This window comes from Cryptomeria japonica, chromosome 7, assembly GCF_030272615.1.
Source record: "Cryptomeria japonica chromosome 7, Sugi_1.0, whole genome shotgun sequence".
Lineage (NCBI taxonomy): Eukaryota > Viridiplantae > Streptophyta > Pinopsida > Cupressales > Cupressaceae > Cryptomeria > Cryptomeria japonica.
In genome coordinates, this window is record NC_081411.1 from 289,275,602 (window position 1) to 289,347,690 (window position 72,089).

General features: G+C 36.3%; 4 protein-coding genes across 6 annotated transcripts; 1 reads left to right on the forward strand and 3 right to left on the reverse strand.

Moving 5' to 3' along the window:
• Positions 1-12,735: 12,735 nt before the first annotated feature.
• LOC131067280 (uncharacterized) lies at positions 12,736-14,001 on the reverse strand. Its single transcript, XM_058002229.2, has 3 exons — positions 13,864-14,001; positions 13,218-13,333; positions 12,736-13,118 (listed from the first exon to the last, which is right to left on the reverse strand). Exons 1-3 carry the CDS (start codon positions 13,967-13,969, stop codon positions 12,903-12,905), a joined length of 438 nt encoding a protein of 145 aa, XP_057858212.2. The 5' UTR covers positions 13,970-14,001; the 3' UTR covers positions 12,736-12,902.
• Positions 14,002-16,688: 2,687 nt separating this feature from the next.
• On the reverse strand, positions 16,689-18,220 carry LOC131067281 (protein EPIDERMAL PATTERNING FACTOR 2-like). The gene is made up of 3 exons (XM_058002230.2): positions 17,794-18,220; positions 17,148-17,263; positions 16,689-17,048 (listed from the first exon to the last, which is right to left on the reverse strand). Exons 1-3 carry the CDS (start codon positions 17,897-17,899, stop codon positions 16,830-16,832), a joined length of 441 nt encoding a protein of 146 aa, XP_057858213.2. The 5' UTR covers positions 17,900-18,220; the 3' UTR covers positions 16,689-16,829.
• A 181-nt stretch (positions 18,221-18,401) lies between these two features.
• On the forward strand, positions 18,402-20,083 carry LOC131067282 (uncharacterized). 2 transcript variants are annotated; one of them, XM_058002232.2, is made up of 3 exons: positions 18,402-18,515; positions 19,446-19,513; positions 19,624-20,083. In XM_058002232.2, exons 1-3 carry the CDS (start codon positions 18,431-18,433, stop codon positions 19,894-19,896), a joined length of 426 nt encoding a protein of 141 aa, XP_057858215.2. In that variant the 5' UTR covers positions 18,402-18,430; the 3' UTR covers positions 19,897-20,083. The 2 variants fall into 2 exon arrangements, with proteins under 2 accessions (XP_057858215.2, XP_057858216.2); XM_058002233.2 differs by having other exon boundaries at positions 19,645-20,083.
• Positions 20,084-49,474: 29,391 nt separating this feature from the next.
• LOC131067291 (1-aminocyclopropane-1-carboxylate oxidase homolog 3-like) lies at positions 49,475-52,972 on the reverse strand. 2 transcript variants are annotated; one of them, XM_059207751.1, is made up of 3 exons: positions 52,015-52,972; positions 51,685-51,924; positions 49,475-50,241 (listed from the first exon to the last, which is right to left on the reverse strand). In XM_059207751.1, the coding sequence occupies exons 2-3, from the start codon at positions 51,834-51,836 to the stop codon at positions 49,851-49,853; spliced, it is 543 nt and encodes a 180-aa protein (XP_059063734.1). In that variant the 5' UTR covers positions 51,837-51,924; positions 52,015-52,972; the 3' UTR covers positions 49,475-49,850. The 2 variants fall into 2 exon arrangements, with proteins under 2 accessions (XP_059063734.1, XP_059063735.1); XM_059207752.1 differs by lacking the exon at positions 52,015-52,972 and having other exon boundaries at positions 51,685-51,958.
• Between the last annotated feature and the right edge of the window lie 19,117 nt (positions 52,973-72,089).

The following is a 72,089-nucleotide window of genomic DNA, read 5'->3' on the forward strand; positions in this document are numbered from 1 at the left end:
TGAAGCAGATGTCATCTTCATATTTCTTGACAATATCACCTGATATTCTCACTCTTTGGCTCATTTTGTATCTGAACTCATCAAAGTATTTGTTCAGAACTTTTGGATAACTGGCTCCAACCGCTTGAAGGCTTTCCTTGATTTTCTTTGTAACAGGTTTGTCGGCAGACCACTAAATATCTCCGACTCCTGGGAAGTAACCTTGGAAGTAGAAGAACAACCCAACCAATAGTTGTCCAAACTTAAATCTCAAGGCATTGTCCTATTTAATCAACTTCAGGTTCACCAGAAGTTTCCTTTGCATACAGGTGCATAAATCAAATGATGCATCTTCCATGATCATCTTGTAGGCAGCATTTACCGCTGCAATAGAGACAGAGTTGATCCTACTAGCATAAAATGTCTGGTAACCTATTACCATGCAGGCATATTTGACCAAGTCATCCTTGATGGGATTGATGGTCATTCCCCATTGGTCGCTCACAGAACCGGTGAGCTTGGTCATTTCCGTCTTGTTGATCTTCCTTAGGATTGGCACTTCACCGACATTACAGAAATCAGTGACTGCATGAATCGCTTTCGGTGTGATGACATGCGTCCACTCTAAGTACATTTTATCACCATGAACTCTGCTCAGAATGATGTGGATGTGATCATCTAAAAACTCTTCAAGGAAATAGACACCATTGTGAAGCTTCTTCTTTTCCAAGACGTTGAATTCTGGTTTGATCTTCTTGTCCTTTCCGCAGAATAATCTTAACTGAGAATGGATCATCAGAGATCCTAGGTCTTCAATTTTACTATCAATATAGTCTGAAATACCTTCCTCCACTATAACACCAATGGGTATTTGAGATAGGGCATTATGTTTTGCCTTCCGTTGGATGAAGTCCATTGAATCAACAGGTGCACTAGAGCTAGAGTGTGATGTGAAAGCCATGATAAATAGAGAAATTTGAAAAATACCTTCGTAAATCAAAATTTAGGGCTTGCAAATTACACTTCGCCACACATTCCTTTGGTTGCTAAAATACCGCTTTGTGTTCTACACTTGACTGATTGATATTAGCTTCTAATTCTTCTTCAAGGTTTTGAAAATTCTTTGAATCGCAATCCAAATTGCTTTTCGTCACTCAACACTTAAAAAATTCTTCACTCGAGGACTGATAAGTGGAAAATGACTTGATAAATCCTTTTAAACAAGTTCTTCACCTACCATAATAAATGCTCCACTATTAGGGAGTAAACCCTAATTTTCCTTTTACCGTTTCTAGTCTTCTGTCGGTTGATGGGTATCACATACCGATTAAGGTCTTTTACCAGTGTAAACTGGGGGTTCAAAATATTTCACCATTTTCTCCCCCTAAGCTTTTCTGATGCTTAGTTTTCCGGTTCAATGACTTCCACACTAGGTGCAGAAACCGGTTCTTCTTGAATCACTTCTTCTGGCTTCTTCTTCCAAGTTTTCTTCATATCCGCTTGAACAGTTTCAACATCAATCTTTCCTTCCAAAGTGATCGGTATATCATCTGATATATTCTTTCTCGTTCTGCAAAATCTTGTTGTATGACCCGGTTTGTTGCAATGATAGCAAATCATTCCAGGTGCTCTCCAAGGTCCATTATTCATGTTTCCATTCTTCCTTCTGCATGTTGCAGCTATGTGGCCACTATAATGACAGATCAAACAAGTTGCTCTTCTTCCAGTTGCCACTTGATAGCCACTGCTTCCTGACTGGTGATTATAGGTATTAAACCAGTTTGGGTTCCGGTTCCCAGAGGGTTCAGGAAAAACTCCTTGACTCCTTTGAGGATACCTTCCGGTGTTGTGCATGACAGACCTGCATTCAAATGCTCTATGCCCAAACTTGTTGCATGCATAACAATTACCATTGAATCTATTGGGTCTAGGCTTATCGTTTAGAAAATAAGGAAAATTATTGTAAGCCTTACTTCTACATACATTAGCAGTGTGTCCTTCCTTGAGACAATTAAAGCAAACAGGTTTGAAATTTTGCTTACCTTTATCCTTTGGTGTCGGTTGCTTCTTTGATGCTCCATCTTTTGTTCCAGAGGTCCCACCTTCCTCATAATCAGAGAAACCAAGTCCATCAGTATTCTTTACCAGTTTAGCTGATTCAAGCTTCTTCTCTAGCTTGATAGTGCTCTTATTGAATTTGGCAAGTATTTCCTTTGACTCAGTAAGTTCTTTGGCAATAGCAGCATTAGATTCCTTCAAGGTTGCATTCTCATAAATAGCCATGTTTATTTCACCTTGCATTTCCTCTTTTTCTACTTTTCTCTCTTGGAGATGAGCGGTAAGTACATTGATCTCTTGCTTCAGCTTGGAGATCTCATGATCTTTGTCTTTTACCAGATCTTCAGCTTTCCTCTGGTTCTCAAGCTCTTGACACATTCTAATAGTCAGTCCTTCAAGTTCCCTTCTTAGGTTGGCATTGGACTCATTCAATTTTTCAACTTCTTGAACTAGGGCTTCCATGTCTGCTTCATCAGAAAAACTATTTTCAGTTAGCTCCATCATTTTTTCAGCATGCTCTCTTCTTTTCGCCTAAGAGGCCTTATATTTGACTTTAAGTTCACCATATGCTTGCTCAGTCTGAGTGAGCCGATGAGTAAGTTCCCTCACAGTGTATTCCCCCATATCTCTTTCCAAGTGGTTAGACTTATGGAAAGGTTGGCTCTAATACCAATTGATGAATACTAAGAGGGGGGTGAATTAGTATACCAAAAAATACTGAACTCAAACACTTTAATAGTCTAGCAGTAAACCGGTATAACAGTTTAACTAACAAACTGGTTAACACAAATGCAAACCAAATAGAAAATAAGCCATTCACCCACAGAAGCACAATCACCATAACACGAGATTTTGACATGGAAACCCAAATGGGAAAAACCATGGTGAGATGAAACTCACAAGTAACTATCTACAAAATAGTAACCAGTCTGGTTAAGGTTATACAATATTCTTTACCAGAATAGATCCTATTAGGAATCTTAATCTCTGTTAGGAGATAAGTCCGATTAAAGACTACCTTGTGAGAGAATTTCAGATCCACAGTTGTGAACCACCTTGTTAGAGGATTTACAAAGGCTTTGCCAAGCCTACCCGGTTAAAGGTTTCAGACTTGTCGAAGATGTGAGTAATCAACAAGTGAATGAGCTAGCAAATAACACAGTCTGCTTGGTTATATCCATGATAGCTCATTGCTAATGTATTTCAGCATTACTTCAGTCTTCAGTAAATCCACACTCTGTTACAGCACACAGACTTGATCTTCTCTATTAAGATGGCACATACAAGAACCATCAACCACCAAAAACCCTAACATCTACACATACTAAAACCCTAAACATGATGTCCTTAAAAAGGAATCTGATTTCATGTCGGTTCAAAAGGATTACATTGCAAGTTCCTAGGTTCAGTGTATCTAGACACATTTGGTAACATGACACAAAATCACCGTCAAAGTGTCGATGGATGGTAACTCATCACAAAAAAAAATATATTGGTTGGTAACTCATCACAGAGTATTACCGGTTTATACAACTTTACCGATTACCGGTTGGTAACTCAAAGTAATATCGGTTTAATTATTAAACAGATTACCGGTTGACAAAAATGAAGACTGGGAAAATGATAACTAATGCTTTTCATTCCTTTGCTCCATTCCGCTTGAGATCCTCGAACTGCTTGAGGTCTTCATGCTGCTTTAGATCGGTAAACACTTTCTGCAAAACACCAATAGTCTAAATACTAAAACATAATACTGGTTTGGAACAAATACTGGTTGAGCATAATTCATACATTCAAAAAGTGATCTCATAGCAAGTGTGTGTCCATCAATGACAATCACAACATAATCATCAAAAATGCCAACACATATGGTGTCTTATGACCCCTTAAGACACAATTTGACCCCTTAGGTGTTGTTAGGGGTCATATTCTATCCTAATGGGTCATATGGTGTCCTATGACCCCTTAGGACACCATATGGTGTCGTTAGGGGTTGTATGGTGTACTAAGGTGTCATATTGTGCCCTAAAGGTTCCTAGGACATCATATAACCCCCCCTTAGGTATCATTAGGGGTCATATTATGTCCTAAGGGGTCATATGGTGTCTCGTGACACCATATGACCCCTTAGGGCACCATATTGCGTCGTTATGGGTCTTCTTGTGTTCTAAGGGGTCATATGGTGTTACATAACCCCTTAGGATACCATATGACCCCTTAGGATACCATATGGTGTTGTAAGGGGTCGTATGGTGTCCTAAGGGGTCATATTGTTTCCTATGACCCCTTAGGTGTCGTCAAGGGTCGTATTGTGTTCTAATGGGTCATATGGTGTCCTATGACCCCTTAGGACACCATATGACCCCTTGGGACACTATATGGTGCTATGGGTCATATGGTGTCCTATGACCCCTGAGGACACCATATGACCCCTTAAGACACCATTTGGTGTTGTTATGTGTTGTATGGTGTCCTAAAGGGTCATATGGTGTTCTATGACCCCTTAGGATACCATATGATGTCGTTAGGGGTCATATGGTGTGCTAACCAGTCATATGGTGTCCTATGACCCCTTGAGAAACTATATAATCCCTTAGGTTTTGTTAGGGTTTATTTTGTCTCCTAAGGGGTCGTATTGTGTCCTAAGGGGTCATATGGTGTCCTATGACCCCTTATGATACTATATGACATCATTAGGGGTCATATTATGTCCTAAGGGGTCATATTGTGTCTTATGACCCTTTAGGACACCACATGGTGTTTTTATGGGTCGTATGATGTTCTAAGGGGTCATATGGTGTTCTATGAGCCCTTAGGACACCATATTATGTTTTTATGGGTTGTATGGTCTCCTAAGGGGTCATATGGTGTCCTATGACCCCTTAGGACACCATATGACCCATTAGGACACCATATAGTGTCATTATGTATTGTATGGTGTCCTAAGGGGTCATATGGTGTTCTATGACCCCTTAGGACACCATATGGTGTCATTAAGGGTTTTATGATGTTCTAAGGGGTCATATGGTGTCCTATGACCCCTAAGAACACCATATGACCCTGTAGGTATCATTAGGCATCATTTTATGTCATTAGGGGTCAAATGGTGTCCTATGACCCCTTAGGACACCGTACAGTGTCGTTAGGGGTCATATGGTGTCCTATGACCCCTTAGGACACCATATGGTGTTGTTAGGGGTTGTATGGTGTGCTAAGGGGTCATATTGTGTCCTAAAGCTTCCTAGGACATCATATAACCCCTTAGGATTGCATATGACCCCTTAGGTATCGTTAGGGGTCACATTGTGTTCTAAGGGGTCATATGGTGTCTCGTGACACCATATGACCCCTTAGGACACCATATCGTGTCGTTATGGGTCTTCTTGTGTTCTAAGGGGTCATATGGTTTTATATGACTCCTTAGGATACCATATGGTGTGGTAAAGGGTCGTATGATGTCGCAAGGGGTTGTATGGTGTCCTAAGGGGTCATATGGTGTCCTATGACCCCTTAGGACACTATATGATGTCTTTAGGGGTCATATTGTGTCTTATGACCCCTTAGAACACCACATGTTGTTATTATGGGTCATATGGTGTTCTAAGGTGTCATATGGTGTTCTATGACCCTCTAGTACACCATATTATGTTTTTATGGCTCTTATGGTCTCCTAAGAGGTTGTATGGTGTCCTATGACCCCTTAGGACACCATATGACCCCTTAAGACACCATATGGTGTCATTATGCATCATATGGTGTCCTAAGGGGTCATATGGTGTTCTATGACTCCTTAGGATACCATATGACCCCTTAGGAAACCATATGGTGTCATTAGGGATCGTACGGTGTGCTAAGGGGTCATATGGTGTCTTATGACCACTTAGAACACCATATGACCCCTTAGGTATCATTAGGTGTCATTTTGTGTCGTTAGGTGTCATTTGGTGTCCTATGACCCCTTATGACACAACATGATCCCTTAGGTGTTGTTAGGGGTCATATTGTGTCCTAACAGGTCATATGGTTTCCTACAACCCTTTAGGAAACTATATGGTGTCATAAGGGGTTGTATGGTGTTCTAAGGGGTCATATTGTGTCCTAAAGGTTCCTAGGACATCATATAACCCCTTAGGACACCATATGACCCCTTAGGTATCGTTAGGGGTCATATTGTGTCCTAAGGGGTCATATGGTGTCTCATATCATGTCGTTATGGGTTTTCTTGTGCTCTAAGGGGTCATATGGTGTTATATGACTCCTTAGGATACCATATGACCCCTTAGGACCCCATATGGTGTCGTAAGGGGTCGTATGGTGTCCTAAGGGGTCATATAGTGTCCTATGACCCCTTAGGTGTTGTCAGGGGTTGTATTGTGTCCTAATGGGTCATATGGTGCTCTATGACACCTTAGGACACCATATGACCCCTTGGGACACTATATGGTGCTATGGGTCGCATGGTGTCCTAATGGGTCATATGGTGTCCTATGACCCCTTAGGATACCATATGACCCTTTAGGATGCTAGATTGTGCCATTAGGGGCCGTATGGTATCCTAAGGGGTCATTTGGTGTCTTATGACCCCTTAGGACACCATATGGTGTCATTAGGGGTCTTATTGTATCTTAAGGGGGGTCATATGGTGTTTTATGACCCCTTAGAACACCATATGACCCCTTAGGAGACCATATTGTGTCATTAGGGGTCATATTGTGTCCTAAGGGGTCATATGGTGTTCGATGACCCCTTAGGACACCATATAAACCCTTAGCAAACCATGTGTACTAAGTTTCAAATAAGGAGAGATATAAGGGTGAAGAGAGATGAAGAGCTAAAGAGAGGGAGAAGAACTAAAGGACAAGGACATAAATAGATATATAGATATTAAGGAGTATGAAGTGAGAGGGAGAAAAACTAAAGGACAATGATGGATAGAAAGAGGTAGACATATCTAAATATTGAAAAGGAGAGAGGAAGATAGAGATGAAAAATGAAGATAAAGGGAGAGGGAGATGAATAGATATAGAGAAAGAGAGAGGTAAAGAGAAAGATAAACATATAAAGAGATGGAGAAGAATGGATAGAGAGGGGTAAAGAGAGAGATAAAAAAAGGAAGAGATAGAGAGATATAAAGGAAGATAAATATCAATAGATAGAGAGATATAGATAGTGCAAGAGAGTGACAAAGAGAGATAGAGATTATAGATAGGGATAGATAGAGAGGGAGAGAGAGAAAGAGGGAGATATAGAGATATATAAAGGCACTATAGAGAAGGATGTGTGGAGAGAGACAGAGATATATATAAAGATGGAGTAAATAAAGATACAAAGGTATAGAAAGGGAAAGATACTTCAAGAGGGTGATAGAGGAAGAGATAGAGAAGTAGATTAATCATGTATAGAGGAAGATATATAAAGATAGAGGAACATATAGAGAGAGGTTGATAGGGAAAGAGATGGAGATTTGAATATGGAGATAGAGATAGATATGGATAGAAAATCATAGACAGAGTAAGACAAATGGAGGGAGAGATGGAGTGAATAAGTGAGATTTAGCTATAATGAGATATAAATATACATGAAGATAGATCCATAGGGATATAGACATAGAGGGGACAAGATAGGGAGAGAAAGGAAGTGGTAGAGACAAGTAATATATAAGTATAGGTAGGATAAGGTAGAGGATGGAGATAAATAGAGAGGAGAGATTATTAGAGATAAATAAAGAAATAAGGAGTGACAATGATGGAGTGGGAGAGGGAGAGATAGGAATGGAAAGATGCAGATATATGCAGAGATGCATGTAACTTAGGAATTTATTTATCACAGATGGGATGAGAAAATAAGTGACATAAGTAGAGAAGAAGGAGATAGATAAAATATATTTATATAAGTATAGATATACAAGTGATAGATAAAGGAGGTGATAGGGAAAAAATGAGACTTTGTATGCAAAATTTGTGAGTATTTAAAGTTTTAAAATTGAAGGACTAACTTCAAATTATTATAATTAATTTTTGGTCTATAATATCATAAAAATATCTTATCCATTTGATAGGTATCTGGATTACCTTTCCAATGCCTGTAAAAAATCAAAATTTCGATAAGAAACACAAAAGTTATGCCCAATTTACTAAATTATATTTTTTATGTTGAGAAAAACAGATATCCGATTTGAAAAATTATGACATCACAATAGTGACATCACATATCAGATATCCATTAATATTGGATATCGGATATCTGATATTAACGGATATCCGATTTGGTTTGGTATTACCAAACCAAATTCAAATTTTGGCTGACCCAAACAAGAAGTCAAAGCGGATTTTGGTGTGTGGAAAGGTTTAAAACACATTTTTTTCTCCATTGCCACTTTTTGGCCCCCCATGATCTTGCACATACCCTTCCACAAAATTTTAAATCAAAAGGGAAAACCTCTTTTTGGTTCAGACTCCTACAAGTTGAATGAGATAGGACAATGGTCCAACCCACTGTAAATGAAGGAGGGAAGGTGGCAGTTCTAAGATATATTCAAAGAAGAAGATGTGTCACAATGGTCAAGACAGACCTGGATGAGGTTATTGCCCATTCTTTGGTTGGACCAAGTATAGTTCATGTCTTCAAGATACAAATCCTTAAGGCTTCCTTTAGTAAAAAACTCTTGGATGTCCAACATACTCTTAGAGAAGTTAGACGTCCCTCCCATTTTCTCTGAGGAAAACTGAGGAGTATTGAAGTCCCCCGTAACAAGCCAGTGAGGGCCATCCTTGAGATTCTAGTGATCAATCAAGGAGCACCATAATTCATTTCTCTGAACAAAATTATTAGGAGAATAAACATTAGTGAGCCTCTAAATTCTAGTAGGGGAATTATTCTCAAAATCAATGCATTGGTAATTTTTATCCTAAACAACTAGGGTACCTGTAAGACTATTTAGCTTCTAAAGGATAGAAAGTCCACTAGAGGTGCCATCAACACTCATAGAAACTGAGTAGGAAAAGGCTAAATGAAGTTACACACCTTCAAATAGGACTCAACACACATCTTTGTTTCCTACAAAAGTAAAATATCTGGTTTCAAGTCTTTCATGAGATTCTTAACCAAAATCTATTTATGAGGCCCATTCAATCTCCTAATATTCTAGGAGACAAAAATCATTTCTTATTCTTCGGGGAGAAAAATTGCTCCAGTGTACCTTGGCACCCATTAGCCACATCCCTAGTGGCACTAGTTTGTCTCACATCCTTTAAGGATTTCCTACCCACCCTAGAATCTTTTCCCACATTTGCAGTCTTCCTCCATCTAGGAGAGAACCGATCATTAGATTAGGGTGCTCTTTTGAAAACCAGGCACCATGAGGCGATGAAAGGGGAGTCCATGGTAGGTCTTATAGAATTGAGCGAGGGTACCCAACAATGGAGGCCCAAGCAAAGGGGTTTCCAGATCTAGCATCCCAATAGAAGGAGGGGAAATCTTCCTCTGAAAGAGACATAATGGGACAATGGCCCACCCCTAGGATGTAGAATAACACACCATTGAATCGAACATTGGGAGGTACTTCATCCACAACATGTTCCCCCATGGTATGTCAGAGCCAAACTTCCAAAGCAGCCTCTTGGGGGGGGGGGACAATATTGACCTCCATGGGAGCAACCTAGGCCACTAGAATGTGCTCCTCTAAAACCACATGCAAATCAACAACAAGGTTGACCGCAACCTTGGTAGAGTGAACATCATCCAAAGGGTCCAACCTAGAAGAAAAGGAAGAAGGGGGGGAGATCTTTCCTTTTCCCTTAGGCTTCAGGTCCTTCTTGAGTCCTTGAGGACAAGCGTTAGCAAGGTGTCTAGTGGACAAACAATAGTGACGAAAGGGAGTTGAGTTCTCAAAATCTAGGGGTGGAGTCCAAGAATTAAAGTGGGACTTCAATGCAACTGAGGTTGGCATGAGAGTACTAGGAGCCGTCCTAACACAAAAGTAGGCAAACACTAGCCTCAATCTTTGATGGGTGACAGAGGCCATCGCAATAATTTGGCCAAATGAGTTGGAAATACCATAAATATTCTCCTCATCTCAATACTCAATAGGGAGGCAAACCCAAGTTGAGATCACACCTGAGAGAAGAGTATCAAGTTTGAAGTCTAGTCATCATCTACTCAAATGGAGTTATTATTTCTCAAAGAACCAAGGGCTTGAGGAAAGGATTTTCACACAATCCTCAGAAAGGGAAAAATAAAAGTAGAATAAAACTTTGAGAAAGGTTGAAATAGAGAGGCTACCCTTGATAACCCATTTGGAAGAAACCCACTTCTGAATAGCCATAATATAGGGGTGCCTTCCCACAAATTTACCAGCCAAATAATTAGCCATTTCCGTCATAGGCCGGTTCAAAGAAACATCCTTAATATTAAAAGAGGTGCCATGCTTAGATTTTATGACACTCACCGTGGACCCATAGGCGGCGACTGATTGCTGCAAAATAGATCCTTCCAAGGAACCGTAGGGGCATATGTACTAGAGCTAGCCAGTGGAATACAGAGGCCCACAGAGGCATTGAAATCTAAATCTAAGATAATAGAATCCCGTTGAGGGCTTGTAACCTCAATCTCCATGGGGGAGATCGCATCACCGAAGGCGTTGACCTTTGAATATGCAGGTAAGACAAAAGGTCCATCATGAAGAACCGAGTTGCACCCCATAATCTCTGAAAAAAGGAACGTGTTGTCCATAGGTCATCCTTCACCACTACATCCTATAGATTGTCAACTCCACATTCAAACAAGCTCACTACCTCCCTTCTTGTGCTAACCTAGGATAAATCGAGTGGTTCCCACCCACCACCGCTTGCAGAGCACATTTCAAAAAAGGAATATTGCTTCGAAGTTGGTGGAACGTTATGCTAATGTTTATTGACTCCTCTTTTCCTCAAGAAGTTTAGATTTGGAGAAAAGGAGCCTAGTTTTGAGTTAAGAAATTTTCATTTAGACATTTTTTAAACTTCCTTGATTTAGGTTGGGTTTCTATTCAATTTCTAGGTTGGGTTGTTGTAAGGTTTTATCTTGTTTCTTGTTACCTCGTTGTAGTTCTCTTATTGTTGTTTGTTGATGATTTTCTATTTTTCTAGGCTTAATGCTTATCTTTCTCCTTCATTGTACAAGGTATTAGAGCCCTTTCAAAATCCTTGCTTACCTAATAAAAGAAAAATAGAATGGAGAAATTGTTTATAATTTAAAATCCAAAAAAATTGTAACTCTCAATGTCTACAACCTCTACACATCCACATGAAATATTATTCCTCACACCCTACGTATATGCTAAAACCAAAAATACCAAAACCTTTCTCAAAAAGGAGAAATAAAGACAAAGTTAGCAATTGTCCAAACCGATAGCTTCCACCCCAAAAAGGAGTAGATGAATAGCTAAGAAAAGCAATTTATGGATAGTGGGAGCTCATCAATAACTAAATTCTTAATTTTTATCCACCTTTGAAAGATTTGATAGAAACATTAGTATTAAATCCTAGAGACCCTTTTTTAAGACACAAGCCATTTTTCCACATAAACTAAGGACCTTCTTGAAGATCCTAAGAGCAACCATCAAGGTTAGAAAAGGAAAATAAGAAAAAGTTATTCAACAAAATGAATACCTCAACTTGACCTTTTAACTTCCATTTTTCAAGAAGTCGCCTTATAATAGCATCAATGTTGGGATTATTACCATTAAATCTTCCAACAAACAATTTATTAAGCTATGTATTTGACTTAGTAGTAAGGGATTCAAGGATAGAAATGTGAGCTTATCATTCAACCACGGTTTGGATAGAGACAATTATCACCATCTAAACATTTCACCAATATGTACTTTCCTCAACATAGAATCCTTATGGTGAGCCCACACACCAGTACACATGGCATCCTCATCATTAATGCGGGTAGTTTTAATAACATCATGATCAGAAATTCACAAAGAGGAGAGTGGATCAACAAACCCTAGCATACCACAACCAAAAGAGGGAGCCATCACTTCAGAGGGGTCAATTAAAATTGGTAGGTGAAATCATTTCACGTGAAATTTTCATGAGCACAAAATTGGTCTAAATTAATTATACACTTGAGTATCTAGCCCTAGGAAAAAATAGAATATTTGAAAGAATAAAATGGAACATAATTTAGCTATCGTGAGTCGTCAACATAAGGGAAGAGAGAAAGAATATGCAATTTTCCCCATTGCAAATTTACAAACATACCATAAAGAAAACATTGTTATTCTTCAAATTAATGTTGGCTTAATATCACTACATTGAATAATACACAACTAGGAAACATTAAGAATTTTTGTACATTATGTTAAAAGTACAATTAAACATTATATAATTTTAATTTTCAAACAATCAATAATAATTTTACACTCATATATATACATACATATACACATACACATATATACACTCTTGAGTGGGATCAATTATACTACCAATCTAAATTTTGAATAATTATTAAGGTCATATTAAATAGAGCCACCCATTACTGATATTTAAACACTTTAAATTTTGTGTTCAGTTTTCTCAAATCCACGAAGTCATCCTCTCATAGCTGCCCAACTTTAAACGAATTTAAAAATATGGAACAAATGCCCCCGAAAACATTTGAAAGTTCAAAACAGCTGGAAAGGAATAGGAAGAACTTTTAGAACTCGGTTATAAGTTACAATGAATCTCCATTGACTATACATGCAAGCTCGTGTTACACAACACACTTTTATATACGCTATGCCAGTCTAATGCATATAACTAGCAAAAATAATAGCTTTCTATAATACAATACAGGAAGTGACTGGTTTTCTGTGCCCCAGTTTCCCCTAAAACCTATGGAATTGGAAATGATTTTCCCTTGCACATACATCTATAAGCCATAGGACACGATTCTGACTCCTCTGTTGACACGGAGCACATTAAGCTCACTGTCACTCTTCTGCAAGGCTTACATGAACCACAAGCATGTGAACAATCTGGCAAGCTGGACCCTGCAATCTCCATAGTTTGTTCTACCATCCTGTCCTTGTTTGCATGCTTTTCACGGGTCTGCACCAAAATATAGCATCACAACTTTACTATATATTCAATGACACCCACTTTATCCCCATCAATATTATGACCATAAATTTTGAAATTACTATATACCTGGGTAGTTGCGTCCTGATTTGCAGATATAAATTCCTTGGAAATGGTGTCCTTGTCGACTATTGCAGAGGACTTCAACCCTTTGTTCAGATTCGGCAAACTTGATTTATGGATATCTGCATTATATGAAGCTTTTATCAGTGAAACTGGTAAAGATATCTTTGTATTAAAGACATATTCCTTGACCTTGGTTAGTGATAAACTTTCAAGCTCACGTAGTGACATTTTAGCATTTCGTGTCTTTATGCATTTATACTTAAAATCATCAAATTTTAATAGAATCTATTATGGAGTATGAGTCGAAATCTTAAATCTAGAAATATTGTCAAAATGATAATCATATAATCAAAAATAAAATAATAATTAGTTAATTAATTTGGTTCAGTCTAAACAGCATGTTCTAAGCTTTGATTTGTGTAGATAATTCATCTTAAATCACATTAATAAGAAAAATGTTATTTCAGATGAACCACAAATAAATCAAAGCTTAGAATGTGCTGCTTAAACACAACCTGCTAACTTCAATACACAAATTGTTTAGAGAAGGGACTCCAGTATAAACAACTACTATGTATTGACCACAATCAAAGACAATCCAGCTATTGTATAAGCTCTTCAAAAAGTTAAAACAAACACATACACTTACCAGATTGCAGATGAACATTCCTTCCAGATGCAGTAGGAGAAAGAACAATAAGAAGAATGAGATAAACAGATACAGGCACAGAGAGCTCATGCATGGAAGAATTCATAGTGAAAATTGTTAAGCTCAAAGCTCCTGTACCTCCTATATGGAAGAGCAATCAGACTGATTGCATTACCAGATGCCATGGGTCAACCAATTTATATATGAAATTTCAATTGAAAGACATAATTGAAAAGGCAACGTAGGTATGAGTTTCAAGATTCATTGATAGAGTTCACAGGGGTCATAAAGTAGAATAAAACTTTGAGAAAGGTTGAAATAGAGAGGCTACCCTTGATAACCCATTTGGAAGAAACCCACTTCTGAATAGCCATAATATAAGGGCGCCTTCCCACAAATTTACCAGCCAAAGAATTAGCCATTTCCGTCAATAGGCCGGTTCAAAGAAACATCCTTAATTTTAAAAGAGGTGCCATGCTTAGATTTTATGACACTCACCGTGGACCCATAGGCGGCGACTGATTGCTGCAAAATAGATCCTTCCAAGGACCCGTAGGGGCATATGTACTAGAGCTAGCCAGTGGAATACAGAGGCCAACAGAGGCATTGAAATCTAAATCTAAGATAATAGAATCCCATTGAGGGCTTGTAACCTCAATCTCCATGGGGGAGATCGCATCACCGAAGGCGTTGACCTTTGAATGTGCAGGTAAGACAAAAGGTCCATCATGAAGAACCGAGTTGCACCCCATAATCTCTGAAAAAAGGAACGTGTTGTCCATAGGTCATCCTTCACCACCACATCCTATAGATTGTCAACTCCACATTCAAACAAGCTCACGACCTCCCTTCTTGTGCTAACCTAGAATAAATCGAGTGGTTCCCACCCACCACCGCTTGCAGAGCACATTTCAAAAAAGGAAAATTGCTTCGAAGTTGGTGGAACGTTCTGCTAATGTTTATTGACTCCTCTTTTCCTCAAGAAGTTTAGATTTGGAGAAAAGGAGCCTAGTTTTGAGTTAAGAAATTTTCATTTAGGCATTTTTTAAAACTTTCTTGATTTAGGTTGGGTTTCCATCCAATTTCTAGGTTGGGTTGTTGTAAGGTTTTATCTTGTTTCTTGTTACCTCGTTGTAGTTCTCTTATTGTTGTTTGTTGTTGATTTTCTATTTTTCTAGGCTTAATGCTTATCTTTCTCCTTCATTGTACAAGGTATTAGAGCCCTTTCAAAATCCTTGCTTACCTAATAAAAGAAAAATAGAATGGAGAAATTGTTTATAATTTAAAATCCAAAAAAATTGTAACTCTCAATGTCTACAACTTCTACACATCCACATGAAATATTATTCCTCACAACCTACGTATATGCTAAAACCAAAAATACCAAAACCTTTCTCAAAAAGGAGAAATAAAGACAAAGTTAGCAGTTATCCAAACCGATAGCTTCCACCCCAAAAAGGAGTAGATGAATAGCTACGAAAAGCAATTTATGGATAGTGGGAGCTCATCAATAACTAAATTGTTAATTTTTATCCACCTTTGAAAGATTTGATAGAAACATTAGTATTAAATCCTAGAGACCCTTTTTTAAGACACAAGCCATTTTTCCACATAAACTAAGGACCTTCTTGAAGATCCTAAGAGCAACCATCAAGGTTAGAAAAGGAAAATAAGAAAAAGTTATTCAACAAAATGAATACCTCAACTTGACCTTTTAACTTCCATTTTTCAAGAAGTCGCCTTGTAATAGCATCAATGTTGGGATGATTACCATTAAATATTCCAACAAACAATTTATTAAGCTATGTAGTTGACTTAGTAGTAAGGGATTCAAGGATAGAAATGTGAACTTATCATTCAACCACAGTTTGGATAGAGACAATTATCACCATCTAAACATTTCACCAATATGTACTTTCCTCAACATAGAATCGTTATGGCGAGCCCACATGCCAGTACACATGGCATCCTCATCATTAATGCAGGTAGTTTTAATAACATCATGATCAGAAATTCACAAAGAGGAGAGGGGATCAACAAACCCTAGCATACCACAACCAAAAGAGGGAGCCATCACTTAAGAGGGACCAATTAAGATTGGTAGGTGAAATCATTTCGAGTGAAATTTTCACGAGCACAAAATTGGTCTAAATTAATTATACACTTGAGTATCTAGCCCAAGGAAAAAATAGAATATTTGAAGGAATAGAATGGAACATAATTTAGCTATCGTGAGTCGTCAACATAAGGGAAGAGAGCATGAATATGCAATTTTCCCCATTAAAAATTTACAAGCACATTATAAAGAAAACATTGTTATTCTTCAAATTAATGTTGGCTTAATATCACTACATCAGATAATACACAACTAGGAAGCATTAAGAATTTTTGTACATTATGTTAAAAGTACAATTAAACATTATACAATTTTAATTTTCGAACAATCAATAACAATTTTACATTCATATATATACATACATATACATATATATACACTCTTGAGTGGGATCAATTATGCTACAGATATAAATTTTGCATAATTATTAACCATATTAAATAGAGCCACCCAATTATTAAACAGTTTTAAATAGTTAAGATGAATTATTAATACATATTGAAGTCATGTTGCTGTTATTTAAACACGTTAGATTTCGTGTTCAGTTTTCTCAAATCCACGAAGTCGTCCTCTCATAGCTGCCCAACTTTAAACGAATTTAAAAATATGGAACAAATGCCCCCAAAACATTTGAAAGTTCAAAACAGCTGGAAAGGAATAGGAAGAACTTTTAGAACTTGGTTATAAGTTACAATGAATCTACAGTGACTATACATGCAAGCTCGTGTTACACAACACACTTTTATATTCGTTAGTGCCAGTCTAATGCATATAACTAGCAAAAATAATAGCTTTCTCTAATATAATACAGGAAGTGACTGGTTTTCTGTGCCCCAGTCTCCCCTAAAACCTATGGAATTGGAAATGATTTTCCCTTGCACATACATCTGTAAGCCATAGGACACGATTCTGACTCCTCTGTTGACACGGAGCACTTTAAACTCACTGTCACTCTTCTGCAGGGCTTACATGAACCGCAAGCATGTGAACAGTCTGGCAAGCTGGACCCTGCAATCTCCATAATTTGTTCTACCACCCTGTCCTTGTTTGCATGCTTAATTTCACGGGTCTGCACCAAAATATAGCATCACAACTTTACTAAATATTCAATGACACCCACTTTATCCCCATCATCATTATGACCATAAATTTTGAAATTACAATATACCTCGGTAGTTACGTCCTGGTTTGCAGATATGAATTCCTTGGAAATGGTGTCCTTGTCGACTATTGCAGAGGACTTCAACCCTTTGTTCAGATTCGGCAAACTTGATTTATGGATATCTGCATTATATGAAGCTTTTATCAGTGAAACTGGTAAAGATATCTTTGTATTAAAGACATATTCCTTGACCTTGGTTAGTGATAAACTTTCAAGCTCACGTAGTGACATTTTAGCATTTCGTGTCTTTATGCATTTATACTTAAAATCATCAAATTTTAATAGAATCTATTATGGAGTATGAGTCGAAATCTTAAATCTAGAAATATTGTCAAAATGATAATCATATAATCAAAAACAAAATAGTAATTAGTTAATTAATTTGGTTCAGTCTAAACAGCACGCTCTAAGCTTTGATTTGTGTAGATAACTCATCTTAAATCACATTAATAAGAAAAATGTTATTTCAGATGAATCACAAATAAATCAAAGCTTAGAATGTGCTGCTTAAACACAGCCTGCTAACTTCAATACACAAATTGTTTAGAGAAGCGACTCCAGTATAAACAACTACTATGTATTGACCACAATCAAAGACAATCCAGCCATTGTATAAGCTCTTCAAAAAGTTAAAACAAACACATACACCTACCAGATTGCAGATGAACATTCCTTCCAGATGCAGTAGGAGAAAGAACAATAAGAAGAATGAGATAAACAGATACAGGCACCGAGAGCTCATGCATGGAAGAATTCATGGTGAAAATTGTTAAGCTCAAAGCTCCTGTACCTCCTATATGGAAGAGCAATCAGACTGATTGCATTACCAGATGCCAAGGGTCAACCAATTTATATATGAAATTTCAATTGAAAGACATAATTGAAAAGGCAACGTAGGTATGAGTTTCAAGATTCATTGATAGAGTTCACAGGGGTTGGTGTTTATACGGCTACCAGTCAGATTCAAGAATCACATGCATTGCCAAATCTTCACAAGCCTCGCCATGGGATATCGAATTTCAGTGTCGAGGTCACGAAAGTTCCAGTTTTTCTTGGGTGGTTTTCTTATGATTGTCACGAGTGAAAGGATTTTCATACGTTGTTACGTGAATTTTAAGGCATTTAATGCATTTCAGATTCTGGGAATTTATGACAAAGTCAAAATTCACGTTATTTCATTTCATCTGAGTACCGTGGTAGATCACCATAGTTCAATATGTGGCCGGTTGAAATTCCCTTTTATCCAGGATTTGGGCAACTGGTGGTTAAAAACTAGAGATAAGAAAGCCATGAAGTGCTTCAGCTATAATGGAATAGTTGTACTTATTGGGGTGGCCTTTTTTCTAGTGCCCTCCATGGTGTTAAGCTGCAATGGTACCTAATTCTTTTGCAATTATTTTTCCTCTGCTTAAGAACTTATACACTGTAGTTGTCTTTTAAAAAAATGAGGACACGGTTAATTTTATTTTAGAAATTCAATTCAGGTTTCTGTTTTATTTATTAATGGCATACAACAAACAATTTGCTTATATTTAGTCTGGAAAAGATAAAGAGAAGTTATTGGGCAAGGCGCTAACAAGATAAAAGATGAGATTCCTTTCACCCTTGTTAGTTTTTCAACTGGTAAAGATAGTAACAGTTAATAATGGGATTTAACAGATTTTACTGCTTTTAGGCTCAAGTGGTGAAGAGATGAGATTTAATATATTTGAGGGCTTTCCAGCTCAAATGGTTAACATAGCAATAGGCAATAATGACAGAAAAGATGACACAAAGTTAGTTTATAGACCCTGGTGCCTTGTAGCATATATATGATATATAATTAGGTTTTCTTTTGTTTTTTAAGTCTATTTTAAAAATGAATTATCTAAACTTCATTCAATACTATTTATGATTCTTATTGAAAATAGTATATTAAATTTGGTTAGTTTCATTTTACAAACTGATATAATTAAATCTAAAAATTTTGTGGAAATTTAATGTCTTTAATTTATAGAACTAGTTTTATTAAAGACTTTTAATATGCTTGAAGGCTTCTGAATTTAATTATGTTTTATCTTTCTGAATTAACTTTTCAAACACACTCCATGATCCATCATCCGATAGTGAGCTAGAACACGAAAAATCAAAAGCTTTTAATCAAAATATTGATTCAAAAAAATAAACACGATTAAATCAAAAAACCTTTATTAACAGACTAGAATATCTCTGAAAAACCTTTAATACTACGCAAACCATGTTTTTAAAAAGGTTCTCTAATCAGGAGTTAAGATTTCTCAGAAACTTTTCTTTTAGTGTTTGCAGAATCTTTGAGAGTAACGGATATAATGTGCATGTTAGTTGCAAAAAGACTGGATCCTCGAGCGGAGCAGGTTAGCCTTTTTTAAACTTTAAATATTTTTAAGTTGCTTTAGTGGAGCTCAGTCATAATTTGGTCCATGTTTTTCCTTATTCGAATGCAACACGTTCTGTTTTTTCATAGGCTTTACATGACCAATATCAGGAGGAGATGATGACCGAAGGAAGCTCCAAAACTCTTCTTGAAACCATTACAGGGTCTTCTATACCAGACTGTTCTTGGGCATGTGGGGCCTGTAATCCTTGTATCAGAGTAACCATGAATCCCAAACATTTCCAACCTCAGAGCAATCAGCACGATTCACTCAATTCAAAGCATGGAAATCAACATGGTCATAAAATCAGTCCTATTGCTCATAGGTGTGTTTGTCAGGGGAAAAGTTTTCCAGTACCCTGATCCTTCGGATAGAATGCAGTTTCATTCTCACATTTGTAAAAGGATAAGTTATAGTTAGTTTCATATTGATGTGCCCTGCACGAGGGGCAAAAGTTTTCCTATGCCATAAACTATCTAAAACAGTTCACAACATGCATCTTGTCTGGGTTTGATAAAAAGTGATCTAGTGTGCTTCTCATGTATAACTCCTGTGATAAATAGTATTACAAGTTTATCTTTGATCTACGCAGATTTTCCATATTATCTCTATAGTTTTCCCAAAAATGTAATGTTTTTAATAATCAGGTTGATCTTTGTTTTATAATTGGAAAAGCATTCGTTCACCTATTGGTATTTGTAAGCATTTTTACATATGGTAACAATGTAGCTCTACGTACATTTTCTGATTAGTACACACATAATAGTGTAGGTTAATTCTGGGCTACTGTTTCTTATTGCTACACAAATCTGATCTTTTAGATATTCGTCCAATAGCTTGTGGAAAATTTAAAATATCTTGTTATTAGAAAATAGGAACTAATCTTGCTAAGATCGACAATAGGGATTGAATTTATACAATGCTTACAATTCAAATGTGTTATATGATTATGTCTCTGGATCTTTGATTCTTCTTGTTGTGCTGCTTTATGTGATGTTCTTCAGGGTTATTCTTCTATGTATATATAATGTTACCATTTTTTTTAGGTGATTTCTTCTTGGTTTAGGTTTTTTAAATAAAGTAAATATTAATTTAGATTATGTATAATTTATGGGAAACAAATATTTATGTCATATATAAAGGGTTTGAAGGTTTTCTCAGTTTTGTTTGTTTTAAGTGTATTTCAATTCCTTAATTTTTGGTACTGGTATGTCACACTTCTTTTGAGACTGGCAAATCTATCTAGTAATTTGTTGTTATTTTTTTTAATAATATTTTGTCTTGTTAAAAATAATTAATGATTATGATTTTGTTATTTAATTTTTCAAGAAAGGGGTAAAAATTTATTAAAAGCAAAAGAAGATTACAAAGCAAAAATGGCTAACAGCCCTACAAAGAATAATGGATTGATAGTCCTATCTTTCCCAATTAATTGCTCTAACATATGAGATAAATCTAAAGGCAAATGTCCCCTATCTAAAATATTTCAACCATGCATTCAATCAAATGCCAATTTTACCAGGTGGTTTGCTACTCTATTCCACTCCCTAGGAATATAAAAACAAGTAACAGATTCTAAAGGCCTACTCACTCTTAGAATCTATTCAATAACCACAGCTAAATGCCAATTAACAACAACCAACCTCTACTTATTCAACATATTCACAATGACTTGTGAATCAGATTCACAAATAATTCTTTTCCAACCAAGATCACTACCTTGATCTATTGCATACAAGATAGTGAGGGCCTCCATAAAGTTATTAGTATGAGATTGAACTACACCAAAAGTATCTTTGCCAAGACGACCTATACCTGCATGACTAGGATTACCGCTAGAAGAACCCTCATTATTTATCTTTAGGACTCCTTGAGGAGGAGGAAGTCAATGGCCCACTTGATCAATATTTCTTGTAGACCGTCTACATCTATTTTACTTAACCTGGTTAGCAATACTAGTTCTTTGATTAAAAAAAAGCCCAAATCTTTGAAAAATGCCCACATCACCAGATCAAATGCACTAGAAAGATCACAATTTTCCACCACAATTGCTAAATAACCATTTTTGCATTCTAAAAGATTCTATAATTATGTTCCAACAAAAGATGTCATTTAATGAAAGAAGACCCAATGACCCAAGCAACTTGAATAAAAGAGATCTTGACTAGAGGTTAACTCAAGCAGTCCTAAAACTCAACCAAAGAGGAAGCATGCAAACAAGTCTAATTCCAAACTTCCCACCCAAAATGCCAAATCTTCTTGGAGAAAGAACATTGAAAGAAAAGATGAGAAATACATTCTTCATTGTTAAGACATAGCACACAAATAGAAGATCCTTAGAAGCCACCCTTGCATAAATTATCTCAAGTAAGACATCTATTTTGAACAACCAACTATAAGAAAAAATTGCACTTGGGCCAAGAAAAGTTGTTCCACACTTGTTTCCACCATGGAACACCTACGTTCCCAAACATTTATCTATCAAGCTCCAAGTACCCTAAAGCCATTGTGTACTTACTAGTTGGATCCTTACCCCATGTTAATATATCTATTCCTATAAGGGAATTGCACTCCCTACTATGAAGAATTTGAGCTTACTCTTATTGAGCTCCTTTTGCCCCTCCGAGTGGCCAATCTTGAGGGTATTTCCATCTGCAAACATCTATTGGACCCAGATATTGAAGTCTTATAACCATCCATTGTGTGCCATCCAGATGCAATAAAACTATCACAAGGGGATTGTATGTGGATGTAGAGAAAGAATTGGAGGGTGACCATCCCAAGCATCAAGCCAAAATAGAGCTTTTGAGCCCTTAGTACATATCCAAAAATCCCCATGTTTAATTAGCTTTGCCCCAATCTTCAAAGTATGCCAAATCATAGGTCCATTCCCCTCAAAGTGACATCAAGGAACATCTAAGTTGTCAACCCCTGTTAGATACTTATGATTAAGAATTTCAACCCAAACCTGATCTTTACTAGTACACCACCACCAATATAATTTAGCAGCTAGAGTTTGTCCATTCAGAGTTGTTAAACGAAGACCAAGCCCCTTTTCTTTTTTCAGCTAACAAATAGTCTACCACTTAGCTAAGCTCCACTTAAAAGTGAGCAAAGTCCCACTCTAGAGGAATTTGTTGCAAAGAGAATCAAAATCCTTAGTAAAATAAGAAGGAGCCACCCGAAAAAATATATATTTAAATAAGGAGAGCCTAGATCATTAACCTAAGAAGAGTCACCTTTCCAAAAGTGGAGAGCCATCAATGATTTTGGTGATTAATCCTCCTACATAACTTTTCCAACATCTCTTGTTGTTATATCCTAAGCTGCCTACGCATAGCCAGAGTAATACCAAGATAAACTAAATGAAGGGAACCAATTTGAAATCTCAAAATGTTGGCAATCCATAACTAAATAAGCTCAAGAGTATTGTAAAATAGATAGAAGATTCATGCTCATTCACTTTTTTCTTAAAGTAGCTAAATTAATCTCCAAAGTTTATTTAAAATTCTTTGCTTCTTAAATGCGGGCAATACCCATTAAAGCAGTATCATCCACAAACTACAAGTGGGAATGATTTGGCAGCCCATTACCCTAAACCAAACCTTGGGAAGCCTAAGATTTAATTAATCTCCCTAGGCCTTCAGCCATGATAATTAATAGACGGGGAAATAAAAGGTCTCCTTTGTGGAGACCCCAAGAATTGCCAAACAACATTGAAGGTTCATTATTGATAATGATTGAGAAAGAGGGAGAAGTAATACAACTCATAGTCCAATGCACCCACTCATTACTAAATCCAAAAGCTATAAGAATTTTTTTCTTTTGAATTTTTATCAAAAACTTATAATATTTTCTCAATTTTAATGCCTATTAAATAATGATAAAATAAGTTCATAGAACTAGTTTAAACCTAGCATACCTATATTTTTAAAGATCTATGTAAAATATGTAGATAGATGTCAAAATTTAAAAATAAAATTAAAGCTAAGAGACTAATGTTTATCTAATGCACCCATTTGCTCGTTTTCTTAAAAAATAAAAACAAAAACCATATACAAAGAAATCCATCAAAATAAAAAGCAAAAAAAAGACATCAAAATACAAAGCTTGGTACTATAAAGGTGATCAAGATAATCACACTGCCAAGGCCCAACAACTTTATAAACCACAAATGAGCATAGTTTATTAGTAACTTAGTGTTGTAGAGAAAATATATTGTCTATCACCTATTACATTTGTACATGCATATATTTGGAGATATAAAAAAAAGGAGCAAATTACAATAGACCAATAATCATCATTGCCATTTTCCATGGACTAGGTCTCTTGGTACTGATTTTCCTTACAATACTAGTTCTAGAAGTTATTGTACTCATTCTGAAACTTATTGTTAATTTTCCTCAAATCTATAGGCAAGAAATCAACTTCCTACGAGTTTTCCTTGTGAATTGAGGAAATCCCCTCATCCATTGTCTTCATAAACCTATCAGTTGTCATCTTTAATATTTATGTTACCTATTCAATAATAATGAGAGTTGTGAGTCTAAGACCAGACTTAGTAAGGAACCTGCAGTTGCCCTGGAAAAAATGTTCATTTTGATTTTTCCACAAAAACCACAAAATTTCAATAGAAAAGACATGCCAAAACTGGTTAGAGCTCTTACTCAGACGTTGAACATACCCAACAAGAATCTCAAACCAAGAAACTTTGTTAGCAGCATTACATTGCATAATGTTACCAATGAAAATAGACCAAATTTGTGAAGAAAATGTACATTGAAAGAACGGGTGAAATCAATATTTAGGACAGCCACTGAAAAGGCAATTCGCAGGTTTTAAACTGATTACAAGTTTTTGCAATTATAATTGCCACCTAAAGTATTGTTTCTCAGGTTCAGTTGCATTAGACCAAGTAACAATAAGTATCCTTTTTCCAATCTTTCTCATTCAAAACAATGTTCCAACGTTTGTTCAAACGTTCCAGTACCTTCTTTCCCTAGGTGAGTATTTTGTACAAGGCGTGGTCTTTGAGATTAAGCAGTGGAGTTCCATCACTCCACTTAAATTGTTTAAAATTTGTATCATCATTAACAATCTTTACGGGATGCCTCAGTTTATCAAGAGTATTCAATGTGATAGTATAGGATCTTTTGTTATTAATTTGAAGATTGTACTCAATTTTAAGGCTTTCCCACTTCTTGATACAGTTATTAAAGAACAAGTTTTTCAATTGTGTGATGCCCTTTTGATTCTAATTTTTACTAAAGCATCCTTGTAGGACTACTAAATTTTTACCTTTGGCTTCAATATTCCACCAAGGAAATCTAAATCCAACAATCTTGTTTTCAGTAATATTTATTGTCATAGTTTCTTGAATCTTATCTTTGCACTTCTCCTAGGCTCTCCAAATACTCGCAAAGACATCAAATCCTAAAGGTGTGGTGCTAAAGGAACCAAAGAGAGTGTCCAGTTTTTAATGTTTCTTTTATCTCCCTCTTTGTGAAGCATTTTAGTTATTCCCTTATTGATGTCTTCCCCTAATGATCCCTCTCTTATCGCTTCATAGTACACATCAAAAAGATCATCCACTACCCAATCAAGGTTGGCCTTGTAGAACTCTGCTAGCAAGCCATCTGAGCTCCCAGATTTTCTATTGAAAGAGGACTTTATGGTATCAATGATTTCATTTTTGGTAATGTATCTGCATAACCTTACTAATATTTTAGGGCTAATTTTACATTTTGAGCATTTTTTATTTATCATTATTACACTATATTGAAAAGAGTGTTTTCTAGAAATTCATGAAGGTATTTTTAATATCTTTATCATCCTTACACCAATGACCCTCTACAAATATTGTACCAATAGCTTCTATATTTTCTTTCTCCTTGAGGATGTTGAAAAAATTACTTGGTTCCTTTATCTCCTTCTCTAATCTAGCTGGTCATAGCCATACCTCTAGCCCCTTTAGTGCTAGAGGCTTGGAGTTTTCTCAAATTGTGTTGCACAGCCTTATATTGGTTAATCAAATCATTGTTTTCAGCTTCTAATTGTAATTTATTTTCAATTTCACACAACTTTTCTTGCAGCTTATACTCCATCGTTCTGCTACTCAAGGCATTCCCTTTGCCCATAGTTTTCATTAATTTAAGAATATAAGTTACTAGGTTATTCCAATATCTCCTATCCTACCCTCCTCTATTGATTGTTTTGGTAATACTCTTTAGAGTATGAATACCTTCCAAGAAATCCTATTGTTTCAGGAGCTCTATTTTAACTTAAACAAACCATTTTGGGTCTATCTCTAGCTATATTGGTATCTTCAATAATGATATTAGCCTTAATGGGATGATGTTATAATAGGCCTTTGGGTTCTACAATCACTTTGTTAGAACCATAAATGCTATCAAAATAAAAAAGTACATCACTTTGAGCATAGAAACAACCTATTCTACATTAAACTATTTTACCAACACCTTGGTTATTACACCAAGTAAACTATGCAATATTACTATCTTTTTTTATTCCTTCTAGAGGTTCAAATAGTTTCCACGTCTATTTTGATCTTTCCTAGAAGAACTTTCCAATTCATTTCCACCCCCATTGGTTACCTCCTCTTTTATCCTCCTTATTCTATATCATGTTGAAGTCTCCCCAAAGTATCAAAGGGATTTTGGGAAGACAAATGGTCATCCATTGCCACGGGACAATTATGTCATTATGTTCATTAGGTGCATAGACTACACATATTCCAAACTTTAAATTATACCTTTCAATTGCAATCCAAAGACACTTGTTGCATGAGGAGAAACCAGGTTCTTCAATGGATTTTCCCCACGATGCATTAGACGTGATTGGAACACCTCCCTTACCTTTCACATGGTTAGTGTGAAATAGAAGGCCATCTCTCCAAATAAAATTTGAATTATTTATCAAGCAAAATCCAATTGCCTTAACTTCTTACAATAGAAAAAAGTCAATATTCTTATTTTGATTATAGAAAGAGATAATAATGTATTTCTTGTCTGGGGATTCAAGCCCCCTTATATTATAACTACTGAATTTGATCATATTATTTTATATTAGAGGGTTCTTTTTGCCACTTCTACAAAGCCTCTCAAAATACTCAAGGAGTCTTGTCCCTTTACCCTTATTGCCTATTTTAATAGTGCTATTAGTCTTTCTTACATTTTCCTTCTTCTTTTTGTTTTTTTAGTTATCATCATCAACGAATTTCTTAGTGTCTTGAGTGACAGTGCCAATACATTCCATATCTATCCTCATATCAGATGTCATTTTCACTATCTACAATAGATGCTTCAGAATCTATTGAGAATGATATGTCAAAAAGATTTGAGTGTAAGAGATTCCCATTTTGAACTTCCTTACACCTAGAACATCCAAAGTTGCATCTAGTTGTTTCTTTATTGATTGTCTTTATTGTTTTCTTTTAGTGCTACCCCTTCACCATCAGGTGTGTTAAAATACTTAGGAGGGTCTTCTATTGTGCATCTTTTATTCTCTATCTAACTTTATGAAGTTCTCTTGGTTTTTCTAGCACCAAATCTTAGGTATTTTTCTTATACTTAGAGAATAAATTAGAGGATTTTTCATTATTCATGCTAGGATTATTGACCTGATAAGAATCAATAATTTCATTTTCTTATGTTTTCACAACTCTATTTTTACCCCCATCTCCCTTAGGAGGTAAATCCACGTAGGAAAGGATCTCATCCTTATTACCACAAGAAACAAGTAATCCCTTTGGGTTGCTACCATCCTTCGTAACCTTTAACATAGTGGAATCCATCTCATTGGGGTCATCTTTAGGAAGGGAACAAGAATCATAAATTTTATCATCTTTATTTTCTCCCCTTTTGCCCATAAAAGTTGATCCCAATGAGGTAAAGTTACCTATATTTAGAATTCTCTTAAACTTTCCTTTCTCCAAATTACTTTTATTGCTAGTTTTGGTTTGAGAGATGCTATTATGACCTCTATATTTACCTTTGAAGGGAGGTAGTTTTTTTGACCTATTGAAGGTTGCATTGTTAGGATTGGCATTATTATTATTATTGAGAATCACAATATTAATAAAATCCCTTTTATGGCGACCATCACTCTTGCACAAAAAACATGCATTGAGGCCACCAAGGGCTATGATTTCACACCTATATATTTACTCCTCAAGGCATAATTCCAGTATATCAAGTATTTACACTCCTTCATTAAAGGAGACTAGAACTCTAGCAACCATGTGGGGTAAAGTAACTTGAGTATCTTCAATTTTGGGTGTTTTGCCAATATGATTGAGTTCTTATGAGACATCCATGAGTTCCTACATGATAATATCAATTTTTTTTATGAAGACTTAAAGGGAAAAAGAGAGTCATAAAGAAGGTATAATATTTGAATTCGGCATTCATTTTCATATCTACTTTTTTCCCTATAAGAGTAAGCTCTCTTTTCCATTTTGTTCATCATGGGGTTAATTCCAAACCTGGGGTTTGACCTAGGTAAACCCCTATTGACCCAACAATATTTTTCCTCTTTTGTGTGTGCAATTGCCAGGTTTAAAAGAGAAGAAATATAGATGCAAACTAAGAAAAATTAAACTAAATTTTGAAGAATTAGAAAACCTTGGATAGTGTCAATCACTAAATAGTGTTTGACAATTTTCTAATAAAATTTCAAGAGGATATTCTAAGTGACATTCTAATCTTGAAACTATTTTTGATATCTACATCTGAGACCTTTAAGACTAGGTTGCCTAGCCCTATAGTCTGACACTTTTGCATATCATTAGCATTTTAGATATTTTTTAGTTTTTCCCACAAAAGGAAAGTATTTCATTATAGTACTTCATTTACATTTCAATTCTATTTTATGGTTAATTAAAAAACTGGGGTATGACCTAAGGAAAAACCCTATTCCTAACAATTTTCCCCTTTCTAGTGTGTGCATGAATAGGTACATAGCTGCATTTAGGAGGAACGACAGGATTCACAGAGACAAATAGATTCCCCTTTGGATGATGAAAAGTGCAGAGGACTAGAGCGACCACCACCACGATCTAGACAATTCAACCAAATTTCAAAGAACAGATCTAAACCTCCATCTACTACTCAGATCTAGGTTTGTGGATCCATTTGACAATTGTAATTCACCGTTTATGCATAATTGCTTCAATAATCCATTATTATACCCTAATCTATTACAATTCAAAAATATAATTCAATTTCAAGGGAAAGAAGAGCCCCATCTAGGAAACCAAAGATCTGATCATAATCTAGGTCTATTACGCTAGATCTATCAAAATTACTATATTTCCCTAATGTGAAATATACATTCTATGGCAAAACCCTAATTTTTCACCCTTTACAGTAGTTTAGTGGATTTGCTTTATGGTTTAGTGGATCATATTCTTTTGGTCTGGATATGTGTTGAGATGATTGTTTGGGTCTCACTTTGGTTTGTGGAGATCCGCATGCAGTATTTTACATCGAAAGTGGTTATATGACTAACTAGTTGATTATATCTACACATTATGCTCTGTAGCATCTTTTGGAATATGTGCAGTTTGTTGAATTCTTCATGGGATGATGTATTATGATATGTTTTGGTTCCCTCTTTCTCTTGGAGTGTACCAATCTAATTATTTTTTGTTCAGGTGGCTTATTTGTTGTAATATTGCTTATTCTATTTTGGTCGACCCTTGATTATGATTTAAATGTTGTATCTCATATATAAGATGTACTGAAGAATGAATTGAGTATGGATGAGAACTAAATTGTGTGAGAAGTGTATGTGAATGATTTGCAGGTAGATTTGAGTTTTTGGTGATGTGAAAGTCAATTTGGGAAAAGTTTTGAAGCTAATGTATTCTACCTAATAGAGTGTTGTAATAGTGGAGATTATCAAAGATGTTTGCCATGATTACAATTCAAGTAAAATTTCATGACTAGGAGAACCCCTCTCATTTTAGTTCATCTATTTCATTTGTCATTGATTAGCAATGGGTCCTTTGGCAGTAGTTTGTATCTTGTCCTGAAGAAGTGTTCTTCAGCTTCACAAGTCCTTTTTGTATCTTGCCTAAGGTAGTGCACCTTAGTTATGCAAGTCCTTCAGGTGTTGGTTCCCCTTGTCTATAAGCCTAAAATATTGTAAATATTGTTATTTATATTATGAGTTAGATTCTCACTTTGATTTTTCCTTGTTTAGGTTTTCCACATAAATTCGATGTTCAAGTGTTTCTATTTGATGTGTTAATGGTTAAAGTGTTGATAATGTATTTTTGAAGTTTTGTCCACTAATTCACCCCCCCCCCCCCCCCCGCCCCCCCCCCCCCCCCCCCCCCCCCCCCTCTGATTCCTGGTGGGTGTTTAATAGCTTGAATATGTTTTATTCCTAGTTTGAGTGTTTAGACTAGTGAGCCTTATTTCACCACTTTATAAAAAAATACCTCTTATTCATTATAAGTCTTAAAAGCTAACTCTAACACCCATTAGTATGTATTTTTCAACTCAACACACTTCTATTATTAGTTCCTTAATATTTCTTGATGCTCTGCAAAAAGGATTAGAAAATCTGTTTGATGGCAACACACACAAGAGCACAAGAAACAAACGTTAGTGTTAGCAACAAAAAATTATCCTAAACAGGCATATCAAGAGAGATATTAAGCATGAAATAGAAAGCATATAAACATAAAATGAAATAGCTAATCAAGATGCTCATAGTTGCTCCTCCCTTGTTCCTCTCCTCTCCAAGTCCCAAATGAGTGTAGCTCTCAACAGCTTTTTGCACTATGGATGCTTATGGAGGATTGAGATTTAATACTAAGCTTCAAATATGAAATGAAAAGCTAAATACTATGCTAGAGTAGATAGTGATGCTATGAAAAAGTTCTATGCTAATGCCAGTATAACAACAATACTCTAAAATGCTTCTCTTTGCTTGAGGAGAAGGGTTCTATTTATAGAAGAAATGGGGAAATGAAGGGTTAAGATTGAATGGTTTAATCAAGGGTCAAGTTTGAAAGTTGGGGATCCATGTGCACAATTGGCACCAATAAAATGGTGACAAGTGTCAACATAGGATTGGGTTGAGAGAAGAGGTTGGAGGCATTAAAGGCCTGAGAAGACCTCATGGTTATCTAGAAGGTAAGGGTCAAGTCTAAATTAAGATTACCCATTGGATTAAGAGTTAATCCAAGGATAAACCTTTGTGCAAATGATTAAGAGATAATCATGGTCAAAGCATTAATGGCCTGATGAGACCTTTGGGTTGTGTAGAGGTTGAGTCAAAACAAATGTTTTAACCATGTGGGAGGGTTTGAGGTAACCATTAATGGTTATTGGAGACTTTGGGGATTAAGTGGTTGAAGGTTGAAAGCCTTCAATGGTTATCAAAGACTTTGAGCCATTTAGTGGTTGAAGGTTGGAAGCTTTCAAAGGTTATCCAAGACTTTGAGGGTTAATTTGTTGAACACACAAAGCATTAATTGCTTTTCAAAGACTTTGGAGTCTTTGAGAAGTGACTCCAATTTGCTTAGGAATGTGACAATATTTAAGGGATGAATTTAGGCTAATTAGGAAGGGTTTAGAAGAATCTAGAAGGGGTTTAGGCATACAAGTGGATTTTGTAGGAAAATGCAAGTGGGAGAAATTTTGGTATTTTCAATTAAAATAAAATCATTTATTTCAATTAAATGGTGTAATTTGCATTTGGATAAATATTCAAATAAATATTAATTTATTTAAATGAGAAAAAGAAGATAAAGCATTTAAAATGCTTGAAGACTTTGAGGGAAACCATTAAAGGCTTGAAGACTTTAAGGAAAACCATTAAAGTCTTTAAGAAGACTATAGAAGGAAGCCATCAAGTTTGAAGACTTTAAAGCCATCAAGTTTGAATACTTTAAGGGAAACCATTAAAGGTTTCAAGTGGGTGAGGATAAATAGGATTTTAAATAAATAATTTATTTAAAATAGTTGTGCAACTTGCTTTTGTAGGAAAATACAAGTGGGTGGAGGATAAAGGTGATTTAAATAAATTATTTATTTAAAATAATTGTGCAACTTGCTTTTGTAGGAAAATACAAGTGGGTGGAGGATAAAGGTGATTTAAATAAATTATTTATTTAAAATAATTGTGCAACTTGCTTTTGTAGGCAAATACAAGTGGGTGGAGGATAAAGGTGATTTAAATAAATGATTTATTTATTTAAATGTGAGAGGTGGGATTTTGGGGGATTTAAATAAATATTAATTTATTTAAATGTGAGAGAAGATTTAATTAAATAAATATGATTTATTTATTTAATTAATGGTCTGAATTTGGTTAAGTGAATTAAATCAAATAAATTGAATAATTTATTTAATTAATAGGAGAATAGGGTTAAGATGAATTAATTAAATATTAATTTAATTAATTATTAATTGATGGTTAAATAATCAAATAAATACTAAGTATTCATTTAATTAAGTGGATAGATTTATGTGACTACATTTGCCCCTCTTTGAGACGGTGCAGTTTATCGCGTCGTTTCAAAGAAAGAAAAATAGGTGTGAAGAAATGCCCCATAAAATGTAAATTTAATGGGTGGTATGCCCCCTCGAGGGATGGGCCGAATGTTTTTGTTTTTTTTTTAAATCGGGCGATCTCTCGAAAAAGAATGAAAAGTGGAGGGGATGTAGAATAGAAGAAATTAGAACTAATGATGAAAGAATGGGAGAAAATGGAGTGAATATGAAGAAACAACAAGCCAGCGAGTACCCTGAGCTCATGCAAGAGATACATAGCAGATGTAGTGTGGGGTTTTGATTGATGCTATACAATTGATCAAAATTGGTTGGACAATCTGGTGCAATCGGTTGAATTGCCCCGGTCAAGTCAAAGCGTGACAGTTGATGTCAGTTGGTCGCTTGGACATGATAAAGTCTGAGTAAGTGAATCAAAGTGACCTGATGTGACTTAGACAATTGATGTAATTGCCCGATGAAGTCAAGGTATATGAAGCAAAATACTCGTTGAGACGTAGACAATTGATGTAATTGTCCGTTGGATTGTGTTTGATTGACTAATCAATTGATAGTATGTGCGTGTGATGGATGGTTGTGGGGAATCATGGTAGCCCCGTTGAAACTAGGTCATTATGATAAATGCCTGATGTAGTCTAGGATTACCATAATCGATTACCTGTTGAGACCCGAAGATACTTGATCAGAGTATCTGTTGATAGTCTAGGTGTGTGGGAGTCGATGTATCTGTGTAGATAGAGTAACTGGCTTAATTTTGTGGATGAGTGAGGATGGGAAGCGATGAAGGGATTAGGATGATGTTGATGATCAAGATAGGGAGGGTGAGGGGGGATTTGATGTTAGATAGAAGATATGGAGGACTTATGACTCATTCCTATGGAAGAAGAGGAAAATAGAGTATGCATTATTATGACTATGTATGCATGATATGCAGCTATTATGAATGTATGGATGGGTGGAATGCAACGAAATGCAATATATACAAATGAGATGGAATGACGATCCATGGTGCTTTATTTTTCATCATTGAGCTTTAAAATGTTGTAAGAAAATACAAGCAACTTGACATAAAGATTCAAGATGACCAGAGTATTTCTTACATGGATTTTATATAGCAAGTTAATACAAGCAACTTGATATAATGGATCAAGTTGACCTAAGTATTGCTTGCGGAATAGATAAGGATTATCTCCTTTCATGCATGACTTAGAACGTCCTCCTTGATCTTAGGCTGATCATATCCTGAGACAAGTGCATATCGTAATAAGAGATAAAACCTTTATCCAGTTTGGATGAGGTAGGAGGAACCAAAGAAAGAGAATTGTACCTGCAAACAAACAATATATACATAAAGAATAAAGAATATGGATCCTTGGTAATGGTTCATGCTCATATGGTCGAGGTATACGCTGTAGTCAGCAAGCCGTAATGATCTATGACTACATTTTGCATAAGATCATGTAGCTTGGTGAACTTCCCACGTAGACACCATCAGTACATGCCCCAAAACTTCATCGGAAATAATGCACAAACGATACAAAACAATGTTGAAAAGATCCCGATACAGATAAACGAACGATTTGTACTCACAAATCAACCAAGTATTTGATAGCTTAACATAATTTTCTTGTCAAAGAAAACGTCATCTTGTCTTTGTTTTGGTAAGGAAGGATGCATCCTTGTTTTAAAGACAGTTTTGGATTGTTGATGTGGATTGTGTGGTTGTTTGGTAAATGGTCATTGTGTGAGTAGTTTGTCGCAATGTTTGTTTTGGTATCTGCATGGATGAGTATGTACAAGGTGTTGCCATGTTTTTGTGTGATTTTTCAATGGTTTTGTCAATGTTTTTGGATTTTGAATTGTTTTGAATGTTTTTGGTATTTTTGCGAGATATTTTTGAATGTTTTTGGATTTTGATGTTTTTGTGAATGTTTTTGGTATTTTCTGGTATGCAGGGGAGCCTGATGCTCTGTACACCTTAGGTATAAAATCGTTTGAGGTGCATGCTATTGATTGGATCTGCGAGCGGTTCTCCTTCTGAAGTAGCCAACTGATATGCCCCGGACCCGAATACAGCAGTGACAACATATGGGCCCAACCAGTTTGATTCAAACTTGCCTTGATGTTCTCTGTTTGGTTGGTTGCGAGGATTTTCTCGAAGAACAAGATCACCTACCTCAAATGTACGAGATCTAACTCGGTGATTGTAGCTTCTACTCATGCGCTGCTGATAGGCTTTGAGATGGTTGTATGCAGCTTGTCGCTTCTCATCAAGTAGCTCCAAGTCCTGAAGGCGTGAGACTCTGTATGCGTCATCATCAATGAGATTGTGCAAGGAAACCCTTAATGATGGTATCTCGACCTCAATAGGCAAGATAGCTTCTGCACCATAGACCAATGAATAAGGAGTTGCACCTGTAGGGGTCCGAATGCTAGTTCGATATGCCCATAGCGCTGGATTCAATTGAACATGCCAATCACGACCGGCATCATTGACTGTCTTCTTTAGGATTCTCAATATGTTTTTATTGGATGCTTCGGCCTGACCATTGCCTTGTGGGTAATAGGGAGTGGAAAAGCGGTGTTGGATATGAAATTTCTCACAAAGCTCACGAACATCCTGATTTTTGAAAGGAAGACCGTTATTTGTGACAATGGACATGGGCACACCATACCGGCAGATGATGTAATTGAGGATGAATGAGGCAATCTGCTTGCCGGTGACTTGGGTAAGTGGAACAGCTTCGATCCACTTGGTGAAATATTCGGTGGCGGGAATAATGAATTTATGGCCATTGGATGAAGATGGATGGATTTTACCCACAAGATCAAGACCCCATTGACAAAAAGGCCATGGTGTTGTGATTGGTTGCAGTTCTTGAGCTGGTGCATGTATTAGGTCGCCATGAACTTGACATTTTTTGCACTTCCTGACAAAGTAGTAGGAATCCTTTTCCATAGATGGCCAATAGTATCCAGCTCGCATGATCTTCTTGGCTAGTGATGGACCACTTGAGTGAGTCCCGCAAATTCCTTCATGTACCTCTTCCAAAGCCTTTGTTATCTCACCTTGTTCTAGACATCGAAGGAGAGTACCATCAAGACTGCGTCGGTATAGGGTTTCGGCAATAATGGTATATCGAGCAGTTTGGCGAATGAAGGTTTTACGTTGGTTATTTGATTGGTTGGGAGGAAGGGGGTGATCACGGAGATAAGTGTAGAACTCACCATACCATGGGGATTCAGAACCGACAAGGCGACATATCATCTCGGATTCGGGGATATCATAAGCGGGGATCCAAAGCTGTTCTACCAAGAACTCGTAGCGTGTTGAATTTTGTGGAAGATCTAGGAGAGATGCGATGGTAGCCATAGCGTCAGCAGCTCGATTCTGATCTCTTGGTATCTGCTCAAAGGTGATAGTAGTAAATGATGTCTTTAGAGTGTCCACCATTTGCTTGTATGGCATGAGTTTATCATCTTTGGTCTGATACTCATCTGTTGCTTGTCGAATGACTAGTTGGGAATCGCCATATACTTGCAATTCTTTTAATTTCCATTGTATGGCTAATCTGAGTCCTGTGATCAAGGCCTCATACTCTGCTATGTTGTTTGTGCATGGAAATGTGAGCCTGTAAGACTTCGGGATGCTATCACCTTGAGGTGTGATAAACAGAATGCCTGCCCCCGAGCCGTGCCTAGTGTATGAACCATCAAAGTATAATTTCCATGACTGTGCTTCTGTAATCATGAATATCTCTTCATCTGGAAAATTGGAAATGAGAGGATGATCGCCTATGAGAGGTGCATCAGCCAACTGATCTACAATAACTTGACCTTTGATAGCTTTACGGTCCACATACTCAATGTCAAATTCACTTAGAATCATTACCCATTTGGCCAAGCGACCTGTCAATGCTGCTTTGCTGAGTAAATACTTGAGTGGATCAATCTTTGCGATGAGTTGCACCTTGTGTGTTAATAGATAGTGCCGCAATTTAGTGGCTGCCAAGATTACTGCTAGGCAAGCTCGCTCAATAGGTGTGTAATTGAGTTCATAGCCAACCAGTGTGCGAGAGATGTAGTATACAGCACACTCTTTTCCTTCTGCATTATGTTGTACCAGTAGTACACCCAATGCTGTACTTGTTGCCGAGATATAGAGTAATAATGGTCTTCTTGGATCTGGTGGCATCAGCAATGGTGGATTCATGAGATAGTCTTTAAGCGTCTGAAATGCTTGTTGGCATTTGTCATCCCACTGAAAGCGTATGTTCTTGTGTAGCAGATGTGTAAATGGGTGACACTTATCAGCCAATTGTGCAATGAATCTTCGGATAGATTGAAGCCGTCCTTGTAGTGTTCTTAGCTGACTGATATTCTTTGGAGGTGGCATGTCCATTATTGCCTTAACCTTTGCTGGATCGACCTCAATACCTTTGCTTGAGACAATGTATCCTAGAAGCTTCCCGGAGGTCACGCCGAAGACACATTTCTTTGGGTTGAGTCGAACATGGTACTGTTCCAGTCTATCAAAGATTTTATCTAAGATGTGAAGATGTCCTTCTTTAGTAAGTGATTTTGCTAGTAAATCATCCACATAATCTTCCATTATAGTATGCATCATGTCATGGAAGATGGTGGTCATTGCTCTTTGATAGGTCGCTCCTGCATTCTTTAGACCAAAAGGCATTACATTCCAGCAGTATGTGCCCCATGGACATGTGAAGGCTGTCTTATGTTGGTCCTCTGGTGCGATCTTTATTTGATTGTATCCTGAAAAGCCATCCATGAGTGAAAGCATGGCATGTCCTGCTGTCAAATCTACTATGATGTCAATATTTGGTAGAGGGAAGTCATCCTTAGGACATGCTTTATTTAGATCTCTGAAGTCTGTACAAATGCGGATGCCCCCTTTTGGTTTGCCAACTGGCACAATATTGGAGATCCATTCTGCATGATCAATTGGTCTAATGAAACCAACATCCAGGAGTTTCTTGAGTTCTGTTTTGACTAGCACGGCAATCTGAGGATGCATCTTACGAAGCTTCTGCTTGACAGGTTTGGCTCCTTTTGCTACTATGAGATGATGCATGACTAAATCAGGATCAAGCCCAGGCATGTCTGCATATGACCATGCAAAGTTGATCTGGCGCTGCTGGAAGAACTTGATAAATTGAGGTTGTTCCTCTGGAGTGAGAAGAGATGCCAGATGTATGATATGAGGGTTTTCAGGAGTCCCCACATTGTATTCTTTGGTCTCCTCAATGAGGATCATTGATCGTTCCTGTTGTGTATTAGCAGGGAGAATGTCAAACCCTTCATCCTCAGGCGCCTCAGAGAGGTTTTCACCGTTGGATACGCTCTTTCTTTTTACTTTTGTTGGATCAAACAGTGCCACAGTGTGGTTTTCACTGGAAGATCCATGTTTTAATGTTATATTTTTGCAGCTGAAGGGTTTGGCATCCGCCCCGAAGTATGCTGTGCTATTAAGTTCAATGGCGAATCCAGCTTTGTGATCCCCGCTTGGTAGATTATCCCTTAATTCCAAAAAGTCAATGATAGCCTCATCGTTCTGGAAGAGGTCAAGACATGGGGGATTTGGTTGGTTCCATTCAATGAGTTCAGGGTGGATAATGGGCATTACTTCATCGATTAAGTTAAGTGCGGGAGATGTATCAGTGAGGGTTAAGACAGTGTGGTGAAGGTCGTTGATGGTACTCTCCCTGTCAGAATCAGGCGTAGGATGAGACGTAGGGTCTGTGGAAGATGTTTCCAGCTCAGGTACCCAAGTGGTCTTTATCTGTGCTTCTCCGTAAACAGGGATGTCTTTGCGGGGTGGAGGTGGTGATGTGTCTTCCTCATCTGAAGTGTTAAGTTGCACTGAATCGAATTCCCACTCATGTGAGTCGGTCTCTGAATCACTTTCCAGCATTCGATTGCTATACCATACTGGGATATCTTTTGAGTTAAATACGGCAGGTGTGATTGGTTTATGTATCTTTGTGGTGATCGGTGCTGCAGGAATTGTGATGGGGTTTAATGGATTTGTCACTGGAAGTATCAGTAATGGTGACTCAGTGGCTTCTGCTGGAATTACTGGTGCCATAGATGTTGCTGCGGGTTCCAATATAGTTGCTGCTACAAATGGTTTTATTGATGTGATGACTGCTGTGGATGGGATTACTAGTTCGATTGGTGGGATGAGTGATATTGATGATGGTTGCGGTGGGTTTGTGAGCCTCGATGGGGCAGTGACAATATTGCTTGATGGTGCTTTGATTATGAAAGGTGTCCTCTTTACAGTAGGTGGGCAAAATGGTTTGCTAGGTTTTCCTTTAAATCTGAGTTTAGGAAGGATCTCTTTTTCAAAGCCTAGGCCTGTATTACCTTTGGGCTTGAACTCTGGCAGCAGCGGTTCATGTCGTCCTTGTTTGCAGTATCCCAAAGCACTCTGACCATCATATCCCATTCTTTGCATAATGAGGAGGCCTTTACCATACTGTTCCGTAGGAAATGTAACTTGCGGTTTATCAGTGGTGATGGGATCCTTATAGATCCAGTCCGCTAGGTCCTCATCTTGTGTTTCTTCCTCTTGACTCTTTCCAAGGATGAAAGGCGTTAAGACACATGCTGGCGTGATTAGTGGTTGCTGGAGCAACTGCTGTGGTTTACCATGTGTTCTAGGAGAAGTGGGCATTTGTCCCACACAAAAGAGATGACTCAAGTTGTATTCTCCAGGACCTTCCTCTGCGACTTTCATCTTAAGCTTTTCTTGCTTGGGTATAGGGGTGTTTGAACTGGCAAGAAAGGCGGGATTTACATATGATGTGGAGGAAATGGCTTCTCTATTATTAGGAACGGTAATCTCTGGTTGATGGCTGATATTATGGCAAAATGCAAAGGGATTTGCATCGCCCAGGATTGTGATCTCGACCCCGTTATGTGGGAACTTGATACATTGATGGTAGGTAGATGGAACAGCTTGCATGGCATGTATCCAAGGTCTCCCTAATAATAGATTATATGGCAGAGGAAGGTCCAGAACCTGACAAATGATATGCTTTACCACAGGGCCCACTCGGATTGGTAGTACCACAGCTCCTTTGGATGAACGCTCTGCATCATCATAGGCTTTGATGGTGATCTTCTTACGAGGATCCACTGATTCTATTGCATATCCCAATGCTGTGACCAACTGAAGTGTGCAAATGTTTAGGCCTGCTCCATTATCGATCAAGACTCGCTTGATCCTGTGTTGGTTGACAAAGCCTTCAATGTGGAGTGAGGCGTTATGAGGTTGTTGGAAAGAAGAGTTGTCGCTTTCAGAAAAAGTGAGACAAGGTGATGACTTTAGATTTCCAACCATGGCTTGAAATTGGTCTGTATTCAAGTTTGCAGGGACTGACGCCTCTTGGAGTGCTTGATCCAAGATAGTTTTATGAGATGGTGATAGGCGCAATAGTTCTAAAATGGATATGAGCGCAGGGGTTTTGTCTAATTGTTCCACAAGATTGTACTGCTTTGGGATGGAGGTGGTGCCTTGTGGAGCTGCCTTTATGGTGACCTTGCCACGACGTGTAACAACATTGCAATTTGAGGTGGGATTTTTGAAGGTGATAGTTGCAATTTGTTCACTGGCATCATACAGGTGATTGACAGTGTAATTATACGCAGCCTGCGTATAATCAGTGGTATCAGGACCTCGTCTGGAAGTGGAAGGACCCCTTTGATCTTGTGATGGAAGTGGATTTTTGAACATCTGATGATCATTATTGGCTGTTTTTGGATCATGTCCTTCAATTCCAATTTCTCGTTGCCTTGACCGTGATTGAGTTTGAGCCATTTTGTTTACAAGTTTTTGGTTTTGAAGTTGATTGAAGATGATAATGAGTGGTGATGAAATGAAAGATTGATTGGTTGGTGATTTGTGTTGTATGTGGATCTCTAGCACTTTAAGGTAGATGTAACCGAAATTCCTTCTTTGAATTGCTTGTTTGTTTTGAGGAGTTTGGATGTGATAAGGTGTAGAGAAATCTGAGATGTGTTACAGATTTTGACTACCTAGCAATGAGAGGATTCACTCATGAACTAGTTTTAACCTGCGTAGATGTGTCTCTTAGGATGAGCTTATCCTAGATGTAGAAACAATCTAAAAGTGATGTGATGTGTTTGATTTCAAGCAATATCTAAAAAAGGAACTTGGGACAAGAACCTCTTAATGTTTTGAGAGTTTTGGGATGAATTGATGATGGAAAAATGATGTATGAATGAGATGATGGATGTTTTGTTTTTAACTTCAATAAAAACTCTGTGTCACAAATGGGACAAACTCTGTTTCTTCCCTTTCAGGCGTTGGTGGCACTTCTCGAGCTGTGTTGTAGGTGATACAAATGTTTGGGAAGAATTTGGGGTTAATCTTTCCTCCTTGATTTTTGTGATAACTCAGAGCTCTATATTGCATAAAAGCTCTGCGGTTCAATGATTCTGAATCAAACTCGTTTGTTTTACCTTGAAGGTATAGACGCATGCGATGTAGAAAGACTCTATGGGAGACAAAGATTTGTCGATTGATATAGAAGAATTTCCTCCTTTTGATTAAAGCCTTTGAGCTTAGTGGTCTCCTTTTCAAGGTGATACTCTGATGACACTTCTTCTTTCGCAAGATGTGAAGAATGGTCATAAATTTTTGACTCTTTGTTTGTTTGCACTTTGTTTTTGGTATTTTTGGTTGTGTTGACAGATGTTGGATGAATACTTTGTTTTTGGGATTGATTTTCTGATTTTTCCTTTGACAAGAAAACAAAGCAAGCACACAAACACAAGAATGTTGCCTAAAAAGGCACAAATGAGTATGGGTCTAGATCAACCCAATCCTTGGACTTGTTTTTGACCCTTCCTTTTGATTTATTTTAAGGTATAATTCCAAAGCCTGAAGTCGGCTCAATTTGCTCTAGGTCTGTAAAACGAACACACTTCAAACATTTTTTATCCCTAAGGTCAAGTGGCCAGTTGTGATAAATTTAGCCCACATCTTGATATTTCTTCGACTTTGGTACTACATACCTTATGAATCCCGCCGTGGCAGGTAAGGATGTGATATACTAAGTCTTGCACGAGCATAACAAATAGATGATCCCTATGATGGGGGAGTCACCACTTTTATCAAGTCACAAGTGACTTTTCAAAAAGCTATGTTTCTACTCAAGGAAATATGTATGGTGAGTATCTTGGGAGCAAAACCATCTATGCTCTTGCACTAAATTATACCTCAAATATCCTCAATCAATAGAACAGGTGGGCTACTACTTAAAGGTGTTTAGTCATGTTCGATGGCTTTGGACATAAGTTCATTCTGCAGTGACTCACTTAAGAGCCTTGTAATTGGTGGTGGGGCCCATTTGTCCTTTCGGCCAGTTACACTGTAGGAACAGCTATACCCAAGGCTACAGCTTTCGCTCTCACCTGATTTCTATAGCGGCTCGAAGGATTTACCGCTCGAGGTCGTTCCCAAGAGTATCGATCCCTTGGCAGGCCTCTCTTAAAAAGATAAAATGTGAGTGTTACTAACACTTTTCTCTTGCACCTAGGACCACGAAAGCCAAGGGAGAGGATAGTGTGTGTTAGAAGTAGGACCACTCGACCAACTCTTTGCACAAGTGTGCCAAGCACGAAAAACACCTGTTCTTTTTAATCTATCATTGCAATGTGATCTAACTATTTGGAGATGTTGCTCCAACAATCATGGTGTTCTTTTTAATTTTCAAAGGCAATTGTTTGAGTAAACTAGAATTTGAAAATCCTGGTCAACTTAATGAAAAACACGTTTGCATGAAGTAAGATTGCTTTAAAAATGAGACAAGTTGATTGTGAATTTTATTTGCACCAAAAATGGAAGTGTGGATTGTGAGTTTTATCTTGATGCAAGAAATAAAATTTTGCCTTGTTTATTTTAAGCACCAAAACGAAGTTTGTTTCCTAACTTGCAAAAAAAAAAAAAAAAAAGTTGTTTTTGTGTAAGTTTGTGGTTCTTTTTACCTTGGAACAATGAAATTCTTTTTAAGAGCCCCAAACAAATGTGTGATTCTTTTTTTTAAAAGCCCAAATTTGAAATGTGAAGTTAATTTTAAACCAAAATAAAAAGTGAATTCATTTTTAAAACCAACTTCAAAAAACAAGTTAGTAAAAAATATAAATCTACTTTTTAATCTAATTTAAATCTGCACAAAAGAGAAAAATAGTTAGTAAAATCCGCCTATTTGGTGGGCTTCTACAAGCCTAAATTTTATTTTTTTTTTGGTTTTTTATTTTTTTTGGTTACAAGGTGATTTGTACAACGTTTTGTTACAATAGCGCTAGTCTGCGTTTGAACAGAGGCACTATTTAACACAAACGTATTAAAAGAAAGGGAAAGACAGAGAAGGGAAAAGCACTGAAACAGGGGGAATAGCGCCAAAATAATGCCAAAAGCACCAAAACAGTGTCAAAATCGCAACCTGTGTGACATTTTCAACATTCAAACATGTTATTGGTTAAAAAAAAAATTGATCTTTTTGGTGTTTGGATTCACGTCGGGTTCACCAAATGATGCTCTGCAAAAAGGATTAGAAAATCTGTTTGATGGCAACACACACAAGAGCACAAGAAACAAACGTTAGTGTTAGCAACAAAAAATTATCCTAAACAGGCATATCAAGAGAGATATTAAGCATGAAATAGAAAGCATATAAACATAAAATGAAATAGCTAATCAAGATGCTCATAGTTGCTCCTCCCTTGTTCCTCTCCTCTCCAAGTCCCAAATGAGTGTAGCTCTCAACAGCTTTTTGCACTATGGATGCTTATGGAGGATTGAGATTTAATACTAAGCTTCAAATATGAAATGAAAAGCTAAATACTATGCTAGAGTAGATAGTGATGCTATGAAAAAGTTCTATGCTAATGCCAGTATAACAACAATACTCTAAAATGCTTCTCTTTGCTTGAGGAGAAGGGTTCTATTTATAGAAGAAATGGGGAAATGAAGGGTTAAGATTGAATGGTTTAATCAAGGGTCAAGTTTGAAAGTTGGGGATCCATGTGCACAATTGGCACCAATAAAATGGTGACAAGTGTCAACATAGGATTGGGTTGAGAGAAGAGGTTGGAGGCATTAAAGGCCTGAGAAGACCTCATGGTTATCTAGAAGGTAAGGGTCAAGTCTAAATTAAGATTACCCATTGGATTAAGAGTTAATCCAAGGATAAACCTTTGTGCAAATGATTAAGAGATAATCATGGTCAAAGCATTAATGGCCTGATGAGACCTTTGGGTTGGGTAGAGGTTGAGTCAAAACAAATGTTTTAACCATGTGGGAGGGTTTGAGGTAACCATTAATGGTTATTGGAGACTTTGGGGATTAAGTGGTTGAAGGTTGAAAGCCTTCAATGGTTATCAAAGACTTTGAGCCATTTAGTGGTTGAAGGTTGGAAGCTTTCAAAGGTTATCCAAGACTTTGAGGGTTAATTTGTTGAAAACACAAAGCATTAATTGCTTTTCAAAGACTTTGGAGTCTTTGAGAAGTGACTCCAATTTGCTTAGGAATGTGACAATATTTAAGGGATGAATTTAGGCTAATTAGGAAGGGTTTAGAAGAATCTAGAAGGGGTTTAGGCATACAAGTGGATTTTGTAGGAAAATGCAAGTGGGAGAAATTTTGGTATTTTCAATTAAAATAAAATCATTTATTTCAATTAAATGGTGTAATTTGCATTTGGATAAATATTCAAATAAATATTAATTTATTTAAATGAGAAAAAGAAGATAAAGCATTTAAAATGCTTGAAGACTTTGAGGGAAACCATTAAAGGCTTGAAGACTTTAAGGAAAACCATTAAAGTCTTTAAGAAGACTATAGAAGGAAGCCATCAAGTTTGAAGACTTTAAAGCCATCAAGTTTGAATACTTTAAGGGAAACCATTAAAGGTTTCAAGTGGGTGAGGATAAATAGGATTTTAAATAAATAATTTATTTAAAATAGTTGTGCAACTTGCTTTTGTAGGAAAATACAAGTGGGTGGAGGATAAAGGTGATTTAAATAAATTATTTATTTAAAATAATTGTGCAACTTGCTTTTGTAGGAAAATACAAGTGGGTGGAGGATAAAGGTGATTTAAATAAATTATTTATTTAAAATAATTGTGCAACTTGCTTTTGTAGGCAAATACAAGTGGGTGGAGGATAAAGGTGATTTAAATAAATGATTTATTTATTTAAATGTGAGAGGTGGGATTTTGGGGGATTTAAATAAATATTAATTTATTTAAATGTGAGAGAAGATTTAATTAAATAAATATGATTTATTTATTTAATTAATGGTCTGAATTTGGTTAAGTGAATTAAATCAAATAAATTGAATAATTTATTTAATTAATAGGAGAATAGGGTTAAGATGAATTAATTAAATATTAATTTAATTAATTATTAATTGATGGTTAAATAATCAAATAAATACTAAGTATTCATTTAATTAAGTGGATAGATTTATGTGACTACATTTCTAATTGTTGTTCTTTTCTCCTTCGGGATTATACATGACATGGATGAATTTAAATTATGGATACATCATTGTAATCTACCATTTACTGAAGATAAAGAATACAATAGTCAAGTTGGATGAGTTCTATCTTTTTGAGAGGATTTGTATTTAAGTGAGAACAACTAAATTTCCTTTTTGATGTTCTTATACTAAATCCGGGTTGCATGTATTATGTGGCAATGCTACTAGAGTTATTTTACATGGGTTATGCTTAGATCTACCTAAAGAGTGAGATTCTAATCCATAATGAGATGGAAATTTATTTGCAAGAAGTCTTCAAGTTTACTACAAATCTATCAAACTATGAAGTACTAAAACAAATATATGTGAGTGAGTGATTTGTTGAAACATCCATTCTACCTATAAATAATTTTTTTTTTAAAATTGAGCTTAACATGACCAGATTCACCCTACCTTAAAATTTATTAATAAAATTCATGTACTTTAATTTCTTCAATAAGAAACTAACAATACATTTTGGACGAGGTTGCATTGAATGGTAAACTTTGTTATTGTTGGGTTTTTTTTAGCATTGCATCATTACAAAATCTATTCCTAGAGGCATTTAGAAGGGGACTAAATGGGTTCCAAAAAAAATAAAATTTATTGCCCCTTAACATTTATGCAATATGGATATTTAAGGCATGTTTTAATTGCAGGTTCTATCAACATGGCTAGAAAGAGTGACTGGCAAACCATTAAGACTTTAATTTCATACTAATCTCTACTTCTACCATATCCAAGGTTGGACTTACATAGAAGAAATCATATTAATTAAAAAAAAATTAATTTGTACATGTAACATCCTAATCTTTTATGCAAGCTAATAGAATTAGGGTACCTACTACAAAATCACTTAAGTACTAAGTGCTAGTTGACTATGTTTAGAAAACCATGTAATCTTCCTTGTATGATAAGATCATGGTGAACCAAAACAAATGCCTTAACTAATTTATAAACAATAATGAGTAACTTCTAGATTTTGTACTTTCTACAAGCCATGATTAATAGAAGCAAGTAACTAATGTTGTATTTCAAACATGTTGTTTAATAAAAGAAATGATTTACACAACATTTTAAACTAAAGGTATTAGGTTTAATATGAGAAGAAGAGACGAAACCTAAATAAGCATCCAAAATAAACTCGGTGCTTGTAAAACCCTCCAATCAGCTACAAAATTTATCCCTTCTTTTTAATATCATTTTATCTCCCTCACCAACACCTTTTCCTCTTATCTGAACTCTTTTTAATGAATCTCTCAAATTCCTTATAAAGGAGGTCAAGAGCCCTATTGTTGTGGCATGTTAGGTTTTTGGTCAAAATCTACAAAAACGTGTCCTCCTGATAGTAGTCATGCTTCTTAGGGAATGGTTGCCCCTCCTCCTCTTGCCCTACATCATCCGAGTCATTTAATGTAGGTTGCTTCCCTATTGTGGGAAGAGTAGGTGGTCATTAATTAATGAAATTATCTTCTTGTAGATTGATGCCCTCTTGATCATGCCTCCTCCTTCATGTTTCTTCTTCTTTCTTTTTTTTAAGTTCTTTTTGCATCCGTTTACTTCTTTCAAGCCTAAGATTTTATTTTTAATCTTTCTTATCTTAAGTGCCCATACTAGGTGTATTTATTATTTGGCTATAAGTATGCATGTATGTCACATAATCCACTTCACCTCACATCTTGAGTACTTGCAACCAATCACAATTCTCACACAAGTCAAAAAACCAAGTCATCATTCTAGGTTAATTGTAAAATCATTACATTAGATTAATAGATAACATGATAATATTAGTGTCCACATTCATTAATGCTGACATCAAAAGTTTAAAACCATTGCACACATAAACAAGTCTATTGAAAATAGTTTGATCATGAAATTCACCCCTAGTCTAAAGTACACAATGGGGTTCGAGGTCAAACAAAAAAATGAACAAAATTTCTAAAAGATATATGACATTTCCTTTAAAAGTTGGGAAAGGATTTAAGTTTAGAGAACCAAAAGAGAAATACTGAAAAGAAAAGATAAGAAAAGAAAAGAAAAAATTAATATAATTGACATGCTAAAAATTATTTCTAAAATCACACCACTATGATTATCTAATAGTGATACTAAAATTAATATATGATGTTTTCAATAAATTATTAAAATATGATTTGCATTTTAATATATAGATGTTATGATTGGTTTAGATTATTCATGCATTTAAAATACATGAAATAATTTGATTTAAATGGTTGTGAAGCTTCCTCAAAAATTAAAAAAAATCTATATTATAATAATTAGCCGATAGACTGTTATATGATGGGAATTCTCATAGGTAGGCCTTTTTGTTTTTGGCTTTGCCGAAAATTTCGTCAGAAGACCACTTGTAAAGAGAGTCGATTGGAAGGAAGTTGCAATATTATTCTTTACATATCCCCCATTTTCTTTCTTGTTTTTTTCAGTTTTTTGCAGGTCCGAGCTCTCTAAACGATACAAGGCATCGAATCTCTACATCTTTGGACCAGGTCCTTTTCCTCTCACTTTTTTTATTCAGCCTTGGTTAGTATGGTCAGTTTTTACACTTGAATTAGATCTCTATGAATGTAAAAGAAATAGTAATGAGATGAAAACGTTACTTCTTAGACAATTTTGAACGCCTTATGCAGGTCAAAACCCATTTTGATCCAGAAAATATTTTCCATAATCAACAGAGCATCCAACCTTTTGTTGCGTCCGAATTTGGGGATTCTCTCTAATGGAAAGGATAAAATTTAGAGGGTTTAAAAATTGTTGAAGGCTGCATTCACACCCTCCCATGCCATCAGCAGAAACAAACAACGCCTAGCCATTGAAGAAACATGCTTAGCAAAGTGGAAAATTGTCCCAGCCATGATAAAATGCTGTTGTAGGTTTAAAACGCTGGAGACAAGGTTTAAAACACCCAACAACAAACAAAAATGCCAAGCAATGTTGCCACATACCCCAACAAATGCGAAAGCGCATAGACATGAGGGAAAACATCCAGGCATGATGAAAATGCCTTGAAACCAATTAGAAATAGAGAAGCATGAACAACAACAACAATTCTTATTAAAAGAGCAGAGATAAGTACCAAGAGGGGGCATATGGTTTTAGTTTGGTCTTCGTATGCCAAATAATCCAAAGGAAGGGTATATGGATTAAGCTTTTTCTTTCCTTTTTTAAGGTAAGTCAAAATGCAACCACATCGGAATTGTACAAACCCCTAAAAATTTGTAGGAGTAGGTGACATTTTTGGGTAGAAAGTGCAGCAAAGAGGTTTCTATTAATACAGGTGTTTGCTAAAGAGAGGCACCTATCCATTCGTCGAAAACATGCAGAAGTGTTACTAGAGAGATGCCATGTTGAACAAAAATACGTAACAACAAAGATGAAAATTGGAGGGAAATGAAAATATAGAGGCTGAGACTATGCGTGCTAATTGTTCGATAAAATACCTCTGTTACATCATCTATAGAATGACTTTTAACAGAGCTTGGAATAGAGATATTCTCTCGTGATGAATTGAATGCAGAAAGCACAATTGGCTGCAGGGAAAAAATTTCAAATCCTAAATATATATAAATTTGGAAAGATATAAGAACAAAAATAGAATAATTGCAAATACAGGCAAAATGTGAAGACAAAATGATTGTAGGCAAATTGTTTGACTAAATGTCTCCGTTGGCTTGTCGGAGAAAAAAGGAGTTATGGATGCTAAAATTGCTCACAATTGATTAGTTTTCACTTGCAAGACAGAGTAAGTATTGGAGAGTTGGTTTTTTCATGCGCAAGGTGATAATCAAGCTAAGAAAACAATTTTACCGTAGGCGTAAAAAGTTGGCTGTAAATACTCTTAGGAAATTGGAGACTTAATTTTACTTTACTTGAATAGGGGTAAAACGAGAGGAGATTTTAAAGATGATGTGGCATATTTTTTATGCTCATGTGCTGTTGAGAAAAGGACTAGATGATGTTTAGTGTCAGAGTTATTTTCAATTTGAATCTTTCCTTTTCTCTTAAAATTTGTAATTTTCTGGAATTATTGGAGTCAGTTGTTGGGTTTTGGGGTTAGCGGCTGTTGGAAATTTCCACGCCAATCTAAGTTATATGTTGTCACTATTTGGGACTTGTAATGGCAAATTGATGTAAAACTTTATGTGACATAGATACTTTTTTATTTTCAATTTGATTATTGTATTTTTATTGGAACGTCTATTTGGTAAATCAATATTAGACTTATTGATGTTTTCTTTGCAATCTGTCTCCTTTTTTTTAATGTACAATTTTCTATGTGCACATTTGTTGCACTTGTGCAAGATTTGGTTAGTTTTTAATCTTGTAATTTTTGTGTTTGTTTGTTTTTTATTTTTAATTGATTTTGTATTAGATTTTATTCTATTTGTAGAGATGTATTTTTATTGTAGATACATCTGCAATGATTTTAAATTGTGGAGAGTGAAGTTTGACCGTGCTGACCTTGAAGACATTGTGACAGTGTTCTATAATCAAAGGTAGAATGGGTAATTTCAGCTACTTCAATTAATTATCCTAGAATATTATTTGCTGGTTCTGTCATCAAAGTACTATTGAATTGTTCATGTGAACGTTCTGAAATCAATATAAATGGACCCTTTGCTACATATGTAACTGAAGAAAGTGACAATCTCAAGAGTATCATGTCATTGAAGTCAATCATGACTTCTAATGATATACAACTTAGTCTCCAACCTACAAAAAATAATTGACTGTATTATGCAGCATTTGAGATTGTTGTACTTTCTAATATACTATTCAAAGTAAATTACACTATCGACATAACCATTGCACCTCTTTTTAGTACAAATACTAGACATTACAATAGACATCATAAATAGACCTTTGAGACCTACTATTAGATTATAAAGGCCTATCCTTCAGCCTAACAATTTCAAGACAACTTTTGCTATGATCAGAATTGTTCATGTAATATTTTGCATATTCATATACACCTATTTCTTTGTAATGTGGGGGTTTTTCTGAATTCAGCAAATGAGGGATCGGCCCAATCTTCACATGGTATTCCATTAATAGACTGAAAAATGTAGGAATAGAAACTCGTTCTGCTACATCGTTTGTCACAGCTCTGTGCTCCACACTCTTGAATCTTCCATTAGACAATATCTGCTACAAATAGATAATGAAAATTATTAGCTTAAATACAGCAATCAGAATAAAATTTAGCATGCATATATATGACAAAACTGGAAGAATTAAATGCCTCTAATTGATCTCCAATAATAATAACAAAAGCTCCATGAATTGGATCAACTCCCACCCAGTCACCATTATGTTTAACTTGGAGGCCACCCACTTCATCCAACAGTAACACTGTTATACTTCCCATATCTGAATGAATTGATGTGCCAAGTGTGAGATCTGGTTGAGGACAAGGTGGATAAAAATTCATCATCATAATTTGACGGTCCATACAATTAATGGTCTCTGTGAGATAATCAGGAGCCAGGTTAAGTGCTTCTGATAGCAAAGTCAGCAGCATTGCACCAAAATTCCTCTCGTGTTTGCAGAAATCTATGCTTTCTTCCCTGAAAAAATACCCCAAGCCAAAAGCTCAGAATTCAGTTCTATTGATTTTCTCTTAGAACAAACAACCATTGGGATTAATATACAGAGTACATGTATTAACATCGAATGTTCTTTTTACAGTAAGATTAAATAAAATAAAAAATTAATAAAAGTGAGGATTCAGAAGTTGAGTAGGTTAACTTTGTACCTTTCAAAATCTTATATAACGATTTCAAACAATTTAAATCATTCTCATATTTTTTTTTACAGTGATTTATCTGACAAGGCTTCTATGGATCATGAAAGTTTAAGGTTAGCATCATCAAATATGACATCAGCATAAATCAGAAGTTGTGCTTTATGTTGAGGTGTCTAAAAGGATTCACAATGAAAGTAATCCAGTAGTTGTGCATTAAGTCATGTTTTATTGGTGATGATTTATTGATGTACTAATGTGACATAACATAATTTATTACTTTTTAGATCAAAAAATGCATTTCATTCAATTAATCAACACTGAATTTAAAGCCATGACTATCAATATTATGCTATTACAAATATTATATGTTATAATTACAAATCTTATTCAAGTAATTTTTCCCATAATAAACAATTCAGTAATTCAAAGGTTTTGACCACAACCTTCAATAATTTGAGCCCTTTGATTGATTGAATGATGAGCCTTCTGGATAAAGGGAGCAGGTTCAAATCTCACCTTGAACAGTTTGGTGATAAAGCAGAGCATAAAAACTTAACATGGCAGTTTTTTCTGGATAATTATTATATTTTATTTAGTGTTTATTTTTTAGGGGAAGTATATTAATAGTCATTATAGTTAATTTTGGGTATCCACAGAATCTAAACTGTACAGCAGATTTTAACCAAAAATATTGGTTGTCTTCATATACAACTTAACTGTTTATAGCTACTGTTTTAGCTTCTAGGTAGTAACTATGCACATTGTGGGATCCATCATGTGTATAAGGGTAAAAAAGTGGTCATTTCAAAGTGTTCTCCTAACACCTACTTAAAGATGCCCCAATAATCGTGCACTACAACCGCCTCAAAAATTGCCAATACTGATGCATAAATCTCCACTAGTCATGCACTTTTGAGTATCAATAAAATTCCACAACTCCAATTAAAATCTACAAATTCTGACTATTCAGAATACAAATAAATGACTATTGATATATGTAAAATTTATTAATGAACTTTCTTCAAAATTAGTGATTAAAAAGTTAGATAAACCAAGAAAGAACAGTAAATGAAATATGGATGATAACTGAAACTCTCCAATTTTGTTATGTATCTTAGAATTTCTTTTGTACTACAGAGATATTAAGGGTGGAAGAAATTTACTAAATTTAGAGATTGCAGCCAAGCTGTAAGCTGAAAGATTTGTAATAAGTTTCGGAGGATGTGAATTTAAGAGGAAAAAATCAACTTAATTTTGCATTTACCTTAGAGCAGCAGGCCATTCCTGATATTGAGGGGAAACTGGAGCATAAGTCATACGCAATGCATCCTTCCAGTCGACAGCTGTTTGCTTGTGGAGATTAAAGCTGGGAGCAAATTTTACAGGATTATTGTAGTCATGAGAGTAGTACTTCATCTTCTCTTCAATGGGTTTCTCTATTAAATTTCCCTGCAGCTTCCAGAATACTCTTCATAACACTCACAGGAACTGTATGATCCACGACCTGCGAAAGAATCCCTTAAAATCATTGTCAAAGCTACAAAACAAACAATTCGATCACAGAAGAGAGAACATGGATTCTTTTCTAGCTCACCTGAAAGAAGCCCCATGTTTTGCAAGCTTGCAGAATTTGTTGGATAATCTGTGGACGACGAGAGCCTTGGATATCATGGAAGCTGACAAGGGGAATTTGTGGGTGGGTGGGAAGTTGAAATGGGCGGTTGTGTGGATGCTGTATAAAGAAGTGGGGAACTTGTTGTATGCCTACATCAACCAAACCTTTTACCCCTATTTTTGAGCTGTCAAACTCAACAATTGAATACATATTAAGACCTGATCTATGTGTTGCTTCCACATATTCATTTTTAGCAGAGTATATATAGGAGAAAGCCTCGATGCTTATCTTCTACAACACAGTTTATCGATTGTCTCGGGGATTTTACTCAAATTAAGATAGATAGAAATTGGGGACTCTAGAATATGGAATCCATCTGACTTATGAGCTTTGCTTATAAATTATATATTCATCACACATTCATGCACTTAATCCAGTCAATACCAAATTTGAGTATATGAGTATAAAGCCAAAAAAGGATAAGAGAAAGATTTTGGTTGTTTCCTACAAGATATACGCTATTGACTGGTAATGTCTTTTCTTAGGTCTTTATAGGACTCTATTAAATATTTGCAAGTATAATTAATTGATAGGTTTTATTAATCTGTCATTAATGGAATTCGTAGACTTTGATTCTTTCCACGTGCAGGACTTTAATCTATATACTTTGATTTCTTTCCAGACTTTAATCTACATAATGTCATTTCCAGCGACTATAGCTTGTGCAGACTATACAATATTTTTTATTTTTCTTTTTAACCTTCACAATATATTTGTTAACTGATAGGCTATTCTATGGGCAAATCTCTCGTCGGGAAAGTGTCTCAATACAAATAGGATCTCTCAGGGTTGGAGAGAAGAAGATTGAGATGAGAAAACATACTTGTAAACAAGCTTTTACTTGAGCTTCCATAGATAAAGGTATGTCGACCGCCATATGATCTCCCTCAAAATCCGCACCAAATCTTACACAAACCAATGGGTGTAATTAGATGCCACGTTCTTTTATTAAAACAGGTAGAAACACTTGTATTCCTAATGTGTAAGGTGGGTGTTTGATTTAATAATATGGGATGTTTTTGCACGCTACGTATAATAGATTCCCAATCTTGAATTGAAAAATTTCTATTGCGATTTCCTGAGGCAATCCACATCGATGCAATGAGAGACGGGGACCTACCACAATAATAGAATGACCTAAATAATCGATCTGTTTTTCAAGTAAATTTTCACGAAATCTTCCTTCTTTATCTTGGATGAAATCTGAGAACGATTTATAAGGTCTATCGTGACTATCTCTCACAGATTGTGTGCCTATATTGTTTCAAGAAGTGCATCTACAACTTGTTGGACTAATTTCTTTTGATCAACCAATAAATCCGGTATTACAAATGCACGAGTGGTTTCTATGAATTGTAAAAGACTATTACTTCATCAGATAACCATTTGGTAAAGTTCATTGAGATCCAAAGTAATCACTCCATCTTCATTTAATTGAAACATTGGGCTTAGGTCAAGAGGTTGAACTAGTAATGAGCATAGAACTATTTATTGTGGTTCTACATTTGTTTGAAGAAAAATATTTAGCAAATCTCATCTGTCTAAAAGATCTTTTAAGTATCCCTCACCCCCAAGTCTGATTGGTTGAAATTGAACTTCAACGACTCTTCTAAAGGTAATCCAGGTCAGGCGAGTGGGGGTGGGATCATTCATGACCACAAAGGTAATCTAATCGTTGCCTACACAACCAATTTGGGTATGCAAACTTCAAGTATGACAGAGCTACCAGCAATTTATAATGGTCTTGTTATTGTGAAGGAAAGAAGGTACAAATGAATTATCATAGAGGGTGATTAAAAAAATAATATCTTACTGTTCCTGAATGAAGCCAAATTCGACTGGAAATGTGACTACCTCGTTCCAAAGTGGTGAGACCTCATTCGTGGGATAAACCACCTTCGCCTTTCTCACACGTGAAGGGAAGGAAATGAAGTCACAAACAAGCTGGCTTAATTAGGACCATTTTCCAATCATTCGAAAATATGGACAGGTATTTATGATATCCTAGATATGTTTCTTGTTGCTATCTTTGAAGACATAAAGGATCATGATGTAGTATAATCCAAGGATTGCTTTTTTCATAAATATCACTGCCTTTTGGCCAGTCCTTTATGGTTTAGGTGGCAGAAGTCTCTTTCAAACAACAATGTCACTTTACTCTTCCCTCGTAAGTGTTGTGCTCACACTGCTAGTTTTAGTTCTCCCTATCTGGTTTTCTCCTCTAGTTTCTTTGTGATAATGATGGGGGTGGACCTTATTCAAACTGAACTTGATACCTGTGATGAGTACAAAAGTAATGCCAAGTTGTGTCAAAAGGTGGTTAAGGGGAACCTCACCAGTCATGTTGAAAGCATGCAGGGTTTTGATCCTGGGAATTCCAAAAAAAAATTCCCAATCTTGGGAGAAGGGGGAGGTGAACATTAGGGGAGTTGCAATTGATGAAGAAAGTGTTGAGGAGTTCTTGGGTAAGTTCTTGATTGTTTATTTGGATGAAATTCTATTTTTTAGCAAGACAAGGGACAAACACATCTGACACATCATACAAGTGTTCCAATGATTGAGGGAGGATAAGTTATTTATTAACCTCAAGAAGTTCAGTTTCATGAAGAAAAAGCTAGTCTACCAAGATTTTGTGATCTCTACAGAAGGCTCGAAGATGGATCCAGAGAAGGTAAGAGCAATTGTAGAGTGGCTTACAATAAAAGACACTAGGGAGGTACGAACTTTTCATGGCTCAATAAGTTTTTACGAAAATTTCATTAGAAACTTTAGCACTATTTGTGTGCCTATGACAAAGGTTATGAGAGGAGACTAGGAAGAGTTTAAGTGGACATCTGAAGCACAAAAGAGTTTTGGGTTGCTAAAACAAAAAGTGGTGGAGCGGCCAGTATTGAATCTACTGAATTTTAACAAGGTCTTTTAGGTTAACTGTGATGTCAGTGGTAGTGCTATAGGAGTTGTTTTGAGTTAGGAAGGAAGACCCATTGCCTATTTTATCAAGAAGTTGAATGATGCTTGGAGGATATATTCAATATATGATCAAGAATTATATGTCATAATTAAAGCACTAAAGAAATGGAGACACTATCTACTACCAAAGGCATTTTTATTGTACACTGATCACAAAGAACTCTAATATTTGAATAGTCAAGGCAAATTGAACTAGAGGCACATGTGGTTGGTGGAGTTCATGCAGAGCTACACTTTTGTCCTCAAACATGGGAGTGGAAAATCAAATTAGGTTGTAAATACATTAAGAAAATGAAGAAATCTAATTATACAAATAAATGTGACCTTAATGGGATTTGAAGAGTTGAAGCGCCTATATAAGGATCATCCAAACTTTGCAAGTGTATGGAAGGCATGTGGAGAACTAGTAGTAATAGTCAGAAGCTATTGGATTGACTATTTCATCCAAGATGGTATCATGTACAAAGGAAATCAGTTGTTGATATCTAGGACCTCAATGAGAGAGCATTTGATAAAGGAGAATCATTTTGGAGGACTAGCAAGACACTTTGGTGTTGACAAAAATAGTGGTTCTAGTAAAGGAAGGATTTTTTTGGCCTCAGATCTACAAAGATGTCCAGATATATGTGCATGAGTGCAAGACCTATCAAATAGCAAAAGGGGATAGCTAGAATACCAAATTGTATTAGCCTTTACAAATTCCAAAGAGACCTTGGGAAGACACAAACTAAGGGGAAATGACTCTATCTTCATGGTGGTGGACCAATTCTCTAAGATGACACACTTCAGTCCTTGCAAGAAGACTCGTGATGTGGTTCATATTGCTAACCTATTCTTTTGAGAGGTGGTGAGGCTCCATGGAGTATCGAAGAGAATTATTTTAGATTAGCAAATACTTTTGGAGGACCTTGTAGAAGAAGATGCAGATAAGCCTAAAATTTAGTTCAATATTTTACGCACAAACTGATGGACGGATTGAGGCAGTGAATAGGAGCTTGAGGAATTTTCTTAGATGCTTGGTAGGAGATAAAATTGGAAGTTGGAATCTAATATTGCCAGAACCATAATTTGCATTTAATAATTTAATAAAACGGGGCATTGGAAAGACACCATTTCAGGTCCTTACTAGACTACACCCTATGGGAGGGACTGAACTCTAGGACAACAACCCACAAGGTAAGAAGAATGTAGAAGTAGACGAGTTTGCAAAACACATGGAGAAGGTTCACAAGGAATTTGGACAACTTTTAGAAAGCATCAACAACAAGTACAATGAGAGGGTAGGCATCAGGTAAAGATAGAAAGAATTTGAAGTCAAAGAGGAAGTCACATTGTATCTCTAAAAGTAGATATTTTTGGTATGCGTGTACAATAAGATGAGGATGAAGAAGTTTGGACCTTGCAAGATCACACAAAAGTTTGACTTTGAAAATGTCTATGAAGTAGAGTTGTTAGAACACATGGACATCTCACTAATCTTCAACATTGTGGATCTCTACTAGTTCCATGGGACACAAGAGGATGGCATAGATACATTACTCCAACAACAATTGATGTAGGCACCATGAGAGAAGATTGAGTGGATCCTCAACAGCTAAATCAGTCGCAACACCTAGAATAAGGAGTAAAAGGAATATCTAGCCAAATGGAGAAGCAAACTCAATGTAGATGCAACTTGGACCTTGAGGATAAATTAAATAGTTTGGATCACACCTGATAATGTGTGAGGCACACTTTTCAAACAACCCTAGGGGTCTGACGCAGGGGTGCCCCATAAGAACCTAGACTGAACATAATTCTAGAAGCATGAGGACCTTTTCCAAGCCTCACAAAGCTAATGAAGTGTGATGTAATTTATATGGTGTCTAGTGACATCCAAATAGGTTCATACCTATTCACACCTCTATTTATATCCCTCTCAACTAACCAAGACTCATACACACATGACACCAACTTTGGATCTGGGTAGCTAACACGGATCACTTCCAATAATGGGGATTGATATTTAAACATACCATGAGGCATAAGAGATCATCAATAGTAGCTAGGGGAGTAGTTAGAGAGTAGTATATAGGAGAAATCTAATCTAGCGAGTTTTCATTTATTATTATCATTGTAATAAGCCCATGGAAGCCCATGAGCTTGCATGTGGGACCAATGGACTAAATGTATGGATCATGTGAAAACATGTAGGCATGTAGGCATTCTATTTTCATCAAATAAACTTTTTCCTTCTTTTCACATTTAATTGGGTCTTGTGTTTGGCATATGTGTGGTTATAGGGTCAAGGACATCCATTTCAAACCCTGTAACCTTGATTGCATCAAGACAACCCTCAACAAGACCAAAACTTATGCACATATTTCTAAAAAAACACATTGATACATGACATTCATGAATACATCTAGGGGAAAAATTAAAAAAAATTGAATAATGTAGTTTCTCATAACTCGTTCCTACAATAGGTTATCCACAAAAACACATTTTGATTTCATTGTAATTACTAATTGAGATAAACAACTAACAATACCTAGAAGAATACCTTATGAGTTTTATGAGGCTATGTGAACTCCTTGTCCTTAACTTGCATTGGATTGCTTGAGGTGCAATGTGAACCCTCCATAATGGATTTAATCCCTATTATCCCTTCTAAGAAGATTTTAGGGCATGTGGTGGGAAAGAGACATTCAACAAGTCTACCAGTCATATGGTAAGCTCCTAATAAAAAATCATCTGAGGTGAACTGACTACCTTAGATAATTAAGACATGTATCATACCACACTATGAGGTGTGTTCTAGTTGTTATCTATGTATTCCCGTTAGAAATTATCATTTCATTGCAGTCTATTTGATGACTAAGCAATGATGAGATGCATCACCAACATGCAACTAGCCCTTGGTCCAATATTCTCCAAGTTCAATTTGTCGAATACCCTATATCAATGTGGGTATCCCTCAAATATATGTTACTAGTAGTATTCATCTACTAACTATTTGGTACAACTGACTATCTAGTTGATATAGTACACTCATTGACTATGGTCAACCTAAAGCGTTGATAAGCTTATCTTTAGGTAGGTTATAGGAATTATGATCTACTAGTGATCAACTCAAATAGAGAGGACTAGTCTACATGCTAGAGGAATACAATCATCTACCTATGCCCTTGTAGGGCTCTAACTCCATTTATTTTCATAAAATTCAATGTTCATACCAAGCCTGACACAATAACAAATATAATCCTAATCTAGGAAATCTAGGAGTAATTAGTTTCCAAGACTTACTAATGAAGGCCAATAATGTATACCGTTCACTAGGCTTCTTGTGATGCTTCCTCAATCTATTCCTAGTTAAGGTATAATGAAAGAAGGTTTATTCACCTATTCCTTCCTAAATTATTCTAACTACTAATCAATTGAGTAAAGGTATCAAAATATTCCCAGGAATAAGGAAAGTATAGACTAGCACTGGCTACTCATTCTCATACGCTAATTTATTGTTATCAATCACATGTCCTAAAAGAAATTATAGTTGTTCTTGTTATTGTAGCTTTTTTATTTTCTCTTATGTTAGGGAATATATTTTTCCTACACCTTATTAAGCTTGCTTAGGTTATATTACAATTGTTAATATGAGGACACATGGCATAATCCTGCAATCACACGTGTCATTCACACCCACATTTGGGTAGTTGAATGTCACACCTTCGTATGGATTTATATGCCACCTCCCATAACCATTTTTTTTTCTTTACCTGAGTTGGCATAACCATGTATTTGACTTTACCAAGTAGGTAAAACTCCCTCCTATAATTTTGGGCTATTGGGAGTTATTATTCCTCTTGGATTTGCATGCCTATATTTTTCTATATAAATAGCCCTCACCTCTCCCTATGCTAAAGAAGATCACTATGTTAGTTGATTATGAGTCTAGTTCAATTCTAAGGGAGTGCTAAGTTTTGTTCATCTCTGGATTCGTGTCTTGCTTTCCTTCAGTCATTTTGATCTTGGGTGGCTTCACAACTAAATCTAACGTGGTATCAAAGCTATCTCTGATCTGTGAGTTAGAAAATTTGTAAGGAATCTATATTCATTTTATTCTTGAAAGTAAATTATAATCTCTTTCATCAAACATGATGACATTGAGAATTAGAAACACTTGAAGGAATTACATTTTCTAGGAGGATTTCTATCTCTTATCAGTGAAAGTACTTTCAAGCTTCCTAGAGAAAATTTGAGCTCACCATTGATTTCAAAGCAGTTGAGAAAGACAAGATCGCCCTTTGCTTCATCCAAATTGGTCATTGGATGCGAATTTTGTGAAGGTTCAAAACTAAGCTTTCATCGATAGATCCAAATGGTAGCTAATTTTTTGGAGCATTTTGAGGCTAAACAGATTGCACCATCGTATCCAGAAGGCCCGAAAACATTAAAATTGACTACCAATTTATCAATTTTGGACAAAGTCAAATTTAAGGGGAAAAAAATTAGCCAATGGACCCTAGGCTCACCTACATAGTATAGTATGGATAAATTAAAAATTAATAGATAACTTCTGCAATTAAGAAAAAAAGTCATTACTGCTATTTTAAAAAATGTACGTTTCTAATTTTAAAAAGTTTATTTTTATAAACATTAAATTGTAAAAGTTTTATACTGTAAAAAGTCTTCTTAATTATTTATGCTATCGAGGTACCTGCTGCACGGTGCAAGGCCCATACTTGCACTGTACCAGGCGGTGCACTTGGGCCCCACACCCTCCAATGCACCCCTTGAAATGCACCTTGGCTTTGGTGATTTGTAAAAAAAATTATTTTTTTGTTGAAAAAGCAGCTCAAACCCTTGTGCTCCATTGTATCTTGGACCCCGCACATAAGCTTAGACCCCGCACACAACTGCACACCACAATTTGAAACTCATTCTCACGACTTTATAAGCATGTGCTTTCTTCAATTTTAAAGTTCTTTATTATTTATACTTACCGGGCAGGTTCATCGGTACCATTCCAAACCCCCATGCATGAGTGTTGCGTACCTTTCCTTGAAGACTCCACACCCACCTTGGGTTGTGCATAGAGCTTGTAAGGTTTGTGTGGCAGGGTTCAATCCGCCACTAAGCCCTTCAAGCAAATCAAAACAACAAAAAATTGTTTAAAAATTTCAAAACTTCAATTTGTTTCCTTTGAGGTTTTACAACTTTGCGCTCCACCCACTTGGCCTTAATGATTTCTTTTTGCTGTCATTCCCAAGTATTTGGCAAAGATGAAAAATGATTTTACTGAAGTTGGAAAAGTGTTAAACTGATTGGTATCAAAACTAATTTGGTGGTTTAACCAATTTTGGAGGTATCTTCAAATTTAGCAGAGTTTTGCCAAATTTAGCAATGGAGTTTTTTCTGCAAACTTCACCCCTCAACAATTCAAGTTTTGTATTTTACACCTACACTCCAAAGAATGATATCTTGGGCATATAGAGGTATTTTTTAGTACATTTTTTTTATTTGGAACAAAATTTCACGCTCTTTACAATGGTGGAATCAATTTTTGCTCAAGCGATCTCATTTTTTCATAAATTCAATTTTCTCATCAAATCTAAAGGACAATCCTCATTTTTGCAGATTTTGAGGACTATAACTTTCACATACGACCTCTGATCGAGGTGCTTCTGTTTTAAAAAGTTGATATTTTTTTATCACTAAATATTGGTGCTAGTTTGAGGTTGTCATTCTAAGATTTTATAATACTTTCAATATTTGAGTCCACATTTGGACATTGTAAAACTTTGGAAAACAACTCTAGCTTTGTAAATGCGTTGATTTATAAAGTGCCAAATAATTTTTTGTTGGGAAGGATTATCGATTGAGTGAAAAGGGGGGGTCTCTCTTGATTTGTGTGTTTTTTATCTACTTGTGTGTGCTCTTCTTTTCCTGTTCACATTGATCATTCTAAGATTCCTTTGTTTACACAATATAATTATGCTACTTGGATGGAATGCACTAATGCAACTAGAGTGTGCTCCATATGTTAGGCAAAAGGTAGTTGAACCTACAGAAGTTAAGGAAAAGATAAAATGGATACTTAAATAAACAAAATCTCTTGGATGTCTTCATAGTTTTATTTCTCTTGATCTAACGTTTCATAGTGAAGCATGTAACACTTCACATGAAGCTTGGGAAAAGATAAAAACTTTGTATGGTACAAGTTTTGATGAAGTTGGAAGCTATCAGATTCATAATGATTTGATGAGCCTCAATCCAGAGAAATTTGACAACATCCAACATTTCATAACTAAGTTTAATGATTTGAGAGCACAATGTAAATAATGTGGCATTAAGAGAAAGAACATTCAATTGGTCTATCATGTACTAAACAAACTTGGTCTTGAATATTTATCTTTTGTTTCTAGCTTTCATACTCATAGGCTAACTATGGGATTGGCTTATGTTAAGCCTTCATTTGCATCTTTTTCCGAGATGTCGATACATGAACAAAGAAGCTTATTTCGATAGGGTCTCATTAAGCCATCAAAGAATCAAGCCTTGTTGCCTATTCAGTTGCAATGTCAACTTTTGGGATTGCCCCGAATCTTGCCCTTGTAAATATCAAAGTTTGTTAATTTTCACCCTTATTAATTCCGATATTAGATATTGATCCATTGAATTTCTTGTCTTCTTTGATCTTATGGATGGTTCCTCCAATTCACCCATCTTAGTTGAATTAATCTCTTCTTTGTATATTCAATTGTGGAAAGTCACACCTCTTCATAAGAATTGAGTCATCACTCTTCATTGCTTCCCTTTGAGAATAATAAATTATTCTTCAGATTGATCTCCCTTGGATGTCCTCCTCAAATGAAACTTTCTCCTTTTTATATCCTCCAATGTGAGGAAGAGGTTACACTTCATCATGTATGCCCCTTTGGAAAGAGACACACCCTTTCCACCATTAACACCCTTTGAAAGAGTACAACTCTTCATTAGTTTTTCCTTTTGAAAGGAACACAACCTTTCACATTTAGATCTACACTTCTTATTTTTATCAAATCTGCACTTTTGATTCCCCATATTATCTCCTCAAATGAGGTTCTCTTTTCCCTTTTATATCTCATGTTTGAGGAAGTCAAAAAAATTCATTTCATGGCTTTGACCATTCATTAACTTAATTAAGATTTAATAATATTTAATTGTACTCTTTTATATTTTAATTTTAAATATATTATTATCATTTATCATTAAATTGTATTTCAAAGTGGGGACATTACAACTCACCCCACTCAAGATTGCTTGTCCTCTAGCAATGATCAATTTAACTAAATTTTTCGAATGCAAGGATTTCAAACTAAACCCCGAAGATTTGTAATCTAAGGCAAGTTATCTCTCATCAATTGTAATCGTAAGAACTATGTTTGGTTGTTTCATTGAGACAACAAAGGTGAAATCCTCATTCATTCAAAAGAGGATTAGAAGCACACACACATGTAAGACCTTAATTGCAATATTCTTTCCTAAATAAACTCATATTTCTAGGTCAACAAAAAATAAAATTCACAATGATAGAAATCAATAATCATAAATATTCATGTAGTAGATATGCCCAACACAAAATATACACATAAAACATAGAGCATACACATAAAAACACAGACTATACATGAAATAGACACATGAATATATCTAGATACAAGCATACACATGCAAATATAGTTTACTTGGTCCACAAGAAGTAGGAAAGTCCAACTAGGGTCAAAACCATTCCTTGGGCCAATCAATATATCATTTTACCAATGAGAGGCAAGAGCGTCCAACGTAGACTAGAACCATCTCTCAGAGTAACCAATCCACAAGAGGCAAGACCATCCAACTAGGAACAAAACCATCTCTTGGGCCAATTCACTTTATCCATAAGAGGCAAGAGCATCCAACCTAGACCAAAACCATCTCTTAGGCCAATTCATTTTATTCAAAAAAGGCAGGAGCATCCACCTAGGACCACAACCATCTCTTGGGCCAATTCACTATATCCATAAGAGGCAGGAGTGTCCAACCAAGACCAAAACCATCTCTTGGGCCAATTTACTTTATCCACAAGAGGCAAGAGCATCCAACAAGGACCAGGACCAGAACCATCTCTTAGGGTAATAATCATTCCTTAATTCACAATAAATCTCTTCCACAAATCTTCTATAAAGTCTTCCATAATTTGATCATAGATTTTCATAAAGTATCCACAATCTCTTCTCAAAACTATGTTACTGTTGGTATAATTATTTATTCATCTTGGATATAATTACACTTTACTTAAGTTTACTTAGGTACATGCACCACACTGTAGTTTGCATATGAGACATTTAGGGAGATGTGCATACATTGGGAGTGTGTATGTAGGAGAATTTCCACCTTTTATGGTGTGATATTGTTATTACTTATCATATCCACTTATTGTGGAGTGATAATTCCGCCTTTGGTAGGTGATCCACCTCATGTGGAATATTTTACTATTTCTCCTACCTACCCTTGCATCTCATTGAGCCACGTGTCATCATTGTGTGCTCTCTTGTCTCTTAGCGTTGCCTTTATAAGTAGGTTCATCTACATTGTATGTAACTCTTGATGATCGAGCTGGTCAATATTTGCTATTGATTAGAATATAATTTATTATTATCAATCTATTTTGTCTCTCTATTGTTCTATTCATTGTGCCCTAGATCTTGGCTATTTTCAACAAATTCTCACATGGTATCAGAGCCTATAGGGTTTCATTGATTAGTCATTTTAGAGAGCTTTTGGAGGTTTCTATTTTTGGATCTGGAGATATTCTCATTTTGGGTACGTCTTATGGCTATTTGGACCTCATGGTTGCGTTCGGGTGGTTGTTTCCATGAATTTTGAGTATAAATTTTCCTATATTGAGTGAAAATCGATTTTGGGGCTTTGGAGGAATTTTTTAGCCTATAAGGTTGTACGATATAGATTTTTTAAAAGTAAATTTTTTTTTTTAAATTATTTTTTTTTCTGCGAATATATATTGTAAATCTTATTTCTTTTATTCAATTCATAGTTTTTTAATATATGTAAAAGTTTTTATATTTTAAAAAAACTATATATATTTTTAAGGGGGGTTTCACCCCCCCGCCACCATACTGCATTTATTTCTCTGGAGCATCCGGGTCTAGGTGACCTTACCCATACCTGTCTTGTGGTTTTCTCCAGTGACCATTTTCCTCATGGTGAACTTGCGACCCTACTCCTCCTAGTGACCACCACCTTCTGCTTCGGCATCCCCCGACAACTCTCCGACAGTCGTTCCCTGCTTCTCCTGATGACCGATGCTTGCTGCTTCTGGGCATCCACTGCCACCGGAACCACCCGCTTCCTCCATTCAGTCGCACTCTATCACCATCGAGCATGCTACCTTTGTCGCCTCCTTTGCTCCTTCCTCTCATCGACCGTGTGGTTTGCGAGCCGCTCAAACTGTTGTCACCTTTGCTTCCAGCTCCTGTGTGCTCCATTGCCACCTGTGGTTGCTCCGCCGCCACCCAGATCTCTACCACCGCTGCTCCGCTTTCCGGCGATGCCAGCACAACGCCACACGACGCCACTTGACTAGCCCATGCCAAGAATGGTTAGCAGTACGTATTGCCACGTTGACAGCCGAGTCACCTGTACGTTTTGCCACACAGTCTACCACACAACACCTTGTCCCTGCCCAGTCACTGCGACGTGCAGGCGCCCAAGTGGTAATCTTCAGTTGGACCATACCTACCACATCAGTTGCACAGTCAAAAGACCGTACGATACACGTGTTAGACCAGTTAGCAGGTCGTATAGGACACATGTACCTGCCATGTTACTATCTGTACGGACACATTAGCGCCACATGAATTGTACAGACCAATTATTGCATGTCACGTCATCATTTTTTGTATGGTCAAAGGGGGAGCGATAATCTAATGATGGCTAGATGACTGTCAAATTTAGCATTGGCATCATGAAATGATGACATCAGCATTGCATCAATGTATTTAAAATTTTTTGGAGCCCCCTCTCATTAAGCTTTTTGATTTTGCAACTCAACTTCAAGAGGCGATATCTTGCTCATTTTAGCTCCTTTTTGTGCAATTTATTTTGATTTGGGCTAATTTTTCGTGCTCTTTGCAGTGATGGAGAAATTTTCTAATCTTGATGGAAAGATTTTTCACAATTTGTAGTTTTTTATGACTATACCTATCTACTCCCCAGTTTCGCTACTTTAGAGACTTCATTTGGGGTCATACAACCTCATTTTTAGGTGTCTTTTTTATTTGAAAGTGCATAATTTTTTGTCTACTTTCATAATCTACCATCATTCTGTAGTGATTTTGAGTAGAAATTGTACTTTCAGTATTTGGTCATTTTTTGCCTATTTGGTACTTGTATTTTTCTTGGATCTCAATTTAGATCACTTGCAATATTTGTTGGGCTCTCTTATAGCCTATTTGAGGTAGTTGTAAAGTTGAAATCAGAAGTCCACCTTGCCTTTCTTTGCAAGTGGCCCATTGTACACACACTAAGTATAAAGTGCCAAATCATCATTTTTAAAATTTTTTTTTTGGGGGGAGTTTGTCTTTTGTGATTGTGCCTCTCTCTATCTTGTGTTTTTTGTTTTGGTGCTATGGGTTCTCTTGAATTTTCACTTTTAACTCCACATAATTATGCATCATGGAAGATAAAGGCATGGAGTAAACTAATGGAAAAAGACTCATTCATTATGTAAATGGAACCATAACAACACCACCTAATCCTAAGGCTGATCCTAATGCTCAAATTGAATGGCTCACCAAAAATTCGATGGCACTTGGAACATTGAGAAAATATGTATCAGATGACCTCATTTTTCACATTGAGAAGTGTAAACCAATTTAAGAGGCTTGGGATATTTATGACAAATTGTATGGTCAAGTTGATGAGATTAAGGGATACAAGCTTGATAGTGAACTCACAACATTGGATCCCAAGGATTTTGATACAATCCAAGATTATGTCACAAAAGAAAATAAGCTGAGATCAAAGCTAAAGGATTGTGGCATTGACAAGAAGGATGCTCAATTGGTTTACAACTTGTTGGACAAGCTTCCATCGGAGTAGGTAGCCTTTGTCTCTAGGTTTCACACCCATCAGTTGGCTCAAGGTGCCTCCTACACTCCACCATCATTTGATGCATTCATAGAGATGTTGATTCTTGATAAATCTAAGTTGACCAAGATGGGGATTCTCAAATCTTCAAAGTCACAATCTTTGGTAGCCAATAAAGGGAATCAAAGAAATCAAGGAAAAGGCAAGAACCAAAAGAAACCTAAGCCTAAGCTACAACAAGATGGAGCACAATCCTCTCCACAACAAGGTGATTCTACATTCTCACCGAAGAGGAAATCAAATAAGGACAACATTTTTAGTGCATATTGCAAGAAGTCAGGACATGATGAACAATGTTGTTACAAGAAAGATATTGATGAATTGAAACATCTTCTTGACAAGAACAAAATCAGTTTGGCTTCTAGAATGCCTACTTCGACTTCTTCTTCCAAAGAAAAGGATAAAGGGAAGGATCACTCTTTTGGGATAGGTAAAGGAAAGGGACAAGCTCTTTGTGCTACTACAAGTCATGATTCAGGGAGATGGCTTCTACATTCAGGGGCTTCTCATCATATGACATCTTCGTAGTCTATGTTCTCTTCATTTGAGCCTTGCACCATGCTGCAGATTTTGATGGGAAATCATACATACATGGATGTGATTGGGAAAGGATCTATTGCCATTAAGGATAACTCATTTAATGATGTGTTGTGTGTACCCCACTTGACAAACATTCTTCTTTCTATCTATCAGATCACACATGGGTCAACAAGGAAAACTGTGGAGTTCACACCTGATTCAATTACCATTAGAGACTTGGAGACTAGAGATATCATTGCAACCGAGGTGGTTGATCACGCATCTCGGTTGTATTTCTTTTGACATTTTGGTCCTATTGATGAGGTTGATTCTTCACATGATGATTCAGATTTTGAGGAGAACCTTGGGTACTTGAACTTGGGTGTTCTCACAGGTGACCCTATTCTTGAGCCTTGCATTTTATCTCCTCCTATTGATATCACATCACCTATTGCACCCAATGATGTAGATGATGCAATAGTTTTTCCTTCTTGTGATTCATTCTAGCAGGATATATTTTGTCTTCTAGCTTCAATTCATTGGGATGACTACTTGACAAACATTGCAAGTTTGTTTGTGGAGTCCTACATTGCAAATTTGGGAGACATCATTGATGATATTCATCTTCTTTTTGATGAAGATGATACTTCTTCGATTGTTGCGAGGGAACACTCTGACCCTCTTGTGCATTTTCTACATGATCATTCTTTTGAGGTTGACATGATTGTGGATACTTTTGTAAAGCAATTGGAGGAGGTCTCTTTATCTTAGATGAGACATGTGAGTCTTTGGATATTGTTCTAAATTTATCTCCACTAGATCTTGGAGTGCCTTTTTCAGCAGTGTGGATCAGTACACCACCTTTGGAGGGGGTAACTTTTAGTATCGACATGAGGACACTTGAGTAGTTTTCAGAGACTTCATTCATCATGATTTTTTTCCTACATGTTCCCTTCATGATCGGGGAGACTTCATGGATACACCTTTGGTTTTATGTTATCCCAAAGGGAAGAACATTGTTCAACGATCATTGAGCAGTTTCTTCATTCAGCTTCGAGCTTCTACCATTGGTGCAAATTTTACATTGAGAGGGGGATACCTAGCCTCTCTTCTTCTCTCATATGGGGGGGACTTTTTCCTCACATGGGGTTTTGTCCTCCTCATACTTCTTTGAGAGTTCCTTTGTATATAATTTTCATCGCTCTTTTATGGGAGGGTTTTTTCCCATTGGGTTTTCTCTTTCCCCGCTTTATGGGAGATTACATTTGCATTTGCATTTGCATTTGTACATGGGTACCTAACATGGCCTTGTAGTTGGGACCCATCTTTCATTGTTTAGTTTCATTGTAGACTTAAGTGCATTCCCCTAAGTTGCACTTGAGAGGGGGTGTTGGTGTAATTATTTATTCATCTTGGATATAATTAATTACTTAAGTTTACTTAGGTACATGCACCACATTGTATTTTGCATATGAGACACTTAGGGAGATGTGCATACATTGGGAGTGTGTATGTAGGATAATTTCCACCTTTTATGGTGTGATATTGTTATTACTTATCATATCCACTTATTGTGGAGTGATAATTCCACCTTTGGTGGGTGATCCACCTCATGTGGAATATTTTATTATTTCTCCTACCTACCCCTACCTACCCTTGCATCTCATTGAGCCACATGTCATTGTCTCTTATCCTTTCCTTTATAAACATTCTCATCTACATTGTATGCAACTCTTGATGATCCAATTGATCAATATTTGCTATTGATTAGAATACAGTTTATTCTTATCAATCTATTTTGTGTCTCTATTGTGTTATTCATTGTTCCCTAGATCTTGGCTATTTTTAAAAAGTTCTCACAATTACCAACTCTTCATATACTTCACATTAGATCTCCATAATATTCTCTCTTAATCTATTGTATATATTATATACTTGATTGTCTTCTTTGCACAATATGCGTATGTTTAACAATCTCTCATATTGTCTTGCCATTGTCATTTAGTTGTTGCCAAATTTTTGGATAGAGTTAATACATCACTTCTCATCGATTGGAATGCATAAACGATTTATCCTTACCCTATAGGTTGGAAAGATCATGCTCTAATACCAGTTGTAATGTCCCCTTTTGGGATTTCCCTAAATCTTGCCCTTGTAAATATCAAAGTCTGCAAATTTTTACCCTTATTACTTCTTGTTGGATATTGTTGGCATATGATGAACCGACATGTTGATATGATGATAATGTATGTTGTCATTGATGTCAATAAAGTATAAGTATACTGGTATAAAAGAAGTTGGTGAACCGATATGAAGAGGTATGAAGAGATGCAGTGAATCGGTGACGGGGTTTCACTAAGTGTGACTACTGGTTGGTAGTCTCAACTCTAGTGACCGATTTGGCAATCCAGCCCGTGCGATGCAACTGGTGATACTTTGTGATGAGTTAGCTAAGAGATGTGAGTGAGATCGATGTGCCACGTTAGCCTTGTGCACGTGAAGGATTTCTTTGAGGATCTTGCATGAGAAGATCGACTGCATTAAAAGCCTACCTCGGGAATGAACACTCTTCTTGGTGGTATGAGAAGAAAGTGTGATGAGTTATTGATTCCCATGTGCGGTGAAGAATGAATGATGCATATTGTCTTGTGATCTGTTTGAATTTGTAATACTCTATGCAAGTGTTTGAATGGTCAGGATTGGACCGCCTGTGTTGTAAACCTAGGATGCTTAGGGTTTAGGGTTTATGCTACCGACCTAACTGTTGTCTATAAGGTCGACGATGTTTGTTATTGTAAAGTTGTTGGCAAATGTTCTGTGTGTGTATCTGAGTGATGAGATACTTGCCATACCAGTAAGAGAAAAACTGCAGAGTGTGATTGGAGAGTAGAGGAACTAAAAAGGATCTGCCTTAGCATGTAGTGCTGCTATCAGATCAAAGTTTTACCTGTTGTCTTCTAACCATTTCAACAATTGGAAAATCCCTTTACCGGGTAGCTTTAATAGGCTTATTGTAAATCCTTTAACCGGGTGACTCAATATCATTGAGTTATTCAAATCCTCTAGCGAGGTAACCTCTAACAGGGTTTCAACCTTTAAAAGGGTATATAGCCATCCCTTAACCGGGTGATCTCTAACAGGATCGGTTCCTAGTAGAACCTTATTGTAAAGTCTTTAACCAGACTAGGTTCCTAACATAGCGAGCTTCAAAAGAGTTCAAAAACAAGCTTGTGGGTATTTATCCCCACCGTGGTTTTTCCCATTTGGGTTTCCACGTGAAAAATATGTGTGTCATGAGTTGTGCATTTTTCATGTGATGATTTAGTATTCTGTGTTTTAGTAATTATGCATGTAGAGTAAATAGGTTATGGTATTACTGGTATACCACATGCATATGTTTATGGGTGAAGTTATTATCAAGTATTGAATGTATTTGAAGTGTTCAGACTTATCAGTACATGTTGTCTGAAGTCTTATTGTGTTTAACCGGTATTGCCATGGTTAAGTTCAGTAATGATGACAACTAGTTGGTATTGCTTTAACTTGATAAATTGTTGAGAAAGTTTTTGTCTGTACTGATTCACCCCTCCCCCCTCTCAGTACTATTTAGGGTATTTGTTGTTCATCATTATTCATCAATTGGTTTCAGAGCACCTCCAGGTCCTCGGTGATATAAGCTTAACTGCTTGAGGTAAAAGATCCTGTTGTAATGATGAAGAGGGAAGGTCCTAAGTTCAATAGAGACAACTTTAAGATATGGAAGGACAAAATGAAGATTTACATAAAGAGTATGGGTTCTCAACACTGGAGCTATGTTGAGAATACCTATGTGACTCCCACTGGCACTCTGACTGATGATCAGAAGAGATAGATTCAAGAAAACGGCCAAGTCATGGAAGCCCTTATCAGCAGCCTATTAGATATTGATTTTAGTGATGTACAAGACAAGGACGCACCTAAGGATGTATGGGATGCACTGGAAACCATTTATGGTGGTGATGAGCATGTAAAGCAAGCTAAGGAAGAGAGCCTTAGAGGAAAATTTGAAGACATGAGGATGGTTGAAGGAGAGACCATTCAAAAATATGGCATTAGGATTAAGACTGTGATTGGAGATATCAAAAGCCCCGGTGGAATGATTGAGGATGCCACCATTGTTAGTAAAGTCTTGAGATCATTTTTACTGATCTATGCAATTAGAGTTGCTGCTATCTAGGAGCTAAGGTCTATTGATAAAACCAAGGTATCCTTAGACTCCATCATTGCAAAGTTGACTGCATATGAGTTGAATAGATATGATGGTTGTGTTCAAAAGACTGAGTCAGCCTTTAGAGCATCTGCTGCACCATCCAGAAAAGGAAAAGAAACTAGTACAAGTTATGAATCCAAACAATGCAGAGATATGGATGATGAAGAGATTCTGATGGAATTTGAAGCTTTTCTTGATAAAAGACTTCCAAAAGGAACTGGTAAATATAGAGATAAGCTTCCTTTAAAATGTTTCTCCTGCAAAAAGATAGGACATATAGCTGTTAATTGTCCTAATAGTGATAATAAGGATAAACCAGAGAGGTTCATAAAATATAAAGGAGGAAACATAAGAAATTGTCTTGTTGTTGTAGATAAAGGTGTTACTGATGAAGAATCGGAGGATGAAGAGAGTGAAGATATAGTTTTTGTAGTTGTAAAGGAAGAAGTGTCTGATAAGAAAGCACTTGTCTCTCACATTGACAACTCCAATGAGTGGATTATTGATAGTGGTTGTTCTCTTCACATGACTGGTGACCGGGGAAAGTTTATGTCTCTAGAAGAATATGATGGAGGTGTTGTCAGATTTGGCAACGATGCACCATGCTTGGTAAAGGTAAAGGATCCATCTCACTGAATGGAAAGAGTAGTGCAGATGATGTCTACTGGGTATAAGGTTTGAAGCATAACCTTTTAAGTGTTGCTTAGCTGAATGACAAAGGACTCACTATGAGGTTCAAAGGTGGAATCTGTAGTATAATTGGAAAGAGTGGTGAACTTATTGCCACTGGTAATAAGACCAGAGGTAACTTATTTCAGTTGAATGCCAAGATAAGTCGGTGTCTAATGGCTAAGTTTGATGTAGTTGGATATGGCATAGGAGACTCTGTCATCTGAACTTTGACAACATTGTTAAAGCCAGTAAGATGATTGCCTTTGCTGAACAAACCTAAGAATTCTTTGTGCAGAGAATGTCAACTTGGGAAGATGTTTTCCTCAAATTTTAAAGGTAAGTCTTTCTCAGCAGAAAATTTACTTGATCTTGTGCATACTGATTTGTGTGGTCCTATGAAAACTAGAAGTATTCA

Excerpts from the sequence above, each read along its gene's own strand:
- LOC131067281 (XM_058002230.2), bottom strand. The coding sequence starts at position 17,899 with ATGAATTCTTCCATGCATGAGCTCTCGGTGCCTGTATCTGTTTATCTC. Across the intron at positions 17,264-17,793 it reads GAATGTTCATCTGCAATCTG|ATATCCATAAATCAAGTTTG; the intron begins GTAGGTGTATGT and ends CATATAATGCAG. Across the intron at positions 17,049-17,147 it reads ACCAGGACGTAACTACCGAG|ACCCGTGAAATTAAGCATGC; the intron begins GTATATTGTAAT and ends ATTTTGGTGCAG.
- LOC131067291 (XM_059207751.1), bottom strand. The coding sequence starts at position 51,836 with ATGAAGTACTACTCTCATGACTACAATAATCCTGTAAAATTTGCTCCC. Across the intron at positions 50,242-51,684 it reads GAATGGCCTGCTGCTCTAAG|GGAAGAAAGCATAGATTTCT; the intron begins GTAAATGCAAAA and ends GTATTTTTTCAG.
- LOC131067282 (XM_058002232.2), top strand. The coding sequence starts at position 18,431 with ATGAAGTGCTTCAGCTATAATGGAATAGTTGTACTTATTGGGGTGGCC. Across the intron at positions 18,516-19,445 it reads CATGGTGTTAAGCTGCAATG|AATCTTTGAGAGTAACGGAT; the intron begins GTACCTAATTCT and ends TAGTGTTTGCAG. Across the intron at positions 19,514-19,623 it reads TGGATCCTCGAGCGGAGCAG|GCTTTACATGACCAATATCA; the intron begins GTTAGCCTTTTT and ends GTTTTTTCATAG.
- LOC131067280 (XM_058002229.2), bottom strand. The coding sequence starts at position 13,969 with ATGAATTCTTCCATGCATGAGCTCTCTGTGCCTGTATCTGTTTATCTC. Across the intron at positions 13,334-13,863 it reads GAATGTTCATCTGCAATCTG|ATATCCATAAATCAAGTTTG; the intron begins GTAAGTGTATGT and ends CATATAATGCAG. Across the intron at positions 13,119-13,217 it reads ATCAGGACGCAACTACCCAG|ACCCGTGAAAAGCATGCAAA; the intron begins GTATATAGTAAT and ends ATTTTGGTGCAG.